At 42.5% G+C, this 72,089-nt stretch overlaps 1 protein-coding gene across 1 annotated transcript; it reads left to right on the forward strand.

The window, feature by feature from the left end:
- The first annotated feature begins 16,242 nt into the window (after positions 1 to 16,242).
- Positions 16,243 to 44,457, forward strand: MMP9 (matrix metallopeptidase 9). The gene is made up of 13 exons (XM_082271326.1): positions 16,243 to 16,440; positions 20,377 to 20,609; positions 22,311 to 22,459; positions 26,170 to 26,298; positions 28,350 to 28,523; positions 30,300 to 30,473; positions 30,617 to 30,790; positions 34,831 to 34,986; positions 39,357 to 39,567; positions 39,675 to 39,808; positions 41,118 to 41,268; positions 42,046 to 42,149; positions 43,996 to 44,457. Exons 1-13 carry the CDS (start codon positions 16,300 to 16,302, stop codon positions 44,106 to 44,108), a joined length of 2,043 nt encoding a protein of 680 aa, XP_082127452.1. The 5' UTR covers positions 16,243 to 16,299; the 3' UTR covers positions 44,109 to 44,457.
- Positions 44,458 to 72,089: the final 27,632 nt, after the last annotated feature.

The raw sequence follows: 72,089 nt of genomic DNA on the forward strand, positions 1-72,089 counted from the left end.
GGAAAAAGGGAAATAGTGTCCAAAATGTAATGGGCATATATATACTTTTGGTAATTTTAAAATGAAGCAGATATTGCACAGAAGAGCATTACCGCGTGGTGTTGTCGTTTAACCACAGATAGATTATGGATCCCATCCCCCTGATGAGAACCCTTCAAGGAAGGGCTTGAAACTAATGTTTTCGTTGAGTCCTGGGGGGATGGTAGCTCTAAGGTTGTGGATCCATCTGGATTCCCTCTGTAAAAGAGTTTTGTCCCAATCTCCTCCTCTGCTGCTGGGGTGCACACGGTCAAGGATGACAAAAAAACAGCGTGGGAAAATACCGCTGTGTGTGGTCAGGACATGTCTCCCAAGAGGGAGATCAGGATTGCGTTGGCGCATACATGTAATATGTCGTTGAGCTCGTTTATGGAATTCATTTTTTGTCTTCCCGACATAAAAGCACCCACAGCAGCAGAGGAGGAGATAGACTACTCCTATCGTTTGACAATTGGAAAAATGTAGAGGTCTATATGGGGAACCATTAGGCAAGATTATATTGGGGTCTGTACAAATGTATTGGCATATATTGCACCCTCCACACTTAAAAGTTCCTAGGCGTTTACATGGATCTTGGCGAAATTCACCTGTGTATTCACTTTTAACTAACTTGTCCTTGAGTGAACGGGTCTTGCGATAAGTTATCGCCGGTTGGTCAGTAACAAAGGGATTAAGGTGTGGATCACATGTGAGTAAATGCCAGTATTTGTTAAGGACATTGTAAACTCTGTCGTGTTGTTTCGTGTACGAGGTTATAATACGTGCCTGATGTTGGATCAGATTGTTGTCACGTGAAGTTTTGATCGATTTTTTGAATATGAGGTCTTGTCGTTGTTGCGATTTGGCCCTACGATAGGCCTTTTTGAGGCAAGTTTGTGTGTAGCCTCTAGAGGTCAATCTTGTTCTAAGTTTATCTGCTTCCAACTTGAAAATGTGGTCTTCAGAGCAATTGCGTCTAAGTCGCAAATATTGCCCGTAAGGGATAGACTTTATTAAAGGAGCTGGATGAGCACTAGTTGCGTAAAGTACTGTATTGGCGGCGGTGGGTTTTCTAAATAGTGTGGTAGTAATGTTTCCTAATTGATTTTTATTGATTGTGATGTCCAGGAAGTCAATGGAATTGCTATTGTAACTAAGGGTGAATGAGAGGTTAAAATTGTTTCTGTTCATGGAATGAACACAGTCTAGAAGTGATTCCTCATTGCCTGTCCAGACAATGAGTACATCGTCAATGTACCTATGCCAAGCCAATATGTGCTGAGTGTATTTCAAATGTTGTTCCTCAGAGAGGAAAGAGCGTTCCCATTCCCCCAGGTACAGGTTGGCGTACGATGGGGCACAACATGTCCCCATCGCAACGCCCTGTACCTGGAGGAAATGGGAACCATCAAAGGAGAATACATTGCGAGTAAGAATGTATTCAAGTGATTGTAGAATAAATTTTTGTGTGGCTGGGGAATCTGAGTTGGATTGTGTGAGGGCATGTGCGACCGTGCGGATACCCTGCTGGTGGGGGATAGAGCTGTAAAGTGCTTCAACATCTATGGCCACCAGCAGGGCATCCGCAGGGATCGACATGCCCTCCAACAATTGAAGGAGGTGTATGGTATCTTTTACAAAGGAAGGAAGAGTTTGCACGAATGGATACAGTTTGCTGTCCACATACCTGCTTAAGTTTTCTGATATACTGCCCCTACCCGAGACGATAGGTCGTCCAGGCGGGTCGTTTTTATTTTTGTGGACTTTAGGCAAACTATAAAAGGTAGGAATAGTAGGGAATTTGATTCTCAAATAATCCCAAGTGGTTTTATCTATGCAACCCGTTAGGTAACCGTTGTCCACCAAGGCATAGAATTCTGCAAAATACTTATCAATGGTTGTTCTGGATATTTTGTGATACCAGGTTGAGTTATTAAGAATTTTCCAGCACATATTGGCGTATTGTTGGTTATGCATAACGACTATATTGCCCCCCTTGTCGGAGGGCTTAATAGTCAATTGTAATTGTTTGGTGAGGGCAGTAAGTGCCTGGTTTTCTTCTAGACTGAGATTAGAAGCTTGAGTCTGAGGAGAAAGTTTGATTTTCTCAATGTCTTGGGATACCAACATGACAAAAGCTGCCAGATTGGTATTACTATTTAGAGCAGGAAATTTGTCCGATTTTTTTTGAAAGCGGTTTGTTGCACCAGATTGAGGATGTTCGTTTAATAACGAATCCAAATCAATCCTGTCTATTAGATCTAAACCGTCTTGTTCCTCTAGTAAGGCAATTAGTGTATCTAAAGCTTCCGTTTCTAATTTTTTGGTTTTGGGTTGCAGTAATTTGGGGTTATGTTTCTGAGCGTGTTGACTTTGTAAGAGAATTTTTCGAGCAAATAGATTTAGATCTTTTTTGAAAGTGAATTTGTCTATATCAGTGGTGGGACAAAAAGTGAGGCCTTTACGCAGTAAAGATATTTGGGCTGGTGACAGAGTGTAATCTGAAAGATTGATGATATCGCTGTCATCACTAGAAGAGGTTGAGTTTCATGAGTGATCCTCAAAATCCGTGTTATCTGCGGCCATGGCATGCGTGGTATCTGTAATTGCTATGTGTTTGGTTTCTAGTGTGTTTTTGACCGGTAAATTCATGTGAGCTAAACGTCGTGTATCTGATGGGAGTGGGGGCCCTGAAGGAGTTGGGGGGCGTTTACTTGCATTTGTGTTGTCATCTTGGGCAAAGGATCTTTTTGTTTTCACTTGTTTGCCCCTATTGAGAGTGGGCAGTGAAGATGAAGACAGTGAAGAGTTTATAGATGAATTCGAGCCTAAATTATGATCGGCTCTGGTTAAATCGCGTCTTTTAGGGCGAGGTTGTGTTTGTCGTTGATGCCATTTATAGGCCTTTTTGTCACGGAAGGCTATTCTGTCCCTACAGAGTTTTTGCTCCTTTTTGTTAATGTTCAGTTTGATATTTTTATCTAATTGATTTTTTATATTGTTTTCCAAATTAGTAAATTTTGGGGTGTCCAAATGTGTCTCTAATTGTTCATAGAGTTTCTCGATGGTCAGGTCTAATCCCTTTATTCTCTTGTGGTATTCTTCAATGAGGAGGCACATCATGTTCTTTGAACATAATTGTAGATTTGCCTCCCATTTGGATTTGAAGATTTCATCGAGATCCTCAATAGTTGGAAAGATTTGGACTCGTAGGCCTAAGGGATTAAGGTTTTCTCTATTATATGTTTCGAAATTATCAATATGAAGGTATAGATTGGTTTTCTTTTCTACCGCTTTTTTTAGTTCAAAAATTAAGGATTCAATTTTAGTGTCCTGAGCTTCTTTTTTGCTGTGTTCTCTATAGGATAAGAGAAGATTATCAAAACCTGTACCCCTAAACATGATGCCTATCAAGGGATTTATTTGTATAAATCGTGAGAATGGAATGGATAGAGATGCTCTAAATCGTGTATTTAAATTCTGTCACCTATAAGTTTGGACTATTGAAATATAGAGTAATTGTTGGTTATAGTGGACTAAATAGCATAAAATAAATGAAAGGGTTGCCTTGTTTGAACTGTCTGTCTATTGTCGTCCTCAAAGGCAGTGCAATATATGTAAAAAGTGAAAGGAAGGGTTGTGTATTGATCTCAAACAGATCTCAAGAATAATCAGACAGTAAGGGAAAGGGAAGTGAAAGCTATTTTTTCTCACGTCACCCTAATAGACCCTAGGTCCTGGGGGTCCCCTGGATCTGAAACAGAGCTAAGGGGGCCAACCAGGGCCCTGGGTACTTCGGGTAAACGAGCACACAATAAGGTAACCTTATTTAAGTAGTAACTAGTATTTCATTAAAATAGTAACTCAAATGGTAGCACTAAAAGATTGTCTTTTTGTGCACATGAAAATAATAATCAAGTGTAGAAAACACAGAATGCGAATGAGACGGGGAAGTGGGTGTTTGCCACCCTAAATATTCAGAAAAGATAAATTCGAATTCTGTGTTTTAAACCTGGGATCTTGCCAACATCCCTGATGAATATGGAACAACAATAACCCCTGAGGATTGGGACTTTCAACGGCAAGAATCAGGACTTGAGTATGAAAATATATAAATTTTTATTCCACATATAATAAAGATAAATTATACATAATCACATATCAAGTATATAATAAAAACAAGGTCATAGATACGTCTTGGAACCAGAAGGGTCTGAGGTGTCTGGATCGGACTAGACGCGTTTCGGTCCAAATGCCTTTCTCAATGGTCCACAAAACACCAGAGCTCAGACTAGGAGCATAAAAGGTAACAATGAGTATAATACAAAAAATGAGTATAAAGTTAAATTTAACATGTATTGAACAATGTTAAGAGCGATGTAACACAAAATTCATTATACATAGTGTTTGTCGTATTTAGATGTAACAAAGAGGGGGGGCAAAAAATGCCTCTATAATTACGTACCAGATATGTAAGACCTCTGTGAAATCCAGGACGTGAGACCAAAAGGATGGGCCTTGGTGGATGAGAAAAAGGCCTTCAATTGACTATGGCCGCAAAGAGTATATGCTAATCAAATTAGGTCTATACAAGATAGACTAAAGCAATATGTTAATATTTGTATGGGTTTCCAGGGGAGATTTCAATATTTGTAAGCCAAATACACAGTGGTATGGCAAATGACAGTGAGAAAGGAGCTCCACGGACAGAAAATCCCACGAGGATCTCCAGAGTGAGGTCAGAAACGCACAAGTCATCTAGAAGGTTATGAAAAGATATAGAAGAAAAATTCAATAAAGTCTGTCTATCATGGAAAATAAAAAGGAAAGTAGGACAGGATATTTTTATGCTATTTAGTCCACTATAACCAACAATTACTCTATATTTCAATAGTCCAAACTTATAGGTGACAGAATTTAAATACACGATTTAGAGCATCTCTATCCATTCCATTCTCACGATTTATACAAATAAATCCCTTGATAGGCATCATGTTTAGGGGTACAGGTTTTGATAATCTTCTCTTATCCTATAGAGAACACAGCAAAAAAGAAGCTCAGGACACTAAAATTGAATCCTTAATTTTTGAACTAAAAAAAGCGGTAGAAAAGAAAACCAATCTATACCTTCATATTGATAATTTCGAAACATATAATAGAGAAAACCTTAATCCCTTAGGCCTACGAGTCCAAATCTTTCCAACTATTGAGGATCTCGATGAAATCTTCAAATCCAAATGGGAGGCAAATCTACAATTATGTTCAAAGAACATGATGTGCCTCCTCATTGAAGAATACCACAAGAGAATAAAGGGATTAGACCTGACCATCGAGAAACTCTATGAACAATTAGAGACACATTTGGACACCCCAAAATTTACTAATTTGGAAAACAATATAAAAAATCAATTAGATAAAAATATCAAACTGAACATTAACAAAAAGGAGCAAAAACTCTGTAGGGACAGAATAGCCTTCCGTGACAAAAAGGCCTATAAATGGCATCAACGACAAACACAACCTCGCCCTAAAAGACGCGATTTAACCAGAGCCGATCATAATTTAGGCTCGAATTCATCTATAAACTCTTCACTGTCTTCATCTTCACTGCCCACTCTCAATAGGGGCAAACAAGTGAAAACAAAAAGATCCTTTGCCCAAGATGACAACACAAATGCAAGTAAACGCCCCCCAACTCCTTCAGGGCCCCCACTCCCATCAGATACACGACGTTTAGCTCACATGAATTTACCGGTCAAAAACACACTAGAAACCAAACACATAGCAATTACAGATACCACGCATGCCATGGCCGCAGATAACACGGATTTTGAGGATCACTCATGAAACTCAACCTCTTCTAGTGATGACAGCGATATCATCAATCTTTCAGATTACACTCTGTCACCAGCCCAAATATCTTTACTGCGTAAAGGCCTCACTTTTTGTCCCACCACTGATATAGACAAATTCACTTTCAAAAAAGATCTAAATCTATTTGCTCGAAAAATTCTCTTACAAAGTCAACACGCTCAGAAACATAACCCCAAATTACTGCAACCCAAAACCAAAAAATTAGAAACGGAAGCTTTAGATACACTAATTGCCTTACTAGAGGAACAAGACGGTTTAGATCTAATAGACAGGATTGATTTGGATTCGTTATTAAACGAACATCCTCAATCTGGTGCAACAAACCGCTTTCAAAAAAAATCGGACAAATTTCCTGCTCTAAATAGTAATACCAATCTGGCAGCTTTTGTCATGTTGGTATCCCAAGACATTGAGAAAATCAAACTTTCTCCTCAGACTCAAGCTTCTAATCTCAGTCTAGAAGAAAACCAGGCACTTACTGCCCTCACCAAACAATTACAATTGACTATTAAGCCCTCCGACAAGGGGGGCAATATAGTCGTTATGCATAACCAACAATACGCCAATATGTGCTGGAAAATTCTTAATAACTCAACCTGGTATCACAAAATATCCAGAACAACCATTGATAAGTATTTTGCAGAATTCTATGCCTTGGTGGACAACGGTTACCTAACGGGTTGCATAGATAAAACCACTTGGGATTATTTGAGAATCAAATTCCCTACTATTCCTACCTTTTATAGTTTGCCTAAAGTCCACAAAAATAAAAACGACCCGCCTGGACGACCTATCGTCTCGGGTAGGGGCAGTATATCAGAAAACTTAAGCAGGTATGTGGACAGCAAACTGTATCCATTCGTGCAAACTCTTCCTTCCTTTGTAAAAGATACCATACACCTCCTTCAATTGTTGGAGGGCATGTCGATCCCTGCGGATGCCCTGCTGGTGGCCATAGATGTTGAAGCACTTTACAGCTCCATCCCCCACCAGCAGGGTATCCGCACGGTCGCACATGCCCTCACACAATCCAACTCAGATTCCCCAGCCACACAAAAATTTATTCTACAATCACTTGAATACATTCTTACTCGCAATGTATTCTCCTTTGATGGTTCCCATTTCCTCCAGGTACAGGGCGTTGCGATGGGGACATGTTGTGCCCCATCGTACGCCAACCTGTACCTGGGGGAATGGGAACGCTCTTTCCTCTCTGAGGAACAACATTTGAAATACACTCAGCACATATTGGCTTGGCATAGGTACATTGACGATGTACTCATTGTCTGGACAGGCAATGAGGAATCACTTCTAGACTGTGTTCATTCCATGAACAGAAACAATTTTAACCTCTCATTCACCCTTAGTTACAATAGCAATTCCATTGACTTCCTGGACATCACAATCAATAAAAATCAATTAGGAAACATTACTACCACACTATTTAGAAAACCCACCGCCGCCAATACAGTACTTTACGCAACTAGTGCTCATCCAGCTCCTTTAATAAAGTCTATCCCTTACGGGCAATATTTGCGACTTAGACGCAATTGCTCTGAAGACCACATTTTCAAGTTGGAAGCAGATAAACTTAGAACAAGATTGACCTCTAGAGGCTACACACAAACTTGCCTCAAAAAGGCCTATCGTAGGGCCAAATCGCAACAACGACAAGACCTCATATTCAAAAAATCGATCAAAACTTCACGTGACAACAATCTGATCCAACATCAGGCACGTATTATAACCTCGTACACGAAACAACACGACAGAGTTTACAATGTCCTTAACAAATACTGGCATTTACTCACATGTGATCCACACCTTAATCCCTTTGTTACTGACCAACCGGCGATAACTTATCGCAAGACCCGTTCACTCAAGGACAAGTTAGTTAAAAGTGAATACACAGGTGTTGTCGTAAATGCCGTTCCAAGACGTATCTATGACCTTGTTTTTATTATATACTTGATATGTGATTATGTATAATTTATCTTTATTATATGTGGAATAAAAATTTATATATTTTCATACTCAAGTCCTGATTCTTGCCGTTGAAAGTCCCAATCCTCAGGGGTTATTGTTGTTCCAAGCAGAAAAATATGTTTCTGGGGTGTGGTCAGTATACATTCTGTGTACAGAACAGCTCCAGGTAGCCATATTGCATTTCACAGACCTGCAAATTGAAAGAGAAAGGTAACTTTTATTAACATTCAATTACAATATGACTTGTGTCCCAATTGTATAAGCTATATCATTTTTTTCCTTATTTGCTATTTTTTTTCCCACAATTTTCCCCATTTTTTTTCCTTTAAAGATTTATTTTTTTTTTAAATAACAAACATCTCTGTACTTACCTGCTCTTTGCAATGGAATTGCAAAGAGAGGCCCTGAACCTCCTCTTCTTGGCCCCCCTCCCCCCCCTGGCGCTCCTGGCTCCTCCTATCTGTCCAGTGCCTCCACGAGAAGCCACTTCTCATGGGGGCACTCATGCTTGCTCACTTCTGAGCCCCACTACTGCGTCCATTGACACAGACAACTGCCCTGCCCCCCGCTCCTTCATCACTAGAGTTGATTGATAGGAGCGGAAGCAGGGGTCAAGTCCTGAGAAAAAAAGTGTGGGAACTCACCCAAGATTCCACCCCCCCACCTCAAAAAAAGAAAAAAGTGTATGTGTTTGTATATATATACGTATACATACACACACACACAGTATATCACAAAACATTTCTTAAAACCTGTTTACATTAACATTTTACTAGCACTGTGAGTCCCCATTCACACTGGGGCGACCTGTCAGGCGACCTGGTCGCCTGACAGGTCGCCGTAGGTCGCCTTCCATAGAGAAGCTGCGGACCCGTTCTAATAGGAGCGACACAAGTCGCTCCGACTTAGAAAATGGGTCCGGAGCTTCTTTGGGGCGACCCGGAGCGACCTGCATAGACTTCAATGTTATGAAGTCTGTGCCGGCCGCTCCAAAGTCGCGGTGCGAGCAGCGCGCCGCGACCTATGGGGTCGCCCCGGCAAGTAGCGTCGCCCCAGTGTGAACGGGGTCTGAAGCATTAGATGCAGACAGAATGGTTTTGAAGGTAATAAAAATAAGTAAGTGTCCTTTAAAAGTTCTCAATCACTCTATATTCAAAAATTAAAATAATGTCTTTAGATGCAGAGAGGAACACAGCCAGCCATGTCTTTTTGTAATACTGGAACACCCCCTCTGCCTTTCACCTACAGAAAAGCTGATGTAAATATAATGGGATATATATCTGTTAAGTCCTGCTATGTAAAGCCAATGCCTAGTAAAAAAAAAAAAAATTAGCTGTTGTGAGAAGTGTAGAATATGTAGGCTGTCATTACTGACCCTGGCTGGATTCCTGCCGATCCAACAGTGATCATGCTTTCAGAGTCTGACTTTGAATGTCCCGGGGTGCCCGTCCTCCCCTCCCTCGGTCTTCCTCCTCCTCCAGTGGCTGCTGTAACAAAGTCCCGCCTCCTAGACCGGCTCCTACAATACATGTCACACTAACTCAATACCGGCATTGGATCAGTGTTCCGCCAATCACTGGAGCCAGTCTAGGAGGCGGGACTTTGCTATAGCAGCCGATGGAGGAGGAGGAAGACCGAGGAAGGGGAGGACAAAGGTCAGTCTTGCAGGGATTGGCAGCTAATGGGAACAGCGTTCCTGCTGTGGAAATAGTGCAGGAACGTCGTTCCCATGCGTTCCCCCAGGACTCGAGCCCTGAGCGGAAGCCAATGGCTATTAATCCGCCTAATGAGGAGGGAGACAGCAGCGTGAGCCACTGGCTGGATCGGATCAGGCTCAGGTAAGAATGAAGGGGGGCTGGGGGAACCTTGCAGCAGAGAAAGTTTTTTACCTTAATGCATAGAATGCATTCGGGTAAAAAAAAAAAAAACCTTTAGGCTTTAGAACCACTTTAAAATGATTAGTCCACACAACAAGAGGTATTTTGGTTACAGATTCCAGGCAATCTTTTGTGTTTAGGTCTCGGTGCAAGATACGGATGTCTTTAATGAATCCATGCCGTCTGTTGCTTTAAAATATTTTTTTCCAGCAGGAACTCATCCATGTGGTCTTTTATTAAACTCTCCAGTATATTCCCGACTATAGAAGTTAAACTAACAGGTCTAAAGTTACTTGGCAAAGACTTTGATCCCTTTTTAAATATAGGCACCACATTGGCCCTACGCCAATCCAGTGGTTCTATTCCAGTCCTTAACGAGTCCCAAAAAATTAGAAACAAAGGCTTAGAAATGACAGCGCTCAATTCTTTTAGGATCCGTGGGTGGATGCCATCTGGTCCAGGCACTTTATCCATCTTTTTTCTGTCTAAATATTTCTGGACCATATAACTTTTGAGCCATTGTGGATAATTTGGGGCTGTGTCAATACCATCCTCATTATGGTCACGAGCTCCCCCATGCTCCTTTTTATACACAGAACCTAAGAAAATATTTAATGCATTTGCCTTCTCTTTGTCTCCAGTTTCCCACTCCGGATTATTTTGTAAAGGGCCTACACACTCAGACCTAACCTTTTTACTGTTAATATATTTGAAGACTTTTTGGGGGATTTGTCCTGCTATCTTTTGCAATCTGTCGTTCATTTTGAATTTTTGCGTCCCTGATTTCCTTTTTTCATATTCTGTTATATTCTTTGTAACAACTAAACAATGATAGTGTTCCTTCATTTTTATATTTTTTAAAAGCTCTTTTCCTATTATTTATGAAAAAAAGAAGACATTTCTCCTATATGGTGGAATGTTAAGGGCAATTACACATAAAAATAGGATAAAAAAAATAATATTTTTTGAAAACAGATAAAAGCTAGACCTCCATGTGTCCACATTATCACATAAATACAATACAATACATAGAATAGGTCATCTTTAAAGAGCATGTAGAGCCCCTAGTGCAGTAATAGGACCCCTACGGTCCTCATGCGGAGGGAATATCCAACGCGTTTCAAATAATTTGTGAACTTGTAGTTCTATTCTTCTTCAGGGATGCTATCCCCACCTCTGCAATGCAATAGATAACAAATATTTACATTTGTCATACATCATTTCCCCAATAGGGTCACCCCCCATACAATGTAGCACCATCACTGACCACATAGTAGTCCGATGACTTTAGTCCTGTATGAGTTGCCCACTGCATTTTTGCCCAACTAGCCAGGTAAAGGAAGTTAGAGACACCACCCTAGAGAGGAGAGACTTTTCCTATTATTTATAGCTTTTTTAACTTTGGCCGTGAGCCACATACTGTAGGTTTTATTTTTAGCCTTTTAAACGTATTGCTCATGGAAATATACTTTTCAGTTAGTTGGCATACAGTCTTTTTGAAGAATTCCCATTTCTGTTCTGTGTTCATTGATGCCAATATTTCCTCCCAGTCTAAGTCTTGGAGAGCAGGCCTTATACTTGGAAAAATTGCTCTCTTAGGGCTCTTTCAGACGGCCGCTCCACTGTTCTTGTCCGCTGCGGGACTTTTTTTTTTTTCACGGAGCGGATGACATTTATGTCATCCGCTCCGTATGCCCGCATATCATCCCATCTGTTTGCGGATGATATGCGGACATAATGTAAGTTTATGGGCATTGCGGATGTCAGCGGATGACACCGCTGACATCCTATTTTCCTTCCTTTCCGTTTTTTGAACGGAACAAAAATAGGGTTCTGTTCCAAAAAACGGAACAGAACTGAACGGAAGAAAATCGGATGTCAGCGGATGGTATTCCGCTGACATCCGCAATGCCATAGACTTACATTATGTCCGCAAATCATCCGCAAAAAAATAGGATGATTTGCGGACATACAGAGCGCCCGTGTGAAAGGGCCCTTAAAGTTAAGTGTTTTTATTTTTCCCGTATGTGTATGTTGCTTACAGGCAACATTAAACAAAATCATATTATGGTCACTGCTACCCAGATGTTCTTTTATATGAATATTAGTAATAAGCTCTGCATGGTTTGAGATTACCAGGTCCAGCAGAGCATCATTTCTAGTGGGGGCCTCAATAAACTGCACTATAAAATTGTCTTGTAATAGGTTTATACATTTTTGCCCTTTAACTGTTCCAGCAGTGCAATTACTCCAGTCAATGTCTCGGTAGTATAAATACCCTATTATTATCACTGTCCCAGCCCTACCAGCATGTCTTTGGAGTGTCAGAGGAAACCAGAGTAACAGAAGGAAATCCACGCAGGCACAGGGAGAACATGCAAATCTAGGCAGGTAGTAAAGTGGTTGGAAATTTAAACTGACGACTCCAGTGCTGCTAGACGGAAGTGCCAACCACTTGGCCACTGTGCTGCCCACACCCATGGGCTAAGGCATCAACGGTAAAAGCAGGGTTGGAGATAAAGTAGATACAGATTTCTGAGAAAGTGTGTCGGTCCAGACTTCCAGTTTGTCACCGGTTCCAAGAGGATACACCCGCAGGAAGGTCCTAATGGCTTCACGAATGCGAGGGGGTCTAGGAAAAGAGTGAAAAAGAGCATATGTCGCACACAGATTAAAAACAGGAATTACCCGTCAATTTTCAATATAACTTTAAAGTGATAGTTAACTGAAAAATCTTAAAATCTGTTGACAGACAGGGTTTTGATGATAGAAGAGACATTAGAGGTCTCCTCCTATTAACCCTTGCAGTGCAGGCAGATCCCCAATGCAAGGGGTCATTTTTTTCTGCCCAGGATTGGGCTTTAACTGTGCATGTTCCTCATAACTCCTTCTCTTTTACCTTATGTGAGTGAAGCCTGCCATACATGGTTCGAATTTTTGGCTGACTTCCACTGAATCAGCTAAATTCGAACTGTAGGTGGCCCTGTTTCTGCCATCAGAATACAGTCGGCACCAGGGAGATTTTTTTTATCCATGCAGTTTAGGAATCTAATTTGATTTCTCTTCTTCAGTCCATGTTCACCTAACTGAAAAAAATTTAAATGTGTATGACTAGCCTAAACCAGTCCATACACCAGGAAAATTCTATTTGAATGTTCTTATGGAAATTCAGAACAATCATGCATCCTCTGCTTTCGATAGTATCACTCGTATCATCAAATTCGGTATAAAAATCCTGAAAAATGTTGTTTAATTGCAACGCCAGAGTTTTTAAATTCTACGTTCAGTTTCAGGATGCACATGCACATAAAAAAAGTCATTTTTTACGATTGAAAACCAAAATTCGAGAAAAATGTCCCATCCTGCGCCTTCGATTTTTCTCATCACTATAGTCAAATCGATCATCAACTTGACTCCATTATTTATTGGAAAATTGAGCGAATGCTGCAAAAACATTTTTTTAAATTCTACTGGTGTATGGCCAGCTTGAGAAGCTCAACTCATGCAGATGTTTTGCTCCTAATTATCAAAGTAGAAGCATAATAGTAAAACAAATCTAAAACGACATCACAACATTTAAGTTAGGTCTGCTGTTAATATAACTAAAAAAAAAAAAGGGAAAAATTCACATTGGCTTATAGCAGAACTTTGGAAACTGAATCATTCATAAAAGGAAAATCCCCGTAGCTGTGAAGTAGTTAAGAACCCGTTGCCTGAATTTTGTAACACGTCTATTTGTTTTACTCATGCCTCCGGTCTTACATTTATCTTTTTTGAATAATTATCCCTTTCTTTCATGGTGTACATACCTTACAAGCCTTTAAAAAACATATTAATTATAATGTATGTAAAGATCACAATTAATTACATTTTCAATTTTTTCTTGCGGCAGGGTGGCTCTCCTGCGCAAACCGACGTAGGTTTACGTCGGTCGCACACGGGAAGCTAGGGGGCGAGCGCGCAATCCACCGGCTGCGCGCTCCTGCCCCCATTTAGCAGTGGGGAAGCCGATGTATGGGTCAGGCTGCTTCGATTGCCACCTGACACCCACGATCGCTTTTCACTGAGAGAGAAGGACGGTCAGCTTTTGTACACACAGCTGACCGTTCTTCTCCCTGGAATGATCATAGAGCCCCTGTGATCCTTCTATATAGGATCACATGTCTCTATGGTCATTTTAGAAGCCACGCCCCCCCACAGTTAGAATCACTCCCCTAGGGTCACATTTAACCCCTTGATCACCTATACTGTTAACCCCTTCCCTGCCAGTGTCATTTTTACAGTAACAGTGCATATTTTTAGCACTGATTACTGTAGTAATGTCGCTGGTACCCCCAAAAGTCTCAAAAATGTCAGTTAGGGGTCCGATCTGTCTGCCGCAATGTCGCAGTCCTGCAAAAAAATCGCAGATCGCTGCCATTACTACTAAAAAAAAAAAAAAAAACAATAAAAATTACATAAATCTTTCCCATAGTTGGTAGACGTGATAACTTTTGCGCAAACCAATCAAAATACGCTTATTGCGATTTTTTTTTACCAAAAATATGTAGCAGAAAACAAATTGGCCTAAAATGTTTAAAAAAAATTAGATTTTTACTTTTTTTTTTTTGAGAATGTCATTTAGTAGAATGTGAAAAATATTGTTTTTTTTTTTTTTTCAAAATTGTCGCTCTTTTTGTTTATAGAGCAAAAAATAAAAATCGCACAGCTGATCAAATACCACCAAAAGAAAACTGTATTTGTGGGGAAAAAGGACATCAATTTAATTTAGGTACAGTGTTGCATGATCGCACAATTGTACGTTAAAGTAACGCAGTGCCAAATCTCAAAATAGGGCCTGGTCATACCCCCTTAGCGGTACCCCAAGCGTGACTCTGGGTGAATTTTTTATGCTACTATCGGTATCCCTGAGTCACACTCGGGGGAGATGTGCAGAGAGCGCAGCGGTGTGTCTTACCATCTCCTGGCGATCCATCGATGATCTCTCATTGCTGTCATCGCCAGCCGAGAGTCCCGCCGCTCCTCCGTCGGTCTGATGACTTCCTGGTTCCGTTCCCTGCAGCAGCAATGCTGCATGGGAGCGGAACTGGGATGGAAATTCAAACGTTGCACAAAACACAAACACATAACATTTATATTATATTATATATATATATATATATATATATATATATATATATATATATATATATATATATACACACATACACACACAAATATATATATAATATATATATATATAATATATAACACATGAATTATAATCTTATCAATAATATAATATAATTTTATTATATAATATAATATATATAAATATATATATATATATATATATATATATATATATATATATATATATATATATTATATTATATAATAAAATTATATTGTTGATTAGATTATAATTCATGCATTTGTGTTTCAAATTTATCACATCTGGGATGTCTACTAGAGTCTTGTTTTGGTCAGGTTTAAGTCAGTATTTACTATAATACATAACGCCAAATTTCCATGCAAAAAATTGTACCGCTTTTGGTACATAATTCCTGACATAATCACACCGCCAGGGAGGTTAAGGGGGCAAATCCTTCCATTCTTAAAGTGGGTAAATAATGCAAAACATTTTATTAGATAGATACGATCATCAACTTGACTCCATTGACTATTGGAAAATTTAATGAAAGCTGCAAAAATAATTTATTGTTTTTCAATTCTACTGGTGTATGGCCAGCTTGAGAAGCTCAACTCACGCAGATGTTTTGCTCCTCACCATTTAAAGTAGAAGCATAATAATAAAATGAATCTAGAACTACATCACAACATTCAAATAATGTCTGTTGTTAATATAACTAAAAAAAAAAGGGAAAAATTCACATTGGCTTATTGCAGAACTTTGGAAACTGGATCATTCATAAAAGGAAAATCCCCGTAGCTGTGAAGTAGTTAAGAACCCGTTGCCTGAATTTTGTAACACGTCTATTTATTTTACTCATGCCTCCGGTCTTACATTTATCTTTTTTGAATAATTACCTTTTTCTACCATGGTGTACATACCTTACAAGCCTTTAAAAAACATATTAATTATACTGTATGTAAAGTTCACAATTAATTACATTTTTCTTTTATGTGTATGTCGTTTTGTATAGTATTGTATCATTTAAATAATGCAAAACATTTTATTAGATAGATAGACCATACTGAATTTCGCATCTTGTATGTTTTATATATGAATTAAAGATTTTATTGATTGAGCAACCATATAGCATGTACAGTATGTGTTTTTATGTATATTGTGCTATACAGCAGGATGTTGACACAACAATGATGAAATGTCTGTAGTTTTTATTTTTAATATATGTGACACATGCACACAATCTGCCTCCCCCATACTTCTGTGTGACACATTGCCCCCTCCCCTCTCTCCTGGTGTGTTACAATCCTGCGGTCTGAGGTTAGGTGATTCAGCTACTAAGGTGTATATATAGTGGAGATAGACAGGAGTCATGCAGACAGGAGACCAGAAGGCAAAGGGCTTGGAGTTACAATGGGAATGCTAGCAGTCCTAGTCCTGCTAGGCACCTTGTGTGCCGCAAGTCACTCAGCCCCAACATCTCGTACGACATCTATGACCATCATATTCCCAGGAGAAATCCGCAGCAACCTAACTTACCTGGAGCAAGCAGAGGTGAGACTTGTAACAACTTTTTATAGACTTCTACTTACACTTTTCCATCTGCCTAGCTAGGTAACCCAACATATACCATGCCTACATCTGAAGCTTGCAGTTTTAACTAAAGTTGGACATACACTGGTAGATTTACAAACTTACGTTCGTATTAAAAATCTTATCAGTACAATAGAAAATGTCAAGAGACTTGACAAATGTCGTTTGAAAGTACTTGAAAATTTGATTTACTTTTAACAATTTTGGTAGGAATTTTATCGTTAACAATCACTTTCAATATCAATAGAAATTCCCAAATGAAAACTACATACGCTGTGTTCTCTACATACAGAAATTTGTTGAGAAGAATAATTGAGTACTGTTTGTGATACTTTTTTTATTTACACTAATATCCAAATTTTCAGGACAAGTTTTCAGGGTATACCCCCTTCTTTAAGGTCTAGGCAGTACTAATACACAAGGGGTTAATTTATTAAAGGTAAATAGTAGAGATCGACCGATTATCGGCAAAGCCGATATATCGAGGGCCGATATGCACTTTCCCTGATATATCGGAATCGGCCACCAAGGTGGCCAATATTACTGATATTTCGGAAAGTGCTTGTACCGGAGTGATCACCCCGGTACCGGCGTCCATAGCCGACGGTTGGCTGTCTTGTAATGACAACCGATGCGGCTGAGAAGCCACTCGGCTGTCATTACAAGGAGTGGGCGGGGACATCGACCCCCCCTCCTGCCGCATTCCACGGCTCATCCTGGTATCCCGTTCCACCGGGAAACCCGGGCAACCAGCCTACATGGCCGCCAAAGACCCAATCAAAGCCGCATTCAGCTCTGATCGGGTCTCCATGCAAAAACCCTGAAGGGATGTCATGACATCACTTCAGGGTACTCGGCGCCAGATTCAAAAAAAGTACAGCATTCAAAACGGCCAAACTTGGTGTTTTGAATGCTTTTAAGTGCAGAGGAGGGGTTTGGGGTCTTTTATACCCCCAGATCCCTTCACAAGAGTACCAGTCAAATAAAAAAAAATGTTTTTTTAAATGTACGAAAATATTGGCTCATATTGGCCAATACCGATACGCGATGACCAAAATATCGGTATCGGTATCGGCAATGAAAAAACGATATTGGTCGGTCCCTAGTAAATAGACTGTGTACTATTGAAAGTGCAGTCGCACTCTTCAAGTGCATTTGCTCCAGAGCTTAGTAAATGATGTAAAGCTTCACTTTACAAAGCACAACCAATCACATGCAAGGAAAATAAAAAAAAAAGTATTTTTGCTTGCACACGATTGGATGAAGGGAGTCAGCAGAGTTCTCCCTCTTTTACTAAGCTCTGGACCAACTGCCCTTGCAGAGTGCAACTGTACTTTTTAAAAGTGCACAGTAAAATTGACTTTAGTAAATCAACCCCACTGTTTTAGGAGAATGTTAAGTAAAGCAATCTTTGAGGAGAATTTTTCCAACCTGCTTCTTTGAATTTTCTCACTGTGTTTAAAAATGATCGTCAGTTTGACTCCAGTAGCAATTAGAAAATCAAACATTCCGAAAAATCTAACGCAGTTCTACAAATGTTTCAAGGGGCTATGGACTGTAGTCACATCTTGATCATATAACAATTAACCAAAATAGACAGTTTTACAAATTTTTCTGTGCCAGATATGATGATGAATAGTGATGACATAATGAATGCCATTGAGTAATTTGCAAATAACAGCAATAACGGCATGCCATGGCATCTGAGGAATCAAAACTTATAAACATAATCTAAAGTGACTTCATAGTACGACCCTCATAATATTTTCGAAAGGTCTCCCTAAAATAATTTTAAGGAAAAACTATATCAATGGGGTTAAGTGGGAAAATGCAGCTTACATTGGTTGTCAATAGGAAGGATGCCACCCTTACAGTGGTAGTTACAAAGCCACCTTACAGACAGCTAAAAAGATCACTGATGTTCAAGGAACCCCTAGCAATATCAAGTTGAGCATGGCTGGTTTATACGAACTGTGCTGTCAGCATAATGTAGTGAAGGGATTAAACAAAGGTACATCATTTCTAAGCAAATTGGGTACCAGACTGCAGATCAGCTGCTGTGGTAATAAGCAAAGTAGCTAACAACACTAATTAGTTGTAGTTAGTGATGTCATCAGACATTTATTTTACAGAAATACCTGCTTTTTAATTAGACTGCAGTCCTTCTTCAAAGGTGTGTATGTATAAATTTGTACATATCGACTCTCCAATTATTGATTTCTTCATGGCAGCTATGTGTTTGGAATCCGCTGTAAGGTATTTGCTTTTGTAATTGTAAATTGACAATGGAAGGTGAATTGCAGATGGGGGTTTGTTTGGATTGTGATTTGGTTATATTGCAGCAGATGGGTGGGAATGTTAGTTGAAAACATAAAAAGGGGGTCAGCACTAAAGAAAATAAAATAATTGGCTGCTTGCAATAGGTAAATATACAGTAACCAAAAAACCAACAAAGAAAATGATGCAGCGCCCCCAAATATAGAATATTACATGGTTAATGCATGTGCTATCAACACAGCATTCATATTTTATTTGGGCTGGGGAAGGGTGATTGAGGGTTTGGTTGAAGTAGGGAGATGAAAAGGGATCTTTTTTTGGACTAAGGGATGAATGGGGATCATAGCTGGAAAGAGTGTTGGATGGGAATCTTGGTCGGGCTAGGGGAGGGAAAAGGGATCTTAGTTGAATGTGGGGGTTGGATGGAAATTTGGTTGAACTGGGGAAGTGGATGGGGATCCTAGTTTGATGAAGAGGTGAATATGGATCTTGGTTGGGTGGGGGGTGGATATTTTGTCAGATATGTGGGTTGGATGGGATATTATTTGGGCTGGGGAAGGGAATAAAGATCTTAGTTGGATATGGGGGCTGGATAAAGACCTTAGTTGGGCTGGGGGAGTGAATGGTGATCCAAGGTAGATAGAGATCTTGATTGGAATGGTAAATGGAAGGGGATTCTAGTTGGATGTGGGGGGTAAGTTGGGGATTTTGATTGGGCTTGGGAGTTGGTAGGAAGATTAGTTTGGTGGGGATCTTGGTTTGAACGTGAAGGAGGATTGAGATCTTGGATGCAGTAATAAGAAAGATGGAAATCTTGATCAAAGTTGGGGCTTAGATAGGAATCAGGCAACAACTCTGAGTCTCTGGGTGGACAATCATTACTCTAGCCAACTGCTGTCAAGGGATAGGTGTGATCAGACAAGTTCATTGTGAAAGTGTTGGAGGCCACCCATATTCATGAAATTGTTGCCTAATCTGCCAAAAGATGTTTTAGAAGAGTTTAATATACAGTAATGTCTATGGGTGAAGAACCTGTCCTGCTCAATAGTGATGCCAATGTGTAAGTCAAAAGCATTCTGTATTTTCCTCGCTCACTACTTACATAAATGATATGTTCCAATGCTATGCAACATTCTAAAGGTTTTTTTACCCTGAGGCAGACAGATCATTCCTGCACATGTGACCACCCTCTAAAGTATGTGGGCGGCTTTACAAAACAGCTATAGAATGGAATGCTGCTTCACACTGCTATATGAACAACAGCATTCCAAGAACTCACTGATTTGCACTGCAGTTTTGTATATTTAGGATAAATTAATACTGATTTGCAAATAATCTACTAATTTTGAGTTGAGCGTTTACTAAACTCCATGTGATTTTTGTACATTTGAGATTTAAATGTTGTTACTGCTTTTGAATATTCTTTTGCTACCTTGAGAACTAACAGGACAATAAAGTGCCTATAAGAAAAAGGTATTCATACACTATCCAATATTCTTTAGTCCTTTGTCTGTCCTTATGTATTTTGTATACTGGTTTTAATGTTTGTAGTCACAGGATTTGTTACTTTGTTATCTTTATACTTCTGCAGTTTCCTGAAAACATTTCTATTCTCCACAGAAATATCTAACGCGATATGGGTACCTGCCATTAGAAAGTGGTAAAGACAAACATACCTCCATAGAAAAGTCCCTGAGAAGGATGCAGCAAAAGTTGGGGCTTAAAGAAACAGGCGAGCTAGACTCAGAAACTATGAAGACCATAAACAGCCCTCGCTGTGGAGTGCCTGATGTTGGAAAGTTCCAGACTTTTGAGGGAGACTTGAAGTGGGATCATACTGATATTACATACAAGTAAGTGTCCTTTAAAGCAGATCACCACTCAAATGTGTTACGAGTGTAAAGGGATGGATAAACAAAGAAAAACAGTAGGATTAAACTACTTAGTTTTCCTGAAAGAGGGGTCTTTTTTGGTTCTTGGACCAAAAGCTTAGATCTTGATCACATGGTTTCTATTAAAGAGGAAGATTTCTTAAATTTGAATTCTGATGTATACATGTGCCATAACCCTCTCATTGCCAATAATGTGTTCCACAAGTCATGGCAATGAAAAAGATGAAAAAAGTTCATGGTGGTGAGCTTGTCCTAAATTTTATCAAGCAGGCTCCTGGCTACATTGTAGACGTGATCTGGGTGGCTGATGTTTGGGTACTTCCCCCCTCCAAGGTTCCCAGGTTCTCCTCCTCCTGGGAGCCCAGGATTAGAAAAAAATTACTTTAGGATGGTAAGTGGGTTCATATGGAGGAGAGATCTAGTGCCTGATTTCTGATCCATACCGTGAGGATAAAAGCCAGGTGCTGTTATGATAGATGCTTTTAAGGGCTTTCTCTCCATCAGCTCAGAGACAATGTGAAAATAAGATATTAGAGAACAGATCCCTGTGTCTCTTTAAAGAGAACTTGTCAGTGCACTATACTATCAAATAGGGAGCTGATCAGCTCCCTTGTAAAATTAATAAAGTTAATAAAAATGTTAAGTTAAAAAAAAAAAAAAATGTAAAAAAAAAAAAACATTAAAGAGCTTCTAGAACAACTAGGCATCACATATTGGATATTGATGTAAAAGAGGAATAATTCTAGGGCCATTATTTATAGTTTTTTCTAAAATGATGAGCTGTAAAGCTTTTTACACCACCTGTGGACAATATTAGGTTTTTACATTTTTAGGCTTGGCATGCTTGGTATCTATTTACTCGAGACATTTTCACTCTTTATATATTACAGTTGGAAATTGTATTGTGTTTATATGTGCTAAAATTAATTTTGGTATATTGATTTTGGAAAATATAAGTTTGATAAGCAGTTGTGCAAATATCATATTCAGAAATAAATTTACTGATATCAATTTTAGTGCATTGATCTAGCATACAACCTATTTTTTCTACAGGCCCTCTGCTTTTGGAAAATTTATATTGTTGGGGGTTTTAAGTAACCTGAAAGCTAATAATGTGCACTTTAATATGTGTTTAAAAAATGTAACTATTGTTTTGGCAGCAGAAGGTTTAAATTCCAACTGTTGCTTGGAAAAAAAAATGAAAAACTGCCTGAATACTTACCTCTCTGGTAGGTGGCAAATTCACACTTCACTTGCTTTAAGAACTACAGCTTTAGGAAAAATCTTCACATCAGACACACTTGCAGGTATTTCCCCTTTGAGCACTGTGGTTCCTTTCACTGGCACCTACACCGTTACTGTGTTGTTTGGTTATGTAGAGACTGGCAGAAGGAACTACGGTGCATAGAGGGGAAGCAAACTTTTCTGAAAGTGTCGGGCTGAAAGTTTATGTTCTTTGATACTTTTGTTAATTTGATCTATACTACTTGTTATTACTACATATGATTTACCGCTAAAGGCAATGACATTGAAGATTGTTATAAAGACACATACAGCATCTGGTGAAATATTTTTTGTAGAATACTAATAATTGTGTTATACACCTATCTACTTTCTGCATTTGTTCACTGCTTTGCTTTTAATGCTATTTCTCACTCCTAGGATCCTGAACTATTCCCCTGATCTTGACTCTGAGGTGATAGATGATGCCTTTGCTCGGGCCTTCAAAGTGTGGAGTGATGTGACACCTCTCACCTTTACACGGATTTACAACGGAGAACCCGACATAAACATTTTGTTCGGGACTGACAGTGAGTGAAAGTCAAAAAGTGCCATAGTGCTCACCTAATGTTTAGAATATGTGTAGAGGAGGAATGAAGACTGAAAGTGAACTAGACTATTTTGATGATGTTTAGATTGCGTGGCGATAGACTGAACATAAAAGGTTTGTGAGCCTACAGGCATTAGCTATGTACTTTTAGGCCTTCTTTATGAAAGTGTCAGGCATTCCAATCTCCAACCTGAATTTTAGATACTTTAGATAGTTCTGCCGACTTGAGCACATGAATGAGGGGGTGCCATTGTAGAACTAGATTAAACATAAATTACATTTCAGGCAGTCGGATTTAAGTACACTTTAAGCATTGTGGTAAACTGCCCAATGGATGGATAGAATTTCAATCGAAAAGTTTTAGGAAAACTTATACGAAAATTCTCAGAACATTCTTAGAACATTTGAAAATTTCATTAAAAAGATTTAATTTGCTTTTAACAATTGATTTTTTGGAACAAATGAACTTTACAGAATGACAACCACATACACTTTTAGAAATTACAAAAGTGAAAATATATCAGCGCATACACCTCCACTAAAGACAAAAGCAGCTGACACTCAAAGTTAATCTAAATAACCACAAAAAAACAATGATAGGAAATTAGTGCAGCGCTAAAACTAAAATGAATCAATTTAATAGGAAATATAGTCCATGCAAAGGAGAAAGGGCCCCATGTGGATAAAGATGCACTCAGAGCCAATGCTGTGGTCTTGAAACTACAAATCCACCACCAGATAGAATGGCCTCTCACCTCAAAGCACTGACCACAAAGGGTCAAATCACCAGGACAGATTCCACTTGCAACTGAACACTGACGATAACACCTTTGGCAGAATGGATGGATGGGATGATCCCAGTTGCTCCAAATACCTCCAGGGGATACCGATTAGACAATCCAAAAGCTTGCTCTCTTAGTGGTGTGACTCAAAGAAAGGCAAGGGATCGCACATAGTGAAATATGTCTAACACATTTATTAATTAAAACATAAGAAAGCCTCTTACTTAATAACAGCATACAGCAGGCACATCACATCCTCTCTTGCTGAACAGTCATACACTTCCTCGAGCTACTCTGTGAGACAGCGGGTGATTTCACGGCTCCTCCCTTCCACACGCGTGACGTCCCATAAGGGAAGGGACTTCCTCAGCGGCTGAGGGGTGAGGGATCACTCCTCCCGGGAGTGATATCATCGCACCTCCAGCCAATCAGATGGCCGGAGGATACGAACCAGGAAGCAGGACGGCCGAACATGTCGGCCGTGTCTCTGCTGAGCGGGCAGCACTGCGGGGGCTTCCTTCTAAGGTAAATATTTTTATAATGAGCTAGTATGCGATAATTTTTTGGGTTTACAACCTCTTTAATTTGTCCCTGCTGCTACAACTACTGCAAAGCAATGTGTTAAAACACATGGCACAAACTGGTTGCAGCTTTCATTACTAATGATTTTTATTTTTGTTATATAAACCACCGAATTTAGTTTTATTAACCCTAAACAATGCAAAAGAAATTGGGATTTCAAATAATAAACTTTCATGGAATACTGATATTGCTTTTGGTTAGATGGGTTCTATTCAATTCCTTAGGCTGTCTGCATGTTTGATCTTAAACCAAAAAGTGCTGCTGCCTCTCACATTTATATGTTGTTGAACAAGGTAATTACTGAGGCTAGATGTGAGCTAATTGATTCCTGCACGGGTGAATGTTTATTTTGCAGAGATTTGTTGTGCAAGAACAGCCAACGAAATGCAAACCCTGCAGGCATTGCACTGTAATAGAAATACTGGGTCTCATGTATAAGCCTGTCTGCAACGTATCTAAAAGGAAAGAGTTCCGCCTATACAGAAACCATTGCCTTTCTCTTCATTTTCTAACCTGCACTGGGAAACAATTGTTGCAATAAAGCAAATGTGCAAATGCAATGACCCATAACAGTCCATCAGAATCCATCTTCTGTGATCTGATTTCACTTATTTTAAATCCGATTAATTGCTACAGGTTCACTGTGGTCTGCACGTTATCAAAGCTATACACCCTCAGGCAGCTTATATCTGTTAACAGCAGGTACTCCCAGTTGTGGGAATATTGTAGTTCACATCAACCCATGGATAACTGGATTAGCATAAAATAACGAAGATGCGAATTTCCCAGAAGCAAAGCTGTATTTGCCCACATAGGCCAAAGATACAGTTTTGGTTTTTAAAAAGTCTCCCCTTCCTCTTGCTGAAATGCTGAATTAAACTTAAAAAAACAAAAATGAAAACACCTATAGCAGGAAAAAAAAGTTGTTAAATATTCACCTTTGCCGAGGTTTCTTTAGTGCAGGGGGTGATGTGATCAACCTACTAATGAGATTCCAGGGAATGCTGACCAAATCTTCTGAGAAGATGCTGCAGCTTCATGCAGTATCATCATCTCAGTGAAACTTGGGCTACTCCAACTTTCCCGGGATCTCACTGGAAGGAAGATACTGTCACCCCACCCTAAGCATCGTAGGTGGAAGCACGAGGAAAAATATGTATATTATCTAACTTTTTTCTTCACAAGGGTTTTTTTTTTTTTTTTAATTCAGCATTTTAACACAATGGAAAGGGGGGTCATATTATAGAAGCAGACCTTACTATTTAGGTGCAAGGTCCACTTTTTAGCTCTCCTTCACAGCAACACAAACTCACCTTTCCTTCAATCTTCTACAGCTCCCTTCAGCTGCCAGGAGTGTAGGAAACAGCCGGTATGGAGGAACATGTGATTCACTCCCCTTTTTCTCATGATACACCCTAGTTGATTGATAATTGCTCCACCTTTGTCACATGGGGAGGCAAGGGATTTCTCTGCACTGTGCAATGGGATTTCTATTCCTTGCTCCCTCTTAGACTGCATACAGTAGCAGGGCCGCTGTTAGGGGGGACCACCAGTCCTCCTGTGGGGGGCCTGGGCACAAAGCGGGGGCCCAACTAGCATTGGCAATTGGTGTAGTCGTGTGGTGGGGCAATTACAGAAGGAAGCCCTGTGCGGCTCTCTGTAGTAGCTGAAAGCCATTTCCACCCCCTCCTGCCAGCTTTCAGCTGCTGCAGGGAGAGACACAAACACAAGGCATCGTTCCTGTAATTGCTTCTCCAGCACCAATACCCCTACCCGTTCTGCCTGCTTCTGATCCACCTCCCCCCCGTGTGCCCCCCTTTCACTATGCCATTCCCCTCCCTCCCGCAGCGCTGCAGGCTTCCCTGTCCTGTTGTAAAAAGTAACAAATTGTAAAAAAAAAAGAAAACTATTAAACATTGTAATAAATGATTAAAAAAAATTTAATAAAATAATTGTAAACATTTTTTAACATTTAAAAAATGTTTTTTTTTTTTTTTTTTTTAATGTAAAAAAACAATTAAAAAAAGGGCTAATTCACACAAGTTCTCTGTTATGTTTGTGTCCACGTGTATTTTTTGTGAAAATATTGTCTTGACATATTCGGGGGGGGGGGGGGGGCCCTGCCAGGTAGGCTGTACGGGGCCCCGTGATTTATAACAGCAGCCCTGTACAGTAGTGGGGAAGTAAAGAAAAGAATGTGCTGCTGAGGAGGGGGCATTGAAATAAACCTGTATGGGCAAAGCACATTAATATTAGTGAAAGATCTTGGATTGGTCATTTATATTGCTTACAAGGCACCTATTTACATATGACATCTTTTCTTCAGATCATGGAGATCCATACCCTTTTGATGGAAAGGATGGACTTCTAGCTCATGCATACCCACCAGGTGCTGGAGTGTATGGAGATGCCCATTTTGATGATGATGAATTCTGGACCCTTGGGACTGGCGTGGGTAAGTGCTGAGTACAGAAGCCACATACCACATACAGTGGCAAGAAAAAGTATGTGTATCCCTCGGAAATAACAGGTATTTTTTGCAGTAGTTTTACATAAATTGTGTTATAACAATAGACAAACATAAAGTGCTTAAGCTGAAAACATACAAACAATTCTAATTTCTTGTGTCTTTATTGAATGGACCCATTAAACATTCACTGTGCTGGAGGAAAAAGTACTTGACCCCACAGACTAATTACTTTAGCAAAAGCTAATTAGAGTCAGTAGCTTGCACAAAATGAGTCCAATCAATGAAATGAGTTTGGAGGTGTGGTCTAGAGCTACTTTGATTGAAAAAAGACACATTTTAAGATTGCTGTTCATAAAAAGCATTAGCTGATGTGAACCATAAAAGGGAGGGATACAAAGCAATGAGAAAAAAATGTAATTTACGTTTCTGCAATTTTTTTTTTAGCTTATTAAAAGAGCGTGTTTTTATTAAACAGTGTATCAAAGGATATATAAAGCATATTTATGTATGTAATTAGTCATTAACTTATTATCAATCTAACTGATGCATGTTATTACTGCTAAATATGGCCTAGGCATCAAGGCATTAATGATCTTTAGCAGCGAGCAGCAGTAAGGTTTAATCTACTGACTGCTGGAACTGCCAGAGTGCATTTATGGTGGTGCTGCTAGTCCTAGACTGACTGGGTATGCACTGTTCCACAGAAATGAAAGATGGTAGCAGAGGGAGCAGGGGAACAAAGGGGGCTTGCAGAATTATTAGTGCGGGAGGGGAAGTCCTTTGGGATGTTCTTCTTATGGTTATCGTTGGGGCCCTTTAAGAGCATTGATGCACTTAATGACAGTCCCAGTTAACCTGCATGCAGTATAGGTACACTATAGTCTCAGCACAGGTTCAAGATAGATGTGGGTCAGATTGGTAAGGTACGGAATAATGTGGTATAGGGTTGGTAAGCAGTCTAGGTTTGGTTTAAGTGTGGTATATGGTGCAGTATGGATTGGGTACACTTGGTGTCTTGCTCTGAGTGACTCAATCCCTGCTAGCAGTATCAGCAATGGGCAAATAGCCCTCTCCCCAGCCCCAGTTTACTGCAGTGACCTCTTGCTGTAGAAGGGAGAGCCCCCTTGGTCTCTCCCCCAAAGCCTCTGGTGATCAGTGGTAGGAAGAAGAGGATGAGTGGACAATCCAGCCTCCCTGCGGCAGTGGTGCAGGTGCTGTGATGTAGGCAGTGCTGCGCTACCCCCAGGTGTCCTCAATCCCAGTCTCAGGCTTAGATCTCTGCTTGTATGGCCTCCAGCTAGCAGACGAATATTCACCCAGAGGTGCTCTTTCTAAGGCTGGATTCATACTGATGCGGCCACGGGTTCATGCCTGGGGTCCAGTGCGTGTCTGTTCACCATTTTAGGTGTGAATCAGGTCTGAATTCTTGCCTACAATCACTCCTGAAATGGAGCCAAAGATGCACAGGTCCCTTTTCCAGTGCACTCCGCGGCCGCCCCGGAGCTGTGTGAACCGGCTCTATTGAGAGCTAGTCACACTCTCCTGTCATGTCAATTGGATGAGGGGAAACCTGCAACCAATTTGCATCAGTGTGAACCCAGCCTGACTCCCTCAGTGCCAAGAGAAAGAACTTTCCCAGTCATTTTAATAAAAATCATCTCTCCACATTTCCTACTGCACAGTGCCCATTGGGATCTGTAGTGTAACCATTATAGTGTAGCCATTATATGGCCGCTGTCTCAAACTTCAACTCCCAGGAGTCTCAGCAATCTGCACAGAAGTCTTTAGGCTTGCTTGACTTTAGCTCTCTCCATGCTGACTAGAGGAGGATGGTGCAGCATAACATCAGTATCTCAGTAGAGGGAGAGAAAAATAAAGGGCAATGTCTCTATCACCATACTGCTGTAACCCAGCACCTAGCTACATGTATAACAAATTTACCTATCAGATGTAAAATAAGTGCTGGACTAAAGGATATTTTCTGATGTGACAAAATCAGCTAAAGACTCCAAATATTTTATATCTCCCTTTTGTAGTGGTGAAGACTCGGTTTGGTAATGCAGATGGCGCACTGTGTCATTTTCCCTTCACCTTTAACGGCCAGTCCTATTCCTCCTGTACAAGTGAAGGGCGATCGGATGGCCACCTCTGGTGCAGTACAACAGCTGATTTCGACAAAGACAAAAAATATGGCTTCTGCCCAAGTGAATGTAAGTATCAAGTAATCACAATTAAATTACTGTACTGAAAGGGGCTCTGTCAGTAAGATTAAAGTGCCAATAAACGTGTTACCTACAAAAATGGATAGTAAATACTTACCTCTCCCTGTTCCATTCCACTGAATGCTGCTGTGATGTGGAGGAATCGCCAACTGAAATCTCATCAGAGACAGACACATTCGGGAGCTTATTGGCTCCTCCTGTCAGGCCCCTACTTAAGTAGAGACACAGTTGTGTCCCCTAGACATATGTAGGGACAGGTTTAGGAGCTCCAAACTCACTCCTAAAATGTATTTGTTGCCAAAATGTTTCTCTTTCCTTTTAATAGAGGATTGAGAGGCTAAAAGGTTGTCAGGCTGTTGTGGTCTGTTTCCTTTCCTATTCGTCCTGGCGACCAATGTCACCAAGACAGTTTTCGTTAGAACAAGACGTAAAGGTAAACCTTACAATGGGGACACCTGCTCTGGTGGTCTCACTTTGTAGAGATTTCCTCTTACTTCCTGTTGCTTCTTAAGAAAACGAAGTAAAGGAAAATCTCCCTAACGAGACAAAAAAACAAAAAACAAAAGTGATTTTAATTCTTTCCTACTCTATCCAAAATGGAAAAAAATAAGTTTTTGCTATGCATACACTTTAAACTGAACCTGTGTTTTGCCTATGTAGAGTAAGTATTCAGTTACCATTGGGACAAAGTACTTGTAGTATTTCTTCTTTGAAGTCTGATCCCCTAGCAGCAGCCTTACTTCAAACGGTTTAACTGCCAGAAACGTTGGAAATATCCATTACTTCCAACCAGAGTTGTATAAAGTACTCAAAACCCATACTTGAGTAAAAGTACAAGTGTTCGATCAAAAAGTGACTTGAGTAGAAGTGGAAGTGCTCGATCAAAAAGTGACTTGAGTAGAAGTACTAAAGTATTCAACATTTTTTGTACTTAAGTATTGCAAGTAGTTTTTTAAAAATGTTGCTACTCAAGTACTGAAAGTAAAAGTACCAGTAGTTTTGAAAAAAAATTGCTACTCAAGTACTGAAAGTAAAAGTACAAGTACTGTGTTATGTAGTTATTAAAGAAAGAAGTCAAAAGTTTGAACATCATATTGTTTTTTATTATTTCAAATGCAGTTTTTATTTATACATATAGTAGCATTTATTTTCGTATGCGCTGATAATACACATGTTTTGTGCTTCATGAAACCTGCCATCTACTGTTCTGGCAGTGGTAATTTTTATAATAGTAACGAGTAACTATGCAGCACAAAAAAAAATATCGGAGTAGAAGTATTGAAATCATTGAAAAAATGTAGTGAAGTAAAAGTGGAAGTAGGAGAAAAAAATTCTACTCTAGGAAAGTATAGATACCGCCTTTCGGTACTTAAGTACAGTAGTGAAGTAGTTCTACTTAGTTACTATACATCTCTGCTTCCAACTATGGAAGAAGATGCGGCTAACCCCATGTGGCACCCCCTAGTACTTGCTGATTGGTCCAGTGCTGTCAAATGAGGTCAGGGAGACAGTCAACCCTGTGTAAGCTCTGAAAATCTGACTGGAGCTTTCAGATGGTGTTTTTTCCTTGCTTCTGAACCTGTTGCAAGCACGGATTCGCCTCAAAGCAGGAAGAATTTCAAAGCTGCATGTAAGAACAGCACATTTAAGTTATTGTTGTGATTGTCATAAACTATGTACAAAGTACATTTTGATGATAATACTGATTACTGATGATGTAAAATCAATGCATACCCTTACATATGATTTCTAATTTCTCCTCAGTGCTATACACATTTGACGGAAACAGTGATGGTCAGCCTTGTGTCTTCCCATTTATATTTCAAGAAGAATCCTATTCTTCATGCACTACTGACGGGCGTACAGATGGGTACCGCTGGTGTAGTACCACTGCCAATTATGACAAAGATGTCAAATATGGTTTCTGTCCAAACAGAGGTAAAGGCTTCTGATTTTATTGTATAGCTCACCTTATGCTAAATGTGTGTGAATAAAATTTATAGTGCTTATACCGAACTTGTCATGCCATAAGTCATACTGGATTTATACAGTCAGTACTGAACACTGCTTTCCTCTTATAGACACAGCTGTCATTGGCGGAAACTCAGCAGGAGACCCTTGCGTTTTTCCCTTTACATTCCTGGGGAATACCTTCAACCAGTGCACCACTGAAGGCCGAGGGGATGGAAAGAAGTGGTGTGCCACTACCTCCAGCTATGATCGCGATAGGAAATGGGGCTTCTGCTCAGACCAAGGTACGCTGGTCAAATGGGAAACCTATGGTAAAAACTACAAATGTGGAACTAAAGTCTCCCCGGATCTCCCAAGCAGAGAGATATGGGGAAATAGGGGATTTTTAACATGCCAAAAAATGCAGTCTTGCATTTAGAAATACATTCTAAAACCATGGAGTAGACGCTATCAAGCTTGTTATACGACCAACAAAGCACTTGGAGGTAACGAAGTGTGGTGGAATTGAGGCGTTTTGCCCGAAAAAGGCTACTTCAGGATCCACTTCGTGTTCACAGCTTTTTCACCCAAAGTTTAAAATTATAGGGGAAGCTGATAAAAGAGATACCCAGCAGATGGAAAGATCCGAATGGTAGTAGCCCCCCTTGCAAGGGAAGGAAGCCCAGTTTAAACCGGATGCTTGAGGTGATACTGAGGTGGTACTGACCAAAGAGCAAAAGACAGCCCCAAAAAAGCCGTACTATGGATCAAAAATCCACCATTGGAAGGGGAACAAATTTCCCCATGAACTCAGCCAATGTCCTTAACACTGGATGAGCTCCCAGACCGGTAAAGTGTGTCAAAATGGCGATATCAGCTTCCCCTATTATTTTAAACTTTGGGTCAAAAAGATGTGAATACGAAGTGGATCCTGAAGAAGCCCATTTCAGGTGAAACGCATCGATCCCACCACTCTTTGTTACCTCCAAGTGCTTTGTTGGTTGTATAACAACCTTAGTAGCGTCTACTACATGTTTTTAGAATGTATTTCTAGATTTTATTTGTGTATAATAAACATTGTTGTTTTTATCCTACATTGTACTTGTTTCTAACTGCATATTGGGCACCTTAAAAACCCCTATTTCCCCATATCTATCTACTTGAAAGATCCGGGGAGACTTTATTTCCATAACTAGCTTCACTTTTGGGGATTGTGCCTCTTTTTTCTTGCACAAGATCTCCCACCTATCACTCCAAAAATTACAGCTATATTGAACTAATCTTGCCTTCTAAAAATAATGGTTACCTGGCTATAATGCCGAGCCTCTGGCTTCAATGCTTTGACTCTCTTTATGACAAGAATTTATGGCCTGAGGGTCAGGATAGCAACCATTAAACTAGCATTTTAAGAAAGGAAATCAACTATGGCAGCCAACATCTTGCTCAGGACCTGCATTAATTAGCTCCCTTAAGGAGACATTGTTGCGAATGTAAAAAAAATTGCAGGTAAAGGCACATAAAGGTATTTTAGAAGCTTACTTGCAATGTTTTTCTTTTCTAAAAATACATTTGTAATCACTTTAAGTGTACCTTAGAACTTGCTAGAAAAATTGCTAACTAATTCCGCAGCACAGCCCCTTCTCTTATTTTATGTTATAAACCCCTCCTTTTCTGGAAGTGTCTAATTACTGTCTGTGCTGACCCAGATCTTTTGCCACACCCCTCACCTTCCTATACAACCTTTTAGGGGAGGAGCGAAGGGGTGAAGGGGAATACTTGACTCTGCTGGGACTGCTGAGATCACTTCCAAGGGCTTTTGGATGGCTACATAATGGAAGATTTTGCAGATAAAAAACATATATGCCATATGTTAAATGCACATATAATCTTATGGTAAAATTATGGTTTTAAATGAATGGACTGGTGACAAGGTCTCTTTAACCATCAATGGAAATATCTTTGGTGCTTTTTCCCTGTGCCAACTATTCTGATTCACACTTTTATTATTTATAATTTCTAGGGCAGATTTGATTGGATGCTATTCAGAGGCAATACAGAGAGTTCTTTTGAAGGACACAATTTTAAATTAATGGACCAGCTTTGCTTTACATAAAGCCAAATAACCTAAAACATTGTGTGGTTGTGGCTTTTGGAAGGTTCATGGAGTTTGCACTCAACAAGGGGAATCATTTGATCCTTTTGTTCCAGTTCATTACTGTGTCTGTTTATTATAGAGTTCAACATTTGTTAGAAGAAGCATCAGAGGGTATTCGTATCTTACTAATCCAGTACAATTTGGTAGACTTTAAAATATTAAATAATAAAATCCAGCAAAAGGAAAAAAAACAGCAAAGACCTTGACTGCATAACCTAAATAGGTTCAAATCTAAAACCAGCTTTGATAACTTTCAAATTTGACCAACAACTGCCAAGATCTGCTCAGCCATGCCCATATTTGGGAAAACCACACACATTTTTTATATTAAAGTATAGCTAAAGGTAATTTTTTATAGATTTGTATAGAGTGGTGAGGGGGCAGAACCACTTTTATGTTTTTATTGGTGTCAGTGTCCCCATTAGGGAGATTTTCTTTCTCAAATTGTCTTGCTCATCAATGCGAATGAAAGTAAGTGTAAATCCACTAATTCAGATCAAGAAATAGAGGAAAAACCTTCCAATGGGACACATGTTCCTGTCACAGCTGTCCAATAGGGGATTCAATTCATATTGGAAAGATATCCCTTCACTTCCTATTGAATCTACAAGTGAAGGTAAATCTTACTAATAGGACACTTTTATCATTTTGAGTAGAGTAAGGGAGGGTATAACCCCTGTAAGGTTTATTTTTAACATCTTTATCTTATCGGTGAGCTTAACCTTCACTTTTTGTCCCATAGCTATAACAGGAAGTTAGAGGAATTCCTGATAATTAAGGGAATCTCTTGGGGACACCAGACCTTGTGTCCCCATTGAAGGATAAAAACTGACAGTGGCTCTAATCCCCCCCCCCCCCCCCATCCAAAACTAAAATACAAATTTTTCCTTTAGGTATACTCAAGTTTTGTATGCTCCAGGGTGGGAACTCTGTTGCTGTCTCATGAAAATGTGGACATCTGGAACATGCAAAGTTTGTGTAGATCACATATATACTGTATAATCCTGCGGCGTGCTATTATACATTGGTATTTTAAACAGTTTTAAACTGTTTTAAAGTATGTCGTATTTCTGAAACTTTGAGCCTATAGTAAAAACCAGCTCTGGGCTGGAATTAAAGATAAAAAAACCCTTGCATTGAGGCCCCCTGCTGGGTAAAATGCTCATTACGTTTAGGTGGAGATGAGATTCAGCATTACTTATCTTACTTCTGCTCCAGACAGCTTTAGTGCTGTCCTCCTCTCCCTCCGGCGCTCTGGGCTGTGGGCAGTCCTGCTATTTTATCTTGCAAAATGCAGGGCGAATAACCTTGCTTTGTAGGTGGAGGAGTTAGGAGTGAGACTATGGCTCTAGTGCTGTCCTCCTCTCCCTTCGGTGCTCTGGGCTGTGGGCAGTCCTGCTATTTTATCTTGTAAAATGCAGGGCGAATAACCCTGCTTTGTAGGTGGAGGAGTTAGGAGTGAGACTATGGCTGGGAGCATAGACGTGCACAAGTGGTAGGCCAGATGTTCCTGGGCACATCCTAATCCTGGGGTTGGCAACCCGTTGATCGCGGGCAAGTGACAGGTAAATTTGTGATCCTTCCTTTCAAACCCCCAGAACCTGGACAGGAGGGGCAGCGAGGGTGGATATTAGTGGAACAGATCTCCCTTCTTCTCTCCCTCTTGCCTACATTCAGCTGCCACATGAGGAAAATACATTGGATTGGTACCAATATATGCCACCTCTCCTGTCCTTGTTCTTCTTCTTTCTGCTGCCTAAGTCCCCCTTGCCCTCCCACCCCCCCCCCGATTGTTTCAGGATGGAGGGGGGTAGATATGTCACACATGCAAATGTGTTGGAACTTTGAGGTGCACACTCTAATGCAATAGGCTGCGTACATCTATGGCTTGGAGCCCCTTGGAGAAGTCTTCCTGGGACTGGTTGCATTGTTTGAGGGACCTTGCTGGAGTGAGGAATACCAAGTACTACACTTTATTCCTATACCCCTAGGCAAAAAATAGCATTTACCCCCTGCAGTGTTGGGGAAAGGAGAGGGTAGTTTGCTTGTTACAGTTTAAAATCTTGCTAGGGTATATTATAAACTGATCATCTGCTATGGATTACTGCATATTGAATAAACATAAAAGATACTGTGATCTGATGACCGATTCTAATTGTCAGTTTTCTTTTAATGAATAATTTTGCACAGGTTACAGCCTTTTCCTGGTGGCAGCACATGAATTTGGTCACGCATTAGGCCTTGAGCACAGCAGCATCCAGGATGCTCTAATGTATCCCAACTACAAGTATGACAGTGACTTCCATCTTCACTCTGACGACATTGAAGGGATCCAGTATTTGTATGGTAAGGAATCCAATTAGCCCTGAACAACCCTGAAATGCCATTTATTTTCTTTGTTTATCCTGATTTAGATTATTAGGACATAATGGGTCACTGGCGGTGATTAAAAGCTCTTTTTCACTAATTTTCAAAAGAATTTTGATGACAGCCATGCTGTTGCCTGGCAACCAGTGAGTCCGGACTGACTGTGAAAGAAACAGGAAAGCCAAGAACATTGTTAAGAGATAAAAGGGGTTAAAGAATTGGGACTGTAATTAGCAAACACCTGACTGCATGTGCACAACAGCAAACTACTATTTAAAGCTGACTTATCACCCATACAAAATGGCACAGGAGTTTCAGATAAACACAAAGCCATTGAGTTACTAGCATAGACAGAGCTTTCACCGTTACGCTCAAACAGCGTTAAGAACGGTGGTGTGATCATGCATACGAACTCCAGATGCCAAGCTATTTTTTTACAGCATGTGCAAAAACATGTACACTTGTACTGTCTGAGCATACTTTTATGCAATGGGCAAATATGTCCCCCCCCCCTTCCTTGCAGTGCTATCCTTACCTTGTAGAATCAGTAATCCCAGATAGCAAGCAATTGTGCTGCAAGTTTGAAAATGACTTGCTAATCTATTTTTGGACTTGCCAGGCTTCATAAGTTTGTTGCACAATTGCTGCAAATCCACATTGCATGACTCCAGATCAACTTTCTTTGCAAACATTCTGCAAGTCTGATGCAAGTTCTGGTTCCGTCATGTTGTGCAATAGTCATCCAACCACAGGAGTCACTGGGCTGAAGTTTCATGCTGCAGACTTGCAGAGCTCTTGACTCATCACTGCAACTTTGCTCTTGCTAGAGACTTGCCACGCAAATTTGCTACAAATTGGAGAAGTGTCAACTCGAATTTGTGCTTCAAGTGCTCTGCAGGTGTACAACTTGCCAGTGAAAGCGTGCAGCATGTTAAAGGGGAGTTCCATCCCCCCCCCTCCCTCTACAAAAATTCAAAGTCAGCAGCTACACATACTATAGCTTCTGACTTTTAATATTAGGACACTTACCTGTCCTGGAATCCAGCGATGGCGGCACAACAGCCGATTGTGCTGTAGGGTGCTGCCGTCACCATTGCCGGTTAGGGAACTTGGTAGTGAAGCCTTGACTCAGCAGCAGGGAAAGGAGGAGGGAGGCCGAACTGCTGATGTACATCGTTGCAGTGAGGTCAGACGAGTGGAACTCCGCTTTAACAGACTTTCAATTCAACACTGCCACAAATTTGTGGCAAGTTATCTTTGCTATCTGGGATGTTGATGCCTTCTTTAATCCAAACATGCCCATGGAATTACAGTTTCTTTTCTCACTATGATAAATATAGTCAGACCAGGTGGTAACATCTATCTTTGTTGCTTTGGAGTTTTTTTACCAAAGGGAAAATGGTAACAGTCAGCAAAATAATTTTTTCAGTATGTAATTTTTTTCATTTAGAAAGTGGAAATGCCATTGACGTCCTCCCACTTCTGATCTGCTGGGGTTTTACCAGAGGAACTCCAATCCCTTGATTGGTTTACAAGAAAGCTCATAGTTTACATAGTGGAAGGCTGCAACATATCCATCAGGTTCAACTAAAAGACAAAAATAAATACGCCAAAATACTCAGAACCCTAAACCCAATGTTGATCCATAGGAAAGCTATACACTCTTATAAAGCTTTGTCTAACATGCTAAAGCCCTTCCTGAACCCCAATTGCAATTGGATACTGTCTGGAATAACAATCTACAGTGTTTTTTTTGTTTAATATTATAAGTCAGTTATATTTTGTGCGTTTAGAAACACATTTAACATTTTCTTGAAGCAATCTATGGAGATGGCTCCTGGGAAAGTATATTTCACATTTTCATGGCTCCTAATGTAAAGAAGCCTTTCTGTATGCAAACTTATTTTTCTCTCGAGTGTCCCCCTCGTTTTTTGCAATGACCTTAAAGCTGAACTCCAGGATAAGCACATTTTGGCTAAATACAAAAGACATGTGTATTCTTACTTGAATCTTGGTGTACTTTGTGTTTTTATTCAGATTAATTAAACCAGTGAGAAACTTGACCTCTGTATGGGAGCTTCCTGTAATGAAGACCAATCACTGCTGCTCTCTCTCTTTGTGCAGGGTGACTGGTCTTGTCTCCTCCCCCTCCTGTAGTTTTCTGCCAGCAGCTTGTAGTGGGTGGGCCTGCTGGGTCCCTCCCACAGCTCTGCTATCTGCAGAGGCGATGTGCAGCACAGCGATGATGTCACTGACTGCTGCTTTTCTAAGGTAATATCTGGGTTTACAAAGGGATTTGGTGCACACAAAGTAGATTTTAAGTCTTTGTAGCCATTGAGGAATATATTTAAATTCAAGGTTTTTTTTGTCCAGAGTTCAGCTTTAAAGTAGATAACAAATCAGCTATCATATTTTGAAGCTGCTTGGTCTTTTCAGGCTCAGTAAAGCCTCAGAAAGCTGTTTAAAAGCAAGAGAGATACTGGTGCTGAATAAAGTAACATAAGAAAATGCACATAAAAGAAGTCACTAACCACGGGAGGTAAGCTCACTGCCGATGATTACGTCAAAGGAACTCCCTTGCCCCCCACCAAACACTCCACCCGTGAGAATAAATTGGTGGCTTATTTTGCCTTCTTCTGTAGAATTTAAGATAATAGGATGAATGTTATTGAATTTTGTCTTTTTTCTAACTGTGACAAAATGTCACACCAATGGTGTTTTTATGTTGTGTAGTTTCTTTTATATTCATCTTTTCATATGTTTGCATGAAGTTGCCGTCATCTAAGCATATATGAACATCAATGACAGTGTGAGCACAAAGCAGGCTCACTGAGCTTTTGAGATCTTGCCTGCAATCTCAAACCACAGATTGGTTTTGAATGGTCACCTGCAGAATATGATTTGTCATAAAGGTACAATCACAGGGAACGCTGTTTTTTTTAACAGATATATTTGGCATGAAATCACAAAACAATATTTGAGTATATGGAACTGATTTTAGAGGTTTCTGAAGAATGATATTTGGTGCAAGGCAGAGTATTATAATCAAATTCAATGTTAGCCTTGTTGTAGACAGTAGAGAGTGGTCAGATGCAAAGCAATGAAGGACTGCTTGTTTCTCTAGTCTAGCAATATTTCCTGCTGCCCAAAGATATGCTATTGTGGCCCAATCTGGCTGTTCTTAGGGACTAATTCCTATCTAGGCTATGAACATAAAAGTGCTTACATATTCTTAACAAGCAGTACATTAGGTTTAAATATCAGTCGCTGACCTCTTTAGCAGCAGGCACTGTGGACCAAATCATCCTCAAGGTTCACAGCAGAAGCGATAAAATCCTTCAAGCTGTTCTCAAAGCAGCTCAGCTCTCCTTGTTTTCCTTCTCTCTCACTGAGCTGGAGTTCTGAGAAGGGGAGAAGGAGAACATTAGCTGATGAGAGAATAATCTAAATCAGGGGTCTACAATCTTTCTGAACAAAGGGCCAGTTTACTGTGCTTCAGACTTTGAGGGGGCAGGACTGTGGCCGGTGGGAATAGAAAATGCACTGGCATCAATAGTAGTAACGAATGCCCCATCATTGTTATTAGTGGGAGGAATAGTGCCCCAGTGTGGGTATTAGGGTATTAGGGGAAGAAATAGTGTCCCATCATTGGTGTCAGTGGGAAGAATAATGCCACATTGTTGGGGTCAGTGGTAGGAATGGTGTCCTATTGTTGGTATCAGTGACAGGAATTATGTCCCATTGTTGGTATAGAAGGAAAAGTGCCTTGTATCAGTGGGAAGAATAATGTCCCAATGGCCTGGTAAAGGCAAGCAAAGAGCCACATCCGGCTCCTGAGCCAAAGTTTTGAGATCTCTGATTTAAAAAAAGACTTCAGTGCTTCTGCTGTGAACTTTGAGAATGAATTGCTCTGTAGTGCCTAAATTGACAGAGACTGGTGAGGGCTGGTTTTAAAGCTCAGATGCAGCTGGGTGAGAATGTGCAAACACTTTAATCTATATTGCCTGGCCATATTTTCACTTTAACTCAAAGCAACTATCTAGATTCACCATTCAGTGGTTTCGAGCAGTCAGTGGAAGATTGCTTGTTGTACTGTACTTTGCGCATTGTTTTATATCTTTTTAAATACGCCTCCAGCTGTTTCTTGTAAAGGCTCTTTAAGGAATGCCTTCAGTAGAAAACTCAGCAGATAAAAAGGGTAAACTTCTGCCTGTTGTCACCTCCTATACGTCTATGATATATTGCAGCACAGCAGAGCAAGTCATTGTGATTAATTACAAAACATATTGCAGACAGTAGCAGACTAAGAGAGGTGGAACATTATGATTAACTGTTTTATACATTTTCAGGTGCTGGAACTGGTCCAGATCCAACTCCACCAAAGCCCACCAAGAAACCTAAAAAAACAACTCCTTCACCCACCACCACTGCTACACCAACTACCACTGAAAGTGTAGAGCCTTCTGATTCCCCAGTAGACCCAACACAAGACCCCTGCAAAGTGAAGGAATTTGATGCCATTGCAGAATTACAAGGGGAGCTTCACCTCTTTAAGGATGGGTAAGGGGAGCTGAAAATAGGGTGGCTTGTACAAAAATCGCAAGGGGGCCTTAGAATTTATAGATGCCATTTTTAGGTTTCCTATTAATTACTATTTTGTTCTTTAGATTGTACTGGAAACTACCTGCCAGTGGGCCCCCTAAGTCTTCTAAGAAGATCTCAGACACTTGGCCTGAACTTCCTGCCAACATTGACACAGCATTTCAGGACCCTCAAAGCAAGAAGATTTTCTTTTTCTCAGGTAATAATTATGCACAACACAATGACCTTTTTAAATAGGACTGTACATTTGACAGCCCAATAATGGTTAAAAAACAATGCAACATATTGATAGCAGACCAGTTTTTATAAGTATGCCAGACATCGTAAGATGGCCACATATGGACAGACAAAGCCACCCAAAATTTTTTGGCAGGGGCAGCTCTGCAACATATTTAGTAATTTGGAATGATGGTCAAATTTGGCATGATATGGGCTGTTAAGAAGGTGGTCAACCATCCATGTGATGTAGAAGACAAAACAAAAGGCATAATAGAGCCTTATGCAAGAGCCAACAATCCAATCAATAACTACAGAGCAGGAAAGTCAATAGTAGCCCAAAAATTTCCGAACCTTCCTTGGCAATAATCAGAGAGTGTATGGGCAATTTTAATTTCAGGCAAGCTTGCTTTAGAAGTATAGTATAAAAAATCAGTGGGTGGAATGTCACTAAATTACAATGACTGATGTGGGTTTAGTAATTTATTCTTCATTGTATAATTAAACTTTTCTAAATGCACTGGTGCAAAAATTAGGTTCCTATCCTCTATCACCAGAAACTCTACCCAGTTCAGCAATTATTTGGCAAAATCAATACTCATTTTTAATATGATGACTTCCATCCATGGGCATGCTCATGTTTACTCTACTAATGAATGGACAAAAGAAGTATACCTGAGATTACAAAATATTTAAAAAATATGGTTTCATATTGATTATAGTAAAGCAGAAATCTATTAGTATAGAAAAGCAACCTGTACCAACCCAACAAACGGCCATCTTTTATCATTCCGACACTGCCTAAAATCTGCTTTCATGTTTGTGTTACTCCTCTTTAATTTATTACTTCACTCTCCTATTGAAGATGTTACTGATATGTGAAACCTAGTATTATGTGGTACAAATGAAGCTGGGTACACACTATGAGAAAATCGGAAGAAAAATTCCATATGAAGCACGATCATTCAATTTTCGTATAGTGTGTACACAACTTTCGACATCCGATACAGACTTTGCAAATGAAAAATTCTGAAGAGACAAACACCAAAATTTTCTCATACATGAACAGAACATATAATTTGCATTTAATGTTTATTGTTTTTGTACGAAAAAAATAAAATATGAAAGACTGCGCATGATCAGAAACAATAAACAAAAAAAAAAAGCTTTTGTCATTTTGTACATTATTTCATTCCTCGGTTCCGACTTGCTGTGAAACGAGGAAAATCGGACAATTGTTCGCCTGATTTTCTCATAGTGTGTAACCAGCTTAAGTATGGTTCTTTCTGCAGGACGCAAATTCTGGCAATACACAGGAAGCAGTGTTCTGGGTCCACGAAGTCTCGATAAGTTGGGCTTTGGCAAGGATGTGGATAAAATCTTGGGAGCTGTTACACGGGATAATGGGAAAGTCCTGTTATTCAATGGTGACAAATACTGGAGGTAAGGCTGCAAGAAAAGTTGGGACTTATAGTAAACTAAAACAGGCTGTGATTCTTCCATCTGAAAATGCTAGTTGCTTGGCTATCCTGAGTGATGATATTTTTAGTCACTGCTTCCTGTTTTGCACCTCTACACAATGATTACTTTAATTATTTTTCATAAAACACAAATCTCTAAATTAGACGACTCACTTAAAACAATGCATTTCCCATGTGGTTTATGTGTCACCCCAAGAGTTGTAAACAGAGACATATAAAAATAAGAACTGAGACAGTGAGAGCTCTCTTTAGTGATTATTCTACAAATCTGAAATCCAGTAAACTCCCAACTTCCCGTAGTTTGTTGGCAATGCTGCCTGTACAGAAACCCCAAGCAGTGTTGTTAGCCCTGCCTGAGTTCTCCATTAATGAACTACAGAACACCCTCCCCCCTCCATCTCTATAATCATATGCTTTTAACATAGGTGGTTAAAACCGGTTGTTCATATTGAGATTTAATAGATGCCAATATAAAGCTGGTTAACAAAGTTCTAACTTCTGTAGACCCACATATGGAAAATGGCCATTACAACCACAACCATGAACAACCATTATATAGTTCTTAAATTATGACCAGGCATACCAAATTATGATAATTACAATCTGTAGTTTTAGCTCAATAGGCACAAAAATTCATAGTGACGCCATTGTCATTTATTGAAAAATTGCATTGTTGATATGTAGGTTATCAAAGTCCAAAAAAATGTGACTGTGTTTAAATAATGTTTTCTTTTAACAGGCTTGATGTGAAGTCTCAAACTGTGGATAAGGGTTACCCACGCAACACAGATGATGATTTTGCTGGTGTTCCCAGTGATTCTCATGACATCTTTGTGTATAAAGGTAAAGATCAGTATGAGAACATAGTAAGAAATGTATAAAGTACAGCGGAATGTGGTGATGGTGGCCTTGACAGCCAATCAGGATCCAGCTATTACATTTGCCAAGCTAGAAAATGAAGCCACCATGCAGTTGGTTGCTCTAGACAACACTACTATGTTTCTTTTACTCTGAAAAATCGACATTCTAGAAAAACGAATTTATGGAGCTTACACTGTGCTATGGATTTCTTGCCCAGCCCCATGGGAGGGTGTTGGGCCAATTAGGAGGAACCTAGCAATTTCACATTGGAGAAGAGGTGCTGTAGGTTTCATATCACAAGCATAGAGCCCTTCCATTCTGCCCTTTGAAATGTCACATTTACTTTTCTAGGCCTGGCTCTTCTTCAGTCTTCGTTTCTGAGATGTTGAATTCATTGATGTAAAGCTAGATGACAACTGGACCAGAAAATGTATACTTTTGTTAAGAAAAACAAATCTCTCTAGTTCAATTATAGAGTATACCCTGCAAGGATTTGATAATTACATTGCATTTGCTTACCTGCGTCTGCTCTGTAGACATAGAGAGAGGCCATATCATTAAAGCAGAAGTTAGGGCTCTACAATACCCCACTTTTAAAATGTTGCCTGCCATTGCTTGCATATTCCTTAAATAGAGTTTCTTATAAATTGCAATAAAAACACATTTTTTGCAAGCATTTTCCAAGCAGTCATGTGACCGCAAAGCTCCAGTAGGTGTGTCTGCCTGCATTGTTGGTGGGCGGGAACTCTTTCAGGGCCGACAACGCCTTAGAGTTATGCATGCTGGTGAGATGACATCAATGCTCTAAGGATTCAGCAGCGTTGTTGGACCTGCCCAGGCAAGGACACTCACTCACACTTTGAGGCCTTATAACTGCTTGGAAAAAAATTAAGAACAAGTATATGCATTGAGATTTATTACAAACTGTACGCGGCAAATTTAATAGGAGTGGGGAGGCAACATTTAAAGGGGGGATATTGCATAGCCCTGCCTTCTACTTAAACTTCCTGAAAGTGGTTGGAGTGCTCAGACAGGAAGCTCTGATTGTTAGGATCACATGACCGGCTGTAATAGGAAAGAAACTGCTAGGAAAAGCGAGGAAATTAGTGGAAAATGTAATTTCTTGGGGCATTCTGTACATAATAATTTTATAGCCAACAATATTACCACATTTGACTTTTCAGACAGTAAAGATACCAAATTGAATTCAAATTACAACATAGTTGCTGAGCAATTATAAATCATTTAAAAAAAAAATAAAAGTAGATGATAAAGGATGATCCTTGAAATAAGAAAACTTGTGAAATTTATACAGTGACCCGACTTTACACCAGTCCACAAAAAACTGCCGTAAAGCTAAATTCCAAGCACATATAAAAATACACTAATAATGCATTTATAACAAGACAAAAACAATTTTAAAGGTAATTAGTTTAAATACTTGAATTTCACCTAATGTGTGCCTCTTGGAACATACCAGTATAGTAGCAAACCCACTGGGAGAAAGAAGGGCAAGACTAGGGAAAGCTCAGGCTTTGATGCATGAGATGGCAAAGAATAAGCTGACAGGAGGAGAGATCAGAGAGACAACCTTATCACTCTGTTGCTGCTCCTTCATTGTCCAATCACAGGTTGGGAGACAAGGAAATTATCATGTTTTACTTCCTAGTTTCTTGCCCAGGCAAATAATGTGTTTGCCTTGGAGTATGGCTTTAAAGTGTACTTTGTCCTGAACTCAAAGGCATTTAATGTTTATTTGAAAGATATTTTTTTTTGCTCCTGTATCCTCTGACATCATTTGTAAACCTAACATGCTTCCCTCTTGCAGGAAAATACTACTTCTGCCAAGACCAGTTCTTCTGGCGCATGACATGGCGCAAGCAAGTGGAAAAGGTCGGATACGTGAAATACGACATTGTCCGCTGTCCAGAGCAAAGTTAAATCAAAAAATGTGAAGAAGAGGAATGAGGGAAGGGTTAAATAGAGAGCAACATCCAGATGAAGAGTCCAGATGTGAACCTTGGATCCTGCCCCCTCTTCATTTCAGCCCTTACTTCTGTGGTTGTAAAAGGAAATTGTTAATGTTCAGGCACTGTAGACATGGTCTCCATGTTGCATCCCCCTTAGGGAAGTGAGTGTGTGTGTGTGTCCCTGGCCTGCCTGGCGCAGGCTTCCAGAGAGCAGTGTGACAGATGATGACTTGTGGCGCTAGTGAAATGCGACAAGGTGACCTTTCAGAGATTTCTTTAATATATTATTTGCTTTTCTAATAAATACTGTTCTTCCTTGACCTGTGCCGTTTCTGTTTTTATGCTATCCATAGCGAGAGATGGTTTTATTAGGAGAGGACTTTTCGGGAGAGCCGTTCTGTTCCACTGTGTGATCTCACATGCATTAATGTGAAATGAGCACATATGTCAAAATGACATAATAAGGAGGCCGGTGTCACCGCCTGACCTGAAAGCCGGGCTGGCGGAGAGGAAATACAGAAGATTTGTATACAAGGGTGTAATTAGAAATCACAGGGCATCATTGCAAAATGTTTATGGGACACCTTGTATCAATTAAATGTACCCCACCGCTAATTTTTGTTTTAACCTCCGGATGCTTGTTTTTTTAGTTCAGAAAGCTTCTGGTGTAAGGCTCCTGGTAGGCTGAAAAACTCGCAAAGATTGCATCATCCTGACCTGGCTTGTTGCTAGGGCATTGCTAAGAGACTCCTAGCTCTTACTAGGTGCAAGCTCACAGGTGCAAGCTCTTTCTCTGATTCAAACCCGCTCACTTGTGCTTTCTCATCCCTGATGCAGTAGTGTTGAGCTTGCACTTGTGATGGTAGAGGTCAGTGCCATCTTACCGAATGGGCATGCTGGGCAGTAGCCCGGGGGCCCCACTTGCTCGGGTAGGGCCCCACCTGGCCAGCGACCCAGCCAAGCTTTAGTCCCGATTTCTGTGTGCATCCCACCGCTGAACTTAGCAGGTGGCAAGCGTCTGTCGGCCCTGCGCTGCTGTCATGCCACTTGCGCCGTGGAGGGGAAGCCCACAACTGCAGGAATGCCTGTCCGCCTCCACGGGAATAGGCCCACACAGGACAGCCGAGTCTGATGTGTGACTGTTCACCGGACCCAGCAGCCGAACTGGGAAGCTGTCATTAGCCTGGCACTGCTGTACCAATAAATATCGCCTTATTGATAATTTGCATTTTTATTCTTCTGGGTGATTGTGTAGGCGGGGCCCCAGTGCACTGCATTGCCCGGGGGCCCTTTAATGCTCTTAAGATGGCAATGGTAGAGGTGAACAGTAACAGATCTCTTAGCAACGTCCTTGCAAAAAGGTGATCTCTGGGAGTTTTCCAGCCAGGCTTTAGAAGGTACGTAAATGATCTACCTAACCCTTCGTTTCCATCTACAGGAATACAGGAACCCCTTATCTGCCTAGTCAGTTTTTTTTTGGTAAAGGTGAACTAACCCTTTAGCCCTTTTACTGCCAGAGCCGTTTTTGCATTTATTTTGCGCACATGATTAAAAAATCATTTTAGGCCTGAAAATTACATAAACCCCCTCCAACACATTATATATGTTCTCAAAGCAGACACCCTAGCCTAGAGAATAAAATAGTGGTAGTTCCAATTTTTTATGTCACTTGATATTACCACAAAGGTCTAGGGAACACTAAATTTCAGTAAAAAATACACTAAAGTTAACTTGAGGGCACACAAATGCAATAAATTTAAATTTTTTTGGTAAAATATAAAAGACGAGGTTGCAGTAAATAGATACCTAACATGCCAAACCTTAAAATTGTGTGCGCCCATGAAATGGCAACAAACTTTAGTACCCTATATTTTTCACAGGCGACACTTTAAAAGCCCCCTATAGGTCATCAGTTTAGTGTTACGGAGTTTTGGTGCTAGAAATATTTCTCTCACTCTGGCGTGCTCGGCTATATGCAATCAATGTTTTCATATGAAGGGGCCCTCGACGAGTACGTTTACGTGGAGGTAGAGAGGTCTCAAAAATGTTTTTGGAAGGGGGGATTTTATGTTCTTAGGTGTAACTTACATTTTTTACAATTAAAAAAAAAAAAAAAAATTAACGTAACTTTTTTTTTTTTCATCACATGGGGGATAAATAGTCCCCTATGTGATGATTTTCTGGTGATAGGTTCTCTTTAATGAGACCCTGGATGTCTCCCCTGTGCTCCAATGAATGTAATGCAATGCAGATCACCTTGCGGACCTGGAAGTGACGTCAAACGTGTCGCTTTCTGGGTCAGCAACAAGGAGGGGAGGAGAGTGGCACCCGCTATGTTTGTCCCTGCCCGCAGATGGGCAAGCAGAGCCCAGGATACATGGTGGGGGGGCTGTTACTGGGGGGTGTGTGGAAATAATCTGACAGGCAGGAGTCTGCCGTCAAACATGTTGCTTTCTGGGTCAGCAACAAGGAGGGGACGAGAGTGGCACCCGTTATGTTGGTCCCTGCCTGCAGATGGGCAAGCAGAGCCCGGGATACATGGCGGGGGCTCTGTTACCAGGGAGTGTGTGGAAATAATCTGACAGGCAGGAGTCTGTAGCCACCAGGAATGTGTGTAAACCCCCCGCTGTCAGGTCCTAATAACAAGCCTGCCAAAAGAGAGACAGTTTTTTATTCCTATAATGATGTCATATCATGATAAGTTATGATATGAATTTTTAGAATATTTAAATAGATTGCAAACAACGCAGAACATTATTAAAGTGGAAGTGTAGGCAAGCAGCTAAATACAGTTGAAATATGTGTCTGTGAACTGCCTTTTCTGGAAAATATTCTGAAATTCGGACAGGAGCCATCTGGCTTGGAGGTGCCATTGGGCAACATCACAGCCACACAGATTGCCTATTTCTGTGCTGTCGACAGTGCCTCAAAGTTATATATTAATACGTGCAGCGCTAACATGAGGTGATACAAACATACATTTTTAAAAATATTTTTTTTGAATGTGAATCCCAATAAATAAATATACAAAACAGATGTGACAAAGTCAATGTAATCATATAATAAAGAAAGTGTCCATATCTAATGAGGAAAATAAGAACCCACTCTAGTGAAAAGAAGGGGGTATCTTTGGAAGAGGAACCACAAGTCCCAGCCTGCATAGAGAGCCGCATTTCTCGGCTTTTGTAGTGGAAAATCACCAATAAGTGAAACAAGAAGACTGGCCGCTTACCAGAAGGATGGGGCTTCCAAATTAATGGATAAGCCTTAAACACCTTAGAGGGCAAACATTAAATGACAATCATCAGGTGTAACATTCAATAGGTGGATCGATGGTATATATAATCCAAACGCCATAAAAATAGATAAAGAAAATCTATAGAGTTATACAGTATTATAACGATTACATTTATTAGAAAGGAGATGCACTCACATGTAACAGTAGTAAAACAAGCATGGATAAAAGTCCTAGTGGTAAAAACCAGCTGCAGCGTTCCAATACAATTTGGCCAAGGGGCGTGGTAACGTCACGTCTGGTTCCACCCAACGCGTTTCGTCATAGGTATGACGTCGTCAGTGCCTCAAAGTTAGCTCTTCTGGTTCATGATACCATTTACTGCACATACGCCCCACTGTCCCTGACTTCTTACCCCAGTTTTGCATACTCCCCCCCCACCCACAACACACCCCAGATACATTACACCTCACACCAGGGCCAGCAGAAGGGGTGGACAGGTGGAGCGGCTGCCCTGGGTGCAGTTGGTCACTGTAAGGAAGGGGGGGGGGATGCCTTCCTTCTGTTACAAGGCTGGAGTACTAATAACGGCAGTGATTTTGACAAGGGAGTGGCTGCTGGGCATAGAATCCCTTAAGCTTGCACATCTTGAATGGCGAGGAAGGGGCGCAGTTTGACATCTTTGCCCTGGGTGCTGGATGACCTTGCCCCAACACTGCCTCACACCATCCCTCACTGGTCACTTAATATTTACGTCGCTTACCTCCTCATAACACACAGCACACTCCAGATATACCTATATTTATCCAAAACCCCCCGAGGAATCCCAAAATGTGCCGCACACCTCATATTTACCTCATTTCCCTTTTCCCCCCACAGCTGTCATGGTCTTACCTTCTTGCTGTTCTCCTTCGTTTGACATGTGCTGGCGGCCATCTTGGTTTCTGGGTTTCTTGTAGCCTCCTACTCTGCGGCTCCTCCTTCCCACTGGGAGGAGCTGGATGCCTAGCTCATATATATAGGAGGTCTGTGGCTTCAGTTCCTTGCTTGGTCCTCCTGTGTTCACATGCTTCTAAGACTGCTGATGCTTCTGGTTCCTGATTCTGGCTTCGTCTGACTACCCTGCTGGTTCCTGATCCTGGCTTTGTCTGTCTACCCTGCTGGTTCCTGATCCCGTCTTCGTCTGACTACCCTCCTGGTTCCTGACCTCTGGCTTCGCAAGGACTCTGCCTCGGTTTCGCCATCCGTTTGGACTTTTGCTTTACAGCTTGATTTTCAATAAAGCCTTCTTATTTTCACTTATCTGTTGTTGTACGTTTGGTTCATGGTTCCGTGACATTAGGACCAAGCCATGAATTCTGACGGTACAGGGCCATCCTCGCTACCCACGCTGTTTGCCAGACTTGATCAGCAGGATCACCTGTTGGGTCGGTTCGCCGTGGCGTTGCAAACCCTGCTCGAACGCACGACTCATTTCGCTCCCGCTGCCGATGGGTCGGTTGTCGCTCCTGGGTCCGCTCCTACTGCCGCTCCGGTTGTTGCGCCAGAGTCTACCCCGACACCTGTTGTTGCGCCTGCGGTGTTTCGGGGTATGACCAGTTCTGCCCCCCTTCCACAGCGCTTTGGGGGAGAGCCAACTCAGTGCCGAGGTTTCCTTAACCAGGTGGGCATTTATTTCGAGTTGCTGCCACATGCCTTTCCTACTGAGAGATCAAAGGTGGGCTTCTTAATTTCGCTGCTCTCGGACAAGGCCTTGGCCTGGGCCAGCCCTTTATGGGAGAACAACAATCCGGTGGTTGCCGAGTTTTCCGGTTTTGTTGCTCCTCTTCGGAGGGTATTCGATGTGCCGGCTCGTGCTGCCTCTGCTGCGAAGCTCCTTATGTCCATCAGACAGGGTTCACGATCCGTAGCTGAATACGCCATTGAGTTTCGTACCCTGGCAGCAGAGGTGGGCTGGAATAATGAGGCTCTGGTCGCTGCTTTCTCTCATGGTCTCTCGGATGCCTTGAAGGATGAGGTTGCAGCTAAGGACCTACCAGTGGAGCTCGAGTCTCTTATTTCTTTCCTGATTTTGATTGACACCAGACTCAGGGAGAGACCTTCCTTTAAGGAGAGTCTGCGGAGGCCTCCTAACAGATTGGCGCCTACCTTTGCTGTCCCACCCGTGCCTCCCTCTCCTCCCACGCCTCCTGGGGATGACTTGGCTGGGGATGAACCCATGCAGCTGGGCTTTGCTCGCCTGTCCGAGGGGGAGAGGGTACTCCGGAGACGCGAGGGCCGATGCATGTACTGTGGTCTCGGTGGGCATTTTCGGTTGGCATGTCCGAACCGTCCGGGAAACGCTCGCACCTGAGATCCTGTCGGGGGCAGATCTTGGGTGGAGTCTCCTCGTCCCCGGTTTCCCGTGTTGACAAACCACTGATCACTGTTGTCCTCTCCTGGGTCGGGGGCTCAGTGACGACCCAGGCGTTGGTGGACTCTGGTGCTGGTGGTTTGTTCATTGATAGTGTGTTCGCTGCCGCCAATTCCATTCCTCTGCAGGTCCGAGGTTCTCCACTGGCTCTTGAGGCGATAGACGGCAGACCCCTCCTGCCGCCACACGTGACTCATGAGACCCTTCCAGTGGGGATAGCCATTGGTGCCGTTCACAGAGTGTCGGTCTGCTTCCAGGTTATTTCGTCTCCACACTACTCGGTGGTCTTGGGGTACCCCTGGCTCCAGAAGCATAATCCGACTTTCGATTGGAGATCGGCCGAGATCCTCTCGTGGTCACCACAGTGTGGGGCTAGTTGCATCCATGGGCCTGTCAAGTTGCTGTGTACTTCCTCGGACTCTCTGTTGCCTCCTGAATACGAGGAGTATCGGGATGTATTCGATAAGGTGCGCGCGGTTGCCCTACCTCCGCACCGTCCATACGATTGTGCCATCGAGTTACAACCTGGTGCCGTTCCTCCTCGTGGCAAGGTCTATCCACTGTCGGTAGCGGAGAATGAGGCCATGGAGGAGTACGTGAAGGAGGCGCTTTCACGCGGACACATTCGCAAATCCTCGTCCCCGGCAGGGGCTGGATTTTTCTTTGTGAAGAAGAGGGGCGGTGAGTTGAGGCCTTTCATCGATTACAGGGGTCTCAATCGCATCACGATCAAGAACGCTTACCCGATACCCTTGATTTCCGAGCTGTTCGATCGCCTTAAAGGGGCCACGGTCTTTACCAAACTCGACCTGAGGGCGGCATACAACCTCGTAAGGATCAAGGCGGGCGATGAGTGGAAGACCGCGTTTAACACCAGGACCGGTCATTATGAATCCTTGGTTATGCCCTTTGGGTTGTGCAATGCGCCCGCAGTCTTTCAGGAATTCATCAACGATGTTTTCCGTGACCTGTTGCAGCAGTGTGTGGTGGTCTATTTGGATGACATCTTGGTATATTCTGAATCCATGGAGACCCACATTCTGGATGTCAGACGAGTGTTGCAACGGTTACGAGAGAACAAGCTGTTCGGTAAGCTTGAGAAATGCGAATTTCACCGATCCCAGGTAACCTTCTTAGGTTACATCATTTCCGCTGAGGGGTTCTCCATGGATCCTGAGAAGGTATCGGCTGTCTTACAGTGGCCCCAGCCCAGTGGTCTTCGCTCCCTGCAGCGCTTTTTGGGCTTCGCCAATTATTATCGGAAGTTCATCAGGGACTTTTCCATGCTAGCCAAGCCTCTCACGGATCTGACCAGGAAGGGCAGTAATTCCCAGGTCTGGCCGCTCGAGGCCATCCAAGCTTTTGAGGCTCTAAAGTCCGCCTTTGTGTCGGCTCCGATTCTGTCGCATCCCAACCCTGGGTTGCCCTTTGTCCTCGAGGTGGACGCGTCTGAGACGGGAGTAGGCGCCCTTCTGTCTCAGCGTAGAACACCAGAGGGTCCTCTGCTTCCTTGTGGGTTTTACTCCCGGAAACTGTCTTCCGCGGAGTGCAACTATCAGATTGGTGACAGGGAGTTATTGGCCATCGTGCAGGCCCTTAAAGAATGGAGGCACTTGCTCGAGGGTTTGGTGGTTCCGGTCCTCATCCTGACGGACCACAAGAATCTGACCTACCTTTCTGAGGCCAAGAGATTGACACCACGTCAGGCCAGATGGGCTCTGTTCTTGTCACATTTTAATTACGTGGTCTCCTACCTACCCGGTTCCAAGAACATCAGGGCGGATGCCTTATCACGGCAGTACTCCGACCTGTCCAGGGAGGAGTCGATTCCGACTTCGGTCATACCTCCGAATGAGATCCTGGCCGCCATTCGCACCAGCCTGACCTCTCCCCTGGGTGAGCAGATTTTGGCGGCTCAATCTGGTGCTCCCTCTGGGAGACCCAACGGCAGATGTTTTGTGCCTGAGGAGTTGCGCACTCGGTTGTTGCGAACCTACCATAACTCCAAGACCGCGGGGCATCCTGGAAAGAATCAGCTGTCCTGGGCTGTTTCACGTCTGTTCTGGTGGCCTTCCCTACGTTCCGACATCTCCGCATATGTAGCGGCATGCTCCGTTTGTGCCCAGAGTAAGTCCCCTCGGCACCTTCCGTTGGGCCTTCTGCAACCCATAGCCACCGGGGAGCGCCCATGGTCACACCTGGGGATGGATTTCATTGTGGACCTCCCTGCATCCCGAACGGTCATTCTCATGATTGTGGATCGGTTTTCCAAAATGTGCCACTGTGTTCCTCTCAAGAAGTTACCCTCTGCCCAGGAGTTGGCCACGATTTTTGCCAGGGAGGTCTTCCGGTTGCACGGTTTGCCCAAGATTGTGTCGGATCGGGGGAGTCAGTTTGTGTCCAGGTTCTGGCGCGCCTTTTGCTCCCAGTTGGGGATTCATCTCTCCTTCTCCTCGGCCTACCACCCTCAGTCCAATGGGGCCGCAGAACGATCCAATCAGGCCTTGGAGCAATTCCTTCGTTGCTATGTCTCCGATCACCAAGACAATTGGGTTGACCTCCTGCCTTGGGCTGAGTTTGCCAGGAACACAGGGGTGATCTCTTCCTCTGGGACGTCTCCCTTCATGGCCAATTATGGGTTCCAACCTGCTGTGTTACCGGAGGTATTCTCTCCCCAGGATATTCCGGCTGTGGAGGATCACCTTTCCGTCCTACGTGCTTCTTGGGTACAGATCCAGAAGTCCCTTGAGGTCTCTGCGCAGCGCCAGAGACTCCAGGCTGATCGCAGACGAGCGCCTGCTCCTTCCTACCAGGCCGGAGACCGTGTATGGTTGTCCACCCGCAACCTCAACCTTCGAGTGCCCACTCCCAAGCTGGCGCCTCGCTTTGTTGGTCCCTTCCGAGTGCTTCGCAGGGTAAACCCGGTAGCCTATGCCCTTGCACTTCCTCCTGGCATGCGGATCTCCAACGTGTTTCATGTCTCCCTGTTGAAGCCACTGGTGTGTAATCGTTTCACTTCCTCGGTTCCTCGGCCTCGTCCGGTCCAAGTGGGCAATCGTGAGGAGTATGAGGTGAGCAATATCCTGGACTCACGCCTGGTCCGCGGTCGGGTGCAGTTTTTGGTTCATTGGCGTGGTTATGGTCCAGAGGAGCGTTCTTGGGTTCCCTCCGCAGATGTCCATGCTCCTGCCTTGCTCCGTGCCTTCCACGCATGCTTCCCTCAGAAACCGTTCTTTACTCCGCGGAGGAGGGGCCCTTGAGGGGGAGGTACTGTCATGGTCTTACCTTCTTGCTGTTCTCCTTCGTTTGACATGTGCTGGCGGCCATCTTGGTTTCTGGGTTTCTTGTAGCCTCCTACTCTGCAGCTCCTCCTTCCCACTGGGAGGAGCTGGATGCCTAGCTCATATATATAGGAGGTCTGTGGCTTCAGTTCCTTGCTTGGTTCTCCTGTGTTCACATGCTTCTAAGACTGCTGCTGCTTCTGGTTCCTGATTCTGGCTTCGTCTGACTACCCTGCTGGTTCCTGATCCTGGCTTCGTCTGTCTACCCTGCTGGTTCCTGATCCCGGCTTCGTCTGACTACCCTCCTGGTTCCTGACCTCTGGCTTCGCAAGGACTCTGCCTCGGTTTCGCCATCCGTTTGGACTTTTGCTTTACAGCTTGATTTTCAATAAAGCCTTCTTATTTTCACTTATCTGTTGTTGTACGTTTGGTTCATGGTTCCGTGACAACAGCACACCCCAGATATATCTCGCTCCCCCCCCCTTCCCCCCATAGTACACTATGTTTACCTTATTCCCTTGCCCTCATAAAATACTCAATCCCATATCTACCTCACTCCTCACTCCCCTAATACAACAAAGGTCCACACTCTGTCTCTGAGTGGAGGTGGACATCCTGATAGAAAAGCAAGGATTTCATTCCTCAGAGTTGCCCCCCCCAATGACTGATTACCTAATAACTGGTAGAGTAGTGATCAAGAAGCAACAAAGGGAGGTGAGAAAGCAAAATCATCAGAATGAATGAAGTAGGAAGATGCAATTACTGAAGGTTCTCAGCTTTAGCTTCTTCTCCAGCAAGTAATCAGCCCTGTAGTGAAATTTCCAAAACTTGCTCCAAATCTGGTGAGAGTAGCAGCCAGAGGCAACAGTGCCTTAGATGACCTCACCCTGCAGATATACAGCTGTGGGACTACAAAACAGGTATAGTCACATGCCAAAAAAATGCATTTATTTTCAAACTGGCAAACTGAGATCCCATGTAGAGCTTGAGGCAAAAATGTAAGAGTTCCAGGCCTGGACATATGGCACACCGGGCATTTGCCAGGTGGGCTGGGGCCGCCGAGCCTCATGTTTTAACGGGGAACCATCAGGTGGATTGTGACCATGGCTCTGCAAAGCAGAGAGCGGGAGGCAGCATAGTGCTGGATGGAGGATGGGGATGGTAGCTGCCCCAATGATTGGATGCTAGATGGTCCAAGCAACCAATCAACAGCTTGTTATTATGAACTCTGGCAGCTCCTGCTCCCGGCCTTCCACCCAGCACTATACTGTCTGTAGATCCCCACTCTGCTGTACACATGCTTGCAGGTAGGAATTGCTACCTACACAGCGCTGTGTGTATGTGGGGAGGCGGTGGGGGATGATCTGAAGGGGACAGAGGAGACACTGTAGGAGTGGGTGTAGAGGACACTACAGTGTAGGGGGGGGGGGGGGGTGGTTGTGATGAGAAATGGACAGAGGACACTGTTTTGGGGTATGTGGAGGCAGAGCACACCTGCTTAAGGGGTCAGGGAACACTTTCTGGGGGGCAAAGGACACTGCCACACTGTCATGGGGGTAGGGGTAAAAGACACCACAGAAGGTGGGGGGGGGTGATGTGAAGGGAGGCAGAGGAGGACACTGTTTTGGGGGATTCGTGGCATTACTGAGGGGGAAGGGGGCAGAGGACACTACAGTGGATGGGGGGGGGGGGGGTGTGATGTGAAGGCAGATGACACTGCATTGGGGGGGGGGGGGTTACAGAACACTGTACTGTGGAGGGAGGGGGGCAGAGCACACTACTCTGGGGGGCAGGGGACATTACAGTGGGGTTGGGGATGATGTGAAGGGGGCAGAGGACACTGCATTGAGAGGGGAGGTAAAGAACTCTACTGTGGGGGAGGGGGGACAGAAGACAGTGCTATGGGGGGAAAAATGGGCTGCTCTAAAATGCCAGGGCCTATTTTTTGTCCCTGTCTGGGCCTGAAGAGTTTTGACAAGGACACATAGGTTCATATTAAGGCTAACACAGTTCATTTCCAGCTCTACAAGAAGAACTTTTCACAGTTCACAAATATATTTCTCTGCGACTCAGAGGAGGGACACACTCCCTCTCATCTAGCAGGAATGGTAACTTCTTAGCTATTTTCACACAGGCTGCCAACAAGCAATGCAGTCAACTGCCAACAAAATGTTATACAAATGAAAATATATATATATATCACACAAATGTTTGAAACTTGCAAATATGAAGGTAGTAATAATATTTTATTAAGTTACAATTATTATAATTTCCTTTTAAATAGGGACATAGAAGCATTTGATACAGCTTTTGACTCCCACAAAGCAGTACTGTGCAGGGTTGCCAGGTTCTGTTATGTAGGTTCTGTGGTTAATTAGATTTAGTCAGTGCCTTCCCACCCTTTAATCACACGCAGAACCTGTGCAATGAATATGTGTTAGTAATTAAAGGGATGAGTTGGCAAACATGCCACACTGTAGGAAGCTTTTTGCCCCGGAGCTGCTGAATGGTTATGTGAATATCCTGTTCTCTAATCACAGTGATCAATGACCCCTTTTTTCAAGTACAGCTGAGTAGCAGAAATTTCCATTGTATTTTCCAATGTGCCAAAGCTCCGCCAAATGGCCAGCATGGGGCAGATGTAGTGTACATAGTTAGACCTGCCACCATGACCCTAACTCGGCAAGACAAAATGCTCTCTTGAACTGTTCATTTACCTAATTCAATAATCCGCATTGAATAAAAATAACAACTTTTATAAGTTATAGCAAATGCCTATTTATATTGTTCTCAAAAAAATAACAAAGCTAAATAAAGACACTGAGCACTAACTGAAAAAAAAAAAAAGTTAATTGTGTTAATTTAAAAAAACAAGAAAATACAAAATTGAACACAAAAGAAGCAACAAGTAGTTGTGTGTGATTGCACAGGGCTCAGTGTTAAAAAAAAAAGTGTATATATATATATATATATATATATATATATATATATATATATATAGATAGATATAGATATATATATTTATATAAAGTATATACTGTGTATACAACATACACTAGATTGTTAAAGTATTGGGACATCTGCTTTTTACACACACATGAATTTTAATGACATCCCAGTCTTAAGCCTAGTACACACGCAACGATTATCGGCCGACTGATCGTCCGTCTTTTGTCCAGAGTTGTGTTTTGTTGGTTGGAATGTGCCTAGACTGCACAAGAATTTTCTCGGCCAACAAAATTCTACTTCAGAAGTGATGTCATGTGTTGGTTTGCTTTCTTTGTGTTCTTTCTTCTCTGAGCATGCCCAGACTTGCTCATCAGATTTTTCCCTGTCGAAATCTGTACTGACTGCACGAAAATCGGCCATTATGTTGACGGCCAACAAAAATTTTATAGTCTGCACACCAGATTTTTTTCGGCCGAAAAGTCGGAGTTGGTTGTCGGAAGCATCATACTAACAAACCGAAAATCAGCATATCGGACGTTGGACGAAAATTCCCTGCCAATTTTCAACGCGTGTGTACGGGGCTTTAGTCTGTAGGGTTCAATTATGAGTAGGCCAACCCTTTGCAGCTTCAACTCTTCTGGGAAGGCCTTCCACAAGGTTTAGGAGTGTGTCTATGGAAATGTTTGACCGTTCTTCCAGAAACGTATTTGTGAGGTCAGGCACTGATGTTGGAGAAAAGGCCTGGCTCACAGTCTCCACTCTAATTCATCCCAAAGGTGTTCTATTGGGTTGAGATCAGGACTCTGTGCAGGCCAGTCAGGTTCCTCCACCCCAAACTCGCTCATCCACGTCTTTATGGACCTTGCATTGTGCAGCCTTCCCAGAAGAGTAGAAGCTGTTATAGCTGCAAAGGGTGGGCTAAATCAATATTGAACCCTACGGACGAAGACTTTGATGCTATTTCAGTTTATGTGCCTGTAAAGGCAGGCGTCCCAATACTTTTAACAATATAGTGTATGTATGTCTGTGTATACAGTATTCTGCACAGTATATAAGGCCTGGAAAATACCTTACAGACATATAGGTTATTATTGGTTCACTGATCAATGGGGGACAGACATCCACTGGATAGTGTGCACATTAATAAAACCCAACTGAACATTGGATATGCCTTTGTATCTATATTTTCCATCTTTTGGCAGGCAAGCCATGTCTAAGTAATTTGCTGTGGTATTAATATGGCAATTTATTACACCCTCCTACCCCTCAATTTTTATTATTTGCCATTTTTAGATGATGCATTATTGACATTATCATTGATTCCTATGGAAAGCCCATTGCAATTGATTGACCCCACTCCCTCACTGCCTAACACATTTATCACAGATTCAGTGCCCTGCAAATCAAAACTTTAGTATATATTTGCATATACAAACATTCATCCTCATCTACTGCTGAAAAGATTTATGACTGCTGCCAAAAATGACAGTAAATTTGATCAAATTCAAACCTAATTCAATATCAATTACATTAATGTTCCCCCTAATGTCTGTTCTACAAATACAACTTTTTTTTTAGAACTATTTTTATTCTAAATTATCCTTTCCCAACCAGGGTTCTGTGGAAGCCCAGGGTTCCTCCCAAGGCTGCATGGGGTTTTGTGATTAGTGAGGAATTGATCTCCCCCCTGACAGCACATGCATGTTACGGCACCAACGTGCTCCATCCAGGGTCGGTGCTTCCCCTAGGCAAACTAGGCAGCCGCCTAGGGCGCATTGCCACCTAGGGGCGCAGCCACGAGTCGGCACTCTCCTTTATTAATGATCCCTGTGAGCTGAGGGGAGGGGCAGCAGTGGGGGAGGAAGAAGGGACAGAGGAAGATGCTAGGTGTCTGGGGCAGTGGCGGAACTACCAAACCTTGGCTTTCCACCAATGTTGGGGGGGCCCCAAGAGGCAGGAAGGGAGCCCACCGGAGTTCTGCCTGCATGATGATCCTCTTCGGCTGGAGCTGTGGTGAGCACTGTGGTCCAGGAGAGGAGTGTCCTAGGAAAAGGAATCACAGTGAAGGAGGACAGAGTGCGGGCCACTCTCTTCATACCGCTCAGTGAGCGTCCCCAGAACAGGGGATCGGGGGCCCCTGGGTGTGACAAGAGGATCCCTGGTGTGAAAGGGAATCAGGGTCACCAGGTGTGTCATGGGGAATCGGAGTCACCAGGTGTGTCATGGGGGATAGGGGTCACCGGGGATAACAGGGATTCGGGGTCACCAGGTGTGCCAAGAGGAATTGGGGTTCCTGGGTGTGCCATGGGGGATTGAGGTCCCCAGGTGTGACATGGAGGAACATCAGGGTCCCCAGGTGTGACATGGAGGAACATCAGGGTCCCCAGGTGTGACATGGAGGAACATCAGGGTCTCTCCGGGTATGACATGGAGGAACATCAGGGACCCCTGGTGTGACATATAGGAACATTGGGGTCACTGGGTATGACAGCATGACATGGAGGAACACGGGGTTCCCTGGGTGTGACATGGAGGAACATCGGGGTCAGTGGGTATGACAGCAAGACATGAAGGAATATTGGGGTCCCAGAATGTGACATGGAAAAACATCAGGGTCCCTGGGTGTGACATAGAATGACATCAGGGTCCCCAGGTGTGACATGGAGGAATATGGGGGTCACTGGGTACGACAGCATAACATGGAGAAACCATCAGATCAGGGTTACTGGGTATGACATAGAGAAGTTTTTAACCCCTACCCTTTTTTTTTTTTTTTTTTGGGGGGGGGGGGGTGGCGCAAGTAGCTGGTCTTGCCTAGGGCGTAAAATAGTCTAGCACCGGCCCTGGCTCCATCTCCTCTCACCTCTCAGGTAAGTAGCCCACTGATACCAATTACCTTTACCTTAAGGGGCCCCCTCTCCCACTTGCCATTTTTTTACTGTCCACTATTCATTATAGGATTATTGTTAAAAAATATTTTTTTTTTCTGAAGCCTGTCAGGGTCTGGATCACCTGCTGGTGGCACTGCACTTCCCAGAGTAGAAGTTTAGATTTTACATTGGCCACCAGCAGGTGTCTCCCAGCAGCCAGCAGATCCTAGTTATCAATTGGTGCTGGCTGCTTGGAGGATATTTACTCTCTCTTCTGCGGTTACACCTTCAGTGTTTTTGGTCACTGCCAGGCAGGGCCGTAGATAATTTTTTGTCCTGAGGGGGGGTTCAGCATCAGGTACCAAGTAGTGAAAGGGGGGCGTATGGATAAATCCTTCCTTTTAGTTACACAAAACCACAGGTTTTCACTGTGCAACCTTACAACCTTTCAGCTGCCAGCGTCCTAACGACCAATTACATCATCAGTTGATAAGGAGGATGTCAGTTGCCTGCATAGCATCCTTGTTTGGCCCTCCCCTCCCCCTCTCCATCAGCATTGGGGGTCACATTAGCTGAGTGATGAAGAAAAACATAGGGAGAAGAGAAACACTAGAATACTTAGTCAGTACCAGTTTGCAAACATGTATTTGCTTTGGAAGAATAAAATACCTCTAATGTTAGGTGTCTTACATGTGGATGTTGCTGCATTATGTAAAACAATTAGAAACGTTTTTACATTTTAGAATGGGATGCCTCAAGACTGTCCGTAATTGTAAAAGGGTGCTTTGACTGAAAAAAGGTTGAAAAACACTGATTTAGTGCCAGACATACTACAGGAGATGGTCAAAGACTGCAGACATACTACAGGATATGGTCAGAGACTGCAGACATACTACAGAAGATGGTCAGAGAATGAAGATATACTACAGGAGATGGTCAGAGACTGCAGACATACTGGAAGAGAGGGTCAGAGAATGAAGATATACTACAGGAGATAGTCAGAGACTGCAGACATACTACTGAAGATGGTCAGAGAATGAAGATATACTACAGGAGATGGTCAGAGACTGCAGACATACTGGAAGAGAGGGTCAGAGAATGAAGATATACTACAGGAGATAGTCAGAGACTGCAGACATAGTACAGGAGATGGTCAGAGACTGCACTGCTCCATGTACTGTCTGATCTCCTATCCCTGTACATTGTCTGCTGAACACTCACAATGATCCTTCCTGATCACCATAAAAGGTGCTGTCAGTGCCCGCACATCACACGTCATTTACTTACTGTGTGACACAGATAATGAGGACAGGTCCCAGACTTTCAGCATGGGTTGTACAGAAGAGGGAGGAGCGGTCCCTCCCTCTCCTCCCCACTGATCACAGCTCTGGTTGTTAGGGGGCGGAGTGATGTTATGGCAGATAAGGAGGACATGTCAGGCAGTGGTTGGTTGGGACTTGGGAGAGATGACGGAGCACCAAGCCGGGAGATTTAAGATAGGGTTAGAGAGAGCCAGGCACGCATCCTCCCAGGTCTGCCCTGCCGCCAGACAGCGCAAGTCCAACTCTGCCCCATTAGCATTTGGCTGTCATCTTTTTTTATAGGCAGTGCAGGCTCAAAGGGCAGCTGCTTTGCGCCCCACAACAAGGACTGGGGCTGAGTCCAGGGCAGCTGTCCCTTTTGCCCTGCGTTAAAGGCAGCCTTGTGCAGGACACACGTTGCAGGTTTTCTGCATTACATCCTAGTGTGAACCGAGGCTTATTAATGCCTTTATAACACAATCAAAAAAGGGCCAGGGCACTGAGGCTAGCAAACAGTCCAGCCTGGCTCTGGCAGCCATGTTGTGCCTAGTATACCCTCAGCCCTCTAGCTCTGCAGTCAGCACCACAACATTCCTGACAGAGACAGGCTGGACTGTCAGTACCAAACTAGCAGTAAAAAATGGTAACCCACTATCCCAGTGTTTAGTGAAAAACTTTGCCAGTTGCCAGAGTCTCACTTGCCCCTATGGCAGCACAGCAGCGGTAAGTGGTATGTGATGTCAGTCTCTCAGGCAGCAACCTGAAAGGGAAAGAGGGAGGCTCAGCTTCTCAGCAGCAGCACTGCTACCTTGCGTGTTCTCAGCTCCATGCTCCTCCAAAGAATGCTTTGCTGTCCCCTCAAAATAACTCAACGCACAGCCATTAATGTCTAAACCGCTTGCAACAAAGTGAGTACACCCCTAATTGGAAATGTCCTAATTGGGACCAAAGTGGGACCAAAGTGTCAATATTTTGTGTGGCCACCATTATTTTCCAGCACTGCCTTAACCCTCTTGGGCATGGAGTTCACCAGAGCTTCATAGGTTGCCACTGGAGTCCTCTTCCACTCCTCCATGATGACATCACGGAGCTGGTGGATGTTAGAGACCTTGCGCTCCTCCACCATCCATTTGAGGATGCCCCACAGATGCTCAATAGGGTTTAGGTCTGGAGACGTGCTTGGCCAGTCCATCACCTTTACCCTCAGCTTCTTTAGCAAGGTAGTGGTCGTCTTGGGGGTCGTTATCATGTTGGAATACTGCCCTGTGGCCCAGTCTCCGAAGGGAAGGGATCATGCTCTGCTTCAGTATGTCACAGTACATGTTGGCATTCATGGTTCCCCCAATGAATTGTAGCTCCCAGTGGCGGCAGCATTTATGCAGCCCCAGACCATGATGCTCCCATCACCATGCTTGGCCGTAGGCAAGACACACTTGTCTTTGTACTCCTCACCTGGTTTCTGCCACACACGCTTGACACCATCTGAACCAAATAAGTTTATCTTGGGCTCATCAGACCATAGGACATGGTTCCAGTAATCCATGTCCTTAGTCTGCTTGTCTTTTGCAAACTGTTTGTGGGCTTTCTTGTGCATCATCTTTAGAAGAGGCTTCCTTCTGGGACGACAGCCATGCAGACCAATTTGATGCAGTGTGCGGCATATGGTCTAATCACTGACAGGCTGACCCCCACCCCTTCAACTTCTGCAGCAATGCAGGCAGCACTCATACGTCTATTTCCCAAAGACAACCTCTGGATATGACACTGAGCACATGCACTTAATTTCTTTGGTCGACCATGGTGAGGCCTGTTCTGAGTGGAACCTGTCCTGTTAAACTGCTGTATGGTCTTGGCCACCGTACTGCAGCTCAGTTTCAGGGTCTTGGCAATCATCTTATAGCCTAGGCCATATTTATGTAGAGCAACTATTTTTTTCTTCAGATCCTTGGAGAGTTCTTTGCCATGAGGTGCCATGTTGAACTTCCAGTGACCAGTAAGAGAGTGAGAGCGATAACACCAAATCTAACACACCTGCTCCCCATTTACACCTGAGACCTTGTAACGCTAATGAGTCACATGATACCAGGGAGGGAAAATGGCTAATTGATCCCAATTTGGACATTTTCACTTCGGGGTGTACTCACTTTTGTTGCCAGCGGTTTAGACAATAATGGCTGTGTGTTGAGTTATTTTGAGGGGACAGCAAATTTACACTGGTATACAGGCTGTACACTCACTACTAATTGTAGCAAAGTGTCATTTCTTCAGTGTTAGTACATGAAAAGATATAATAAAATATTTACAAAAATGTGAGGGGTGTACTCACTTTTGTGAGATACTGTATATACTAACTTTATTAATACAGTATATATATATATATATATATATATATATATATATATATATATACCAGACACTTTATTAGGTGCACCTGTTCAATTGCTTGGTAACACAAATTGCTTATCAGCCAATCACATGACAGCAACTCAATGCATTTAGGCATCTAGACGTGGTTAAGACCACAAAGTTCAAACCAAGCATCAGAATTGGGAAGTAAGGGGATTTAGGTGACTTTGAACGTGGCATGGTTGTTGATGCCAAATGGGCTGGTGTGAGTAGTTCAAAATCTGCTGATCTACTGGGATCTTCACACACAACCATCTCTTGGGTTTACAGAGAATGGTCCAAAAAAGAGAAAATATCCAGTGAGTGACAGTTGTGTGGATGAAAATGCCTTGTTGATATCTGAGGTCAGAGGAGAATGGACAGACTGGTTCAAGATGATACAAAGGTAACAGTAACTCAAATGCATCTCAAAGATCACAACATTCAGGATTATGGGAAATGAATACGTCACTGACACGCACACACCTGCACAGGTTGAACTGGATGGACTGTTGTCTTTATTCAACCTCAACTACTATGTTACTATAACCAAGGTTTGCATAATACCATCTCTGAACACACAACACATCGAACCTTGAAGTAGATGGGCTACAGCAGCAGAAGACCACACTGGGTGCCACTCCTGTCAGCTAAGAACTGGAAACTGAGGCTACAATTAGCACAGGCCCACCAACATTGGACAATAGAAAATTGGAAAAAAAAATTGCTTGGTTTCATTAGTCTTCAGCTGCAAAATTCAGATGGTAGCGTCAGAATTTGGCATAAACAACATGAAAGCATGGATTCATCCTGCCTTGTATCAATGGTTCAGACTGGTGGTGGTATAATGGCGTGGAGGATATTTTCTTGAAAATCACCGTGTGTAATGTTCCGGTACCTTTGGTACCCTAAATTACACTTTCCACAAGTATATGCGCCCTACCATTTACTTTTGGAAAGGTGCGCATACACCTTTAAGACTGGAGCTGTCATCACTCAGCGCCGGACTAGATGGCTATTTAAGGCGTCGGTTCTCACTCACATGTGTTCGTTCAAACACCCTTATCTGGATGCTAACCTTGCTTGAAGCTTCCATGCTTGCAAGCTTACTTCGCTGACGGAACCTCGCTGCGCTGATCCCTGTATCCCGCTACTGGATCATCCGCCTCTCTTGAACCACCCTTCGGCTGTATCGCTAATAGTGCTAAGTACCCCGCAGGGGAATTCTCTATAAACTTATACTAAGCTTACACTATCTAGCTCTGCATAGTAGAGACTGTTTATCACATCTGCATAAACTAGATTGCTAGCTCTTGAGACTACTGCTACTTTTCTGCACTGGGTTGATCTCTTTTGTATGTCCACCTGCTATTCTATCATCTGCTATCATACAACATTGCTAAACCTTCCTGCATCCATCTGCTACTGTCTCACCTTCAAGTGTCTATCACCTACCACCTCCACTCAACCTATCCCTCAACCTTCATCATTGTGTTACCACATGCATAAAGTCACTCTAAGACCCAGCTTGCTAATTGTGTGTATTTACTGGCTGAAATAAGACCTTCCACACATGATGAGTCATTGAGGTTGGGAATGGTATCTCAGCATATCTCTTACATGACTGCTGACGTGGAACTATTTCTGCAGCTGAAAATCCACACCATATAAAAACGCAGGAGCGTTACACCGTGAAATTGGCCCAAGCCCCAAAAAAGGGTATATATATCACAAAAATATAGAGAAAGTATGGGTTTCAGGGCCCAATTGAAACAGGAAAACCAAGAGACCATTTTAATAAAAAATTGAACATTTTATTTAGATCATATAAAAATATAGTGTGTAATACATGAGGGATTACTGAACACCAAGAGACAAACCCCCCATCTATTCACCAAAATCAATTAAAAAACCACAGCACTGAAATATACCCCTAATAGGGGCTAATACATGCTTCAAGCTGATGTTGGTGCGAGAAGTCTCTGTTGTTATACGGTTTGAAGGTCCCAATGAGCCAACGCGTTTCGCATCGGGCTTCGTCAGGGCCAAAGAGACCGAGCAATACCGATATTTCTTGCTGTATATTGTGTTATTCATTGGCAGAACATCTAGACTCCTGTGTTCATAAATATCTTGTGAGCACCAAAATGGTACACCAGACCAATCTGAGATTACTGATCCTTAGGTTTATGTAGGTTCCCCATATGTTGTAAGGTGGTCTTTATACCCCTCTATCTGGACGTATCCTCATAGTTATTTGACTCAGTCAGCACAAACGCTGCATCCTCCTTAAGTTAATATCAAAAGCATAACTTTCTAGCCAAGTCTTTGGATTTTCCACTTCAATGGATGAGCCTTCCCAAGCAACGTCATTCAATACTATAACGTGCTCTAATGTGGTCTGAAGAAACACATGGAGACAGGACGTATCAGGGTCTCTTAATGCATGTCCCCCATCATTATGGGATGGTGCCCCCGCAACATAGACCGAGACCTTTGGAAATAATGAGGAGCCGCTTGTCCTGCCTACAGTAGAGAGAGAGTCTAGATGTTCTGCCCATGAATAACACGATATACAGCAAGAAATATCGGTATTGCTCGGTCTCTTTGGCCCTGACGAAGCCCGATGCGAAACGTGTTGGCTCATTGGGACCTTCAAACCGTATAACAACAGAGACTTCTTGCACCAACATAAGCTTGAAGCATGTATTAGCCCCTATTAGGGGTATATTTCTGTGCTGTGGTTTTTTAATTGATTTTGGTGAATAGATGGGGGATTTGTCTCTTGGTGTTCAGTAATCCCTCATGTATTACACACTATATTTTTATATGATCTAAATAAAATGTTCAATTTTTTTATTAAAATGATCTCTTGGTTTTCCTGTTTCAACCATACTTTCTCTATATTTTTGTGATGAGGATATTTTCTTGGCACACTTCGGGCCCCTTAGTACAGATTCAGCATTGCTTAGATGCTACGGCCTACCTGAGTATTGTTGCTGACCATGTCCATCCCTTTATGACTGCAGTGTACCCATCTTCTTATGGCTCCTTCCAGCAGGATAATGCACCATGTCACAAAGCTCAGATCATCTCACCACTGCTGTCTTAAACATGACAATGAATTTTCTGTACTCCAATGGCCTCCGTGTGTGTGCACGCCCGCCCAACAGAAGAGCCGAATCTAGTATTATCGATGTGATCCAGCGCAGGAGAGCTGCTCTGCCATCATACTTCTATGCCATTTTTTGCGATTCGGCACTACATTATTTTAACCGACAATTGCACGGCCGTGCGACACTATACCCAAATAAAATTGATGTCCTTTTTTTCCCACAAATAGACTTTTCATTTGGTGGCATTTGATCACCTGTGCGATTTTTATTTTTTGCGCTATAAACAAAAAAATTAGCAAAAATTCTGAAAAAAAAAAACAATATTTTTCACATTCTGCTATAAAACATTAAAAAAAAATAAATTACATTTTTTTTTTTTTATCCTTGTAGGCCAATTTTAGTCTGCTACATATTTTTGGTTACAAAAAAACGTTATTGGTTTGCGCAAATGTTATCGCGCCTCCAAACTAGGGGAAAGATTTATGTCATTTTTATTTTTTTTTTTTACTAGTAATGGCGGTGATCAGCAATTTTTAGCCAGACTGAAACATTGCGGTGGACAGATCGGACCCCTAACTGACATTTTTTACACTTTTGGGGGGACCAGTGACATTACTACAGTAATCAGTGCTAAAAATATGCACTGTTACTGTAATAATGACACTGGCAGGGAAGTTGTTAACACAGGGGTGATCAAAGGGTTAAGTGTGAGCCTAGGGGAGTGTTTTCTAACTGTGAGGGGGAGGGACTTGTGGAATCAACACAGAGACCTGTGATGCTAAATAGGAGGATCACAGGTGCTCAGTGTTTATTTCAGAGAGAACAACAGTCTGCTGTTGTAAACACATCATTCTCTCTCATCGTTCTCTCTGGCAGGGAAGGTGTTAATCCAGGGGTGATCAAAGGGTTAAGTGTGAGCCTAGGGGAGTGTTTTCTAACTGTATGGGGAGGGACTTGTGGAATCAAAACAGAGATCTGTGTTCCTAAATAGGAGGATCACAGGCTCTCTGTGTTTATTCCAGAGAGAACAACGGTCTGCTGTGTTTACAACAGCAGACCATCGTTCTCTTTCAGCGGGGAGCGATCGCGACTGCCGCCGGTCCTGTGAATCGGCTTCCTAATGGGGGCATGCGCGTGCCTCTAGTGGCGCGTGCGCGCCCCCAGGAGCGCTCCCGCGAACCGCCATACAGATGCGTGTTTAGAAGTTTATGGGGGAAAAAAAAAAGATTTTGCTGCGGCTTTTCTGCGTTGCATTGCTGATCAAGCTATTATACCGGCAGCAGTAGGTATAGTCAGTTTTAGCAGGGGTTTCCTGACACCTAAACATTATTTCAAGGGTTTCGCCAGGGGTAGAGGGTTGCAAGATGCTGCTTTTTTTTTTTTTTTTTTTGCTCACATTTTTAATAGTGTAACTTCACTCTAAGGCTAGCCATAAATGTTCAATTTTATTGTACAATTTTCTGTTAGATTTACCAAAAATCATATAATATGAGGTCAAAACTAAACTATACTTTCAATTGTATCCAATTAGGCAGGCCATTGTACTCCTTTGTGCTCCTCTAGTAATTCATATCATATCATATTATATTTTTATATGCAATCTTCACTACATTTATAGATTTATATTCGTATGGTGAGTTGAGGGTTTTGAGATCCTTCTATGGAGACCTTCACTGTACACTTAGGTTCCACATGCCTGCTTGATGCGCGCGGGTCTCGCTCCCTCAGTTCCCAGGCTGGACATACCCTCAGATGATTCACAACCTTAGAAACAGTCGATACCCAATTGAAAGTTTTACTTTTGATAGGTTATTGAGGTTTACTTGCTTGTTGGATATATTTTTGTCTATGTATGTGTATCCTCTTTAGATCCTTGAATTATGCCTACTCCTGATGAAGTGATCTTTCACGAAATGCGTTGAGTCTAATACAGGCAATTCCATCAATTACAAGTTTTTATTATGTACCCATTTGTTTCATGATTTTATTAATTTTCAAGTTATGTACTATACCAATATTTATTACCAGGATAATGCTGTATTATTTTGTACCATTGTTATGGTTTTATTATACCATTTATACTTACATGTGTATTACCGTATATACTTGAGTATAAGCCGCCCAGAATATAAGCCGAGGTCCCTAATTTTACCACAAAAAATTGGAAAAATGATCGACTCGAGTATAAGCCTAGGGTGGGAAATGCAGCAGCTACTGGACCCAATTGGACCATCACGAGACCCAAAACAGGGGCTACGGCATGGTACAGGAGAATGTAGGGCATGTGGGCATGGCACAGGAGAATGCAGGGCTGCGGACATGGTACAGGAGAATGCAGGGCTGCAGACATTGTACAGGAGAATGCAGCGCTGCGGGCATGGTACAGGAGAATGCAGGGCTGTGAGCATTATACAGGAGAATGCAGGGCTGTAGGCATTGTACAGGAGAATGCAGGGCTGCGGGCATGGTACAGGAAAATCCAGGGCTGCGGGCATGGTACAGGAGAATGTAGGGCATGTGGGCATGGCACAGGAGAATGCAGGGCTGCGGACATGGTACAGGAGAATGCAGGGCTGCAGACATTGTACAGGAGAATGCAGCGCTGCAGGCATGGTACAGGAGAATGCAGGGCTGTGGGCATTGTACAGGAGAATGCAGGGCTGTGGGCATTGTACAGGAGAATGCAGGGCTGCGGGCATGGTACAGGAAAATGCAGGGCTGCGGACATGGTACAGGAGAATGCAGGGCTGCAGACATTGTACAGGAGAATGCAGCGCTGCAGGCATGGTACAGGAGAATGCAGGGCTGTGGGCATTGTACAGGAGAATGCAGGGCTGTAGGCATTGTACAGGAGAATGCAGGGCTGCGGGCATGGTACAGGAAAATGCAGGGCTGCGGGCATGGTACAGGAGATGCAGGGCTGAGGGCATGGTACAGGAGAATGCAGGGCTGCTGACATGGTACAGGAGAATGCAGGGCTGCAGACATTGTACAGGAGAATGCAGCGCTGCGGGCATGGTACAGGAGAATGCAGGGCTGTGGGCATTATACAGGAGAATGCAGGGCTGTGGGCATTGTACAGGAGAATGCAGGGCTGCAGACATTGTACAGGAGAATGCAGGGCTGCGGGCATGGTACAGGAAAATGCAGGGCTGCGGACATGGTGCAGGAGAATGCAGGGCTGCAGACATTATACAGGAGAATGCAGGGCTGCGGGCATTGTACAGGAAAATGCAGGGCTGTGGACATTGTACAGGAGACTGCAGGGCTGTGGGCATTGTACAGGAGACTGCAGGGCTGTGGGCATTGTACAGGAGAATGCAGGGCTTTGGGCATTGTACAGGAGAATGCAGGGTTGTGGGCATTGTACAAGAGAATGCGGGGCTGCAGGCATACTACAGGAGATGCAGTGCTGCGGGCATGGTACAGGTGTACCATGCCCGCAGCACTGCATCTCTTGTAGTATGCCCGGCGCCAACACGTCATTGCGCATGCGCCTTCAGTCGCTCGGGAAAGCTCGTATACGTTCGGCTATTCCTGGAAATAGACGAACATTTACGGCCTTTCCCGAGCGGCAGCGGCGCATGCGCAGTGACATGTTGCCGCCGGGCGGCGCCATTTTTAAATCTAAGGGACCTCGGTGCACATCGGGCCGGCCGGAAAAATTATTTTTTTTTTTTTTATGACTCGAGTATAAGCTGAGGGGGACGTTTTCAGCATAAAAAAAATGTGCTGAAAAACTCAGCTTATACTCGAGTATATACGGTATTCATGTTTATCCCAATTTTATGAGTTACATGCCTATATCCAGAAATATTGGTTTTATTAGTATTGGTCTTTAGACCTTCAATATACAGATGTTTTTTATATATTCATTTGTTTTTCCTTTCATTAATGTATCCACAATATTACTCTTTAGCTGGTCACTCCTCATATAAAGTCCCACTTTGTGTTTGTTCTTTTGCTTTGTACTACATAGTTGAAGGTAAATCTGAAGAAAATTGTGCAGAAAATTGCAAACAAATTGTATAATGTATGGCCAGCCTTAGTGAAAATTCCAGGAATTGTGCTTCATGTGCTGGATGGAAGTGTTTATTTCACGCGGTCTGTTTCGGTAAATCAGAGACAACTCCGTTTGCAATTAATTACCTGCTTAATCTGGGATGAATGTCTTTTATAAAAGACGTGTGGCCGAGAGGCTGACGGAGCCTCCTAAAAATCATCCCAAGACATTGCATAAAAATGCCAATATCCGTCCCCAAGTCATTCCAGGCGCTGTCACATTCCCTGCTGCAGTCGTGGGGGGAGGGGAGGAGGGAAGATGCGGTTTGTATCGTCGGTAATGTGGTTTATGGTCCTATTGAGCATTGCAGTTCTCATTACAATAACCTGAAAGCAGTGTGGCGTCTAATTAAATCCTGCATTCTCCAGTGGTTTAAGACACTTACAAAAGTGTGCATTATAATATTACGCATTCTAGGACCGCACAAATTCTGCTTCAAGGGCCGCAAATGGAAATTGTGTGTTTAAAGAGCGTCTTTCTATCGCTAATCACCGCCATCTATCCAACGCTAAACTTGGGTTGCAATATTACATTTTCTTGAGTATTCCCTAAATATAATGGTCAATAAGACTCATCAACAATGGGAAAAAATAAAATGAGGGTTATTAAGCCAAAAACAAAAAAAATGCACTATATTTATATCTATATCTATATAATTGACTGCTCTGAATTAATGAAAGGTAAAAGCCGTATGATTGGTTGCTCTGTATCTTGCACATCACGGTTGCACTTGATATTGTTTTATAAATAATCCTGCACTTGCCTAATTAAAAGCTATAATTTGCACATTTATGCAGCTTTTTTATTAAATCATTCATTATTCCTATTGCTTATCCTACATAAAGACATATACTTTTTTAACATTCCCTAAAGTGTCTTTTCTGAAAATATCTTCCTTTTCATACATTTGTTATGTAATGCCTCATATTTGCGCTGCGGATAGTACAGATTACATTCCAGAAGGGCATTTTAAAAATAACATGCATGTTGTATTTTAATTTTTTATTTTTTTTTACCCTGGATCAGCTTGTAGGTTGCCTGTTATATGCCATGGATAGTTTGAGGGCATTGAAGTGCCACCTACTGGTAAAACGTGGCATAACAGTTGTCCATTCTTCAAAGCGTGGCGTGTATTGCGTCTAAAGCTTGCCGTAGACATTAAACAGTTGGATGTGCATGCAGCATCCTACATTCTCACAATTGTCTTTTAGGCAAATATCTCCCTTAAGCAGGACAGCTCTGTTCGCATGAGTGGAGCGCTCATATTTAAGGCAAGAGTTGAGGCTACACACGGACAGCGACCTCGGTCAGGGGCGTAACTACGAATCGTGGGTCCCCCTAGCAAAATTTTGATAGGGCCCTCCAGCTAGCTCACTATGTAGCAGCTGGCAGTGTCAACAGTCACAATATGTGTCATTGATCTTAACATAAAGCATGCCTAAATCAAGGACAGGCAGCAGGAGAGCTGTCAGCATAGTCAGTACGCTACAAGCGAGCAGTGCTTTGGATAAAGGTTATAGCTGTAGTAGCAATAATTATCATAACCATAATGATATTTTATATTTTGACAAAATGATTAATGGCTGTGCACACAATTACTCTATAATCCTAATACAAACTGCTTTGTACTTTAGCTTCTTTAAACATTTTTGTAGAGCTTCAAATGGGAGGCTAATGAGAGATGCTTAGAGCTAGAAGAGGGGATTTGGAAGGGGGAGTTTGCTAGGAGGTGGAATTGGCCGTGGGGAATTGGTGATAGGGGGTGGAATTTTGGGGGAAGAGGATTAGTGCTGGGAGGGGGGAATTAGGAAGTGAGAAGGTTTATGCTAGGAGATTGAATGTGGGTGGGGGTTGAGTATTTGTGCGAGGAGGGGAAATTTTGGGGGAAGGTTTGCAAGGAGGTGAGGAATTAGTGATGGGATGTGGAATTTTAGGGGGAGATTAGTGCTGGGAGGGGAGAATTAGGGAGGGAGAGGGTTTGTGCTAGGAGATGGAATGTGGGGGTGGAGGGGGGGGGGGGGAGGAAATTTGTGCTAGGAGATGAATTTGTGCTAAAAGGTGGATTTTTGGGGGGAGAGGAGTTATGCTAGGAGATGGAATTTATAATAGGGGGTGGATTTTTTGGGGGGGAGAGCATTTATGGTAGGAGATGAAATGTGGGGGGTGGGATTTGTGCTAGTAGGTGGATTTTTTGGGGGAGAGGATTTATGCAACGAGATTGAATGTGTGTGTGGGGGGGGGGGGGGGGATTTATGCTAGGAGTTGGATTTTTGGGGGGAATAGATCTGTGCTAGGAGAAGGAGTGTGTGTAGGGGGGGGGGGGGGAGGGTTGCAATAAG

The sequence above is a fragment of the Pelophylax lessonae genome (assembly GCF_965119305.1).
Source record: "Pelophylax lessonae genome assembly, chromosome: 11".
In the NCBI taxonomy this organism is placed as follows: Eukaryota; Metazoa; Chordata; class Amphibia; order Anura; family Ranidae; genus Pelophylax; species Pelophylax lessonae.

Coding starts and splice junctions, on each gene's coding strand:
- MMP9 (XM_082271326.1), top strand. CDS start 16,300: ATGGGAATGCTAGCAGTCCTAGTCCTGCTAGGCACCTTGTGTGCCGCA. Junction 22,460..26,169: donor CATTTTGTTCGGGACTGACA/GTGAGTGAAAGT, acceptor TCTTTTCTTCAG/ATCATGGAGATCCATACCCT. Junction 30,791..34,830: donor GGGCTTCTGCTCAGACCAAG/GTACGCTGGTCA, acceptor AATTTTGCACAG/GTTACAGCCTTTTCCTGGTG.